Source organism: Triticum dicoccoides, chromosome 3A, assembly GCF_002162155.2.
Source record: "Triticum dicoccoides isolate Atlit2015 ecotype Zavitan chromosome 3A, WEW_v2.0, whole genome shotgun sequence".
Lineage (NCBI taxonomy): Eukaryota > Viridiplantae > Streptophyta > Magnoliopsida > Poales > Poaceae > Triticum > Triticum dicoccoides.
This window is the reverse complement of record NC_041384.1, coordinates 37,340,934-37,413,022: the sequence shown is the minus strand read 5'-3', so window position 1 is coordinate 37,413,022 and position 72,089 is coordinate 37,340,934. Positions and strand designations below refer to the sequence as shown.

Genomic DNA, 72,089 nt, shown 5'->3' with positions numbered 1-72,089 from the left:
TTCATCACCCCCCCTACTTGCCCCGCAGTCTCACAATCCAGCTCGTAGTTGGTGTCGAGATGGAAGTGCGCCTTATCAAGCTCCAACACGAGCACGAGCCCCTTGCCCTCATCGAGATCATACAGACCGCATGTGTTCTGGAACCCATCGTACTCGTCGGAAACGAGTCAGGCAATGGGGGAATCGACCCTGCCAAAACGGGCAAGGTCGTTAACGCAGGTGAGGGCCGGGTCGAGGTGCTCCTCGACCTCCTAGACGAGGTTAACGCCGGCGTGGAAGCGCGGGTAGCGCTTGTGTTGGGAAAATAGTATTTCAAAAAAATCATACGATCACACATGATCTATCTAGGAGAAGCATAGCAACGAGCAGGGAAGAGTGTGTCTACGTACCCTCATAGACCGAAAGTGGAAGCGTTTAGTAACGCGGTTGATGTAGTCGAACGTCTTCGTGATCCAACCGATCAAGTAGCGAACGCACGGCACCTCCGCGGTCTGCACACATTCACCTCGGTGACGTCCCTCGAACTCTTGATCCAATTGAGGCCGACGGAGAGTTTCGTCAGCACGACAGCATGGTGACGGTGATGATGAAGTTACCGACGCAAGGCTTCGCCTAAGCACTCTGACAATATGACTGAGGTGTAAAACTGTGGAGGGGGGCACCGCACACGGCTAAAGATCAACTTGTGTGTCTATGGGGTGCACCCCTCCCCCATATATAAAGGAGGGGTGGAGGAGGAGGGCCAGCCACAAGGGGTGCGCCCAAGGGGAGGAATCCTACTCCTAGTAGGAGTAGGTTCCCCCCCCCCTTTCCTAGTCCTAGTAGGAGAAGAAGGAAGGAGAGGAAGAAGAGAAGGAAAGGGGGGCGGCCCCCTAGCCCTAGTCCAATTCAGTTTTGGCTAGGGGGGCGCCACACCTTGGCCTGCCTCCTCTCTTCCACCATTAGGCCCATGAGGTGCAATAACCTCTCGGAGGGGGGGGGGGGGTCCGGTAACCCCCGGTACTCCGAAACTTATCTGAAACGACCCGAATCATTTCGGTGTCCGAATGTAGCCTTCCAATATATGAATCTTTATGTCTCGACCATTTCGAGACTCCTTGTCATGTCTGTGATCTCATATGGGACTCCGAACAACCTTCGGTACATCAAATCACATAAACTCATAATATGAATCGTCATCGAACGTTAAGCACGTGGACCCTATGGGTTCGAGACCTATGTAGACATGACCGAGACACATCTCTGGTCAATAACCAATAGCGGAACCTGGATGCTTAGATTGGTTCCTACATATTCTATGAAGATCTTTATCGGTCAAACCGCATAACAACATACGTTGTTCCATTTGTCATCGGTATGTTACGTGCCCGAGATTCGATCGTCGGTATCATCGTACCTAGTTCAATCTCGTCACCGGCTAGTCTCTTTACTCGTTCCGTAATGCATCACCCCGTGACTAACTCATTAGTCACACTGCTTGCAAGGCTCATAGTGATGTGCATTACCGAGAGGGCCCAGAGATACCTCTCCGACAATCGGAGTGACAAATCCTAATCTCGATCTATGCCAACTCAACAAATACCATCGGAGACACCTGTAGATCATCTTTATAATTTCCCAGTTACGTTGTGACTTTTGATAGCACACTAAGTGTTCCTCCGGTATTAGGGAGTTGCATAATCTCATAGTCATAGGAACATGTATAAGTCATCAAAAAAGCAATAGCAATGAACTAAACGATCATAGTGCTAAGCTAACAGATGGGTCTTGTCCATCACATCATTCTCTAATGATGTGATCCCGTTCATCAAATGACAACACATGTCTATGGCTAGGAAACTTAACATCTTTGATTAACGAGCTAGTCTAGTAGAGGCATACTAGGGACACTCTGTTTGTCTATGTATTCACACATGTACTAAGTTTCCGGTTAATACAATTCTAGCATGAATAATAAACATTTATCATGATATAAGAAAACGTACAAGTCCTTAAATTTTTAAGAGTTGAACAAGACCTAGCCTCCACAGCAGCCATAAGAAGATAAAGATTCGTCTCAGCAGTAGCGATGTCTCGTAACTCATCTTCGTCCATACCTAAGTAGTCTCCCTCCGTGAGGTGCGGGATAATAAGGAGGCCTTTGAGCAGATCTAGGCCGCACACACCGACAAGGCGTATATGGCCGATCTCCAAGAAAATCATTCGGAGCTCGTCGTTGAGGAGCTCCCGGTTTGCGAGCTCTACAAAAATATCACCGATGAGGCTAGACAGTCCGGTGGGGGCTCGGCGATGAGGATGGAGCGGTAGAGATAGATTTTTGTCTGTGACCCCAGCTCCAGAGGCTCCGGCGTAGGTGACGCGGATTGGGAGAAAATCCTGGCCAAAGAAGATTAGTTTTATTTAGTTTAATTTCGAATCGAGTAGTTTAAGTTGATGTTATACAATGTACTGAATTATCCTATCATTGTTTAAATTTCTATTTCAATCGAGCAGTTTCAATATATGTTGAAATAAATTAGTGTGGAAAATGTTTTAGGGAATTAAGTTAAGAGTTTGGCTAGGAATTATTTTTATTTAACTCTTCAAAATATAAAGAGTTCAGGTTTGAGGGGTCGTTTGAGGGGCTAGAGATGCTCTTATGTGGTGAGATTACTCCCAAAACCAAAAAGGTTAATTAGATAGAATTGATCTAAATTTGTGGGATAGAAGTAACTGGAACAGCCGAGACAAGGGACTGAAATTGTCTGGTTTCAAGAGACGGAGGTGCAAGTTGTCCAGTTTGAAAGTTAAGGGACTAAAAGTACACTTTTCCCTTGAGAAAATCAAATTGACCTTTAGCTTTTTACATGAAGCTATGACAGACGGTAACAATAAAAGTGATCCTATATGTAAACGCAGATCCGTCTCAGTCACAGGTAGCCTAGCCTAGGCGAGAGACCATTCCGCGCTGCTGCTTTCACACGGTCTTACTACGCGGGAGACCAGTAATGCACAGAAAAAAGTACACAATAGAGGAAAGAGCAATTTTTTTGCGGGATATTGAAACCATGATATGTACCACCACAATCATTTCTCCATATTTCGTTGTCTCTAGGCGTTTCGTTGTCTCTAGCTTGCTCTCATCAAACATCGATTTACCACCACAATCGTTTGTCCATGTTTAGTCTCCAAGACGAGTTCTTTTCAAGCAGTCGGTATGTGTTTTGTCACGTCACGAGTCAGCATATGTATGCTTTGAGAGTGACTCCTCAAGATGAGTGTTAGAATTAAACACGGCTTTCTACTTCGAAGTACTACACTATTCTATAGTGGGATATTGTAACTAGCGGAGATGAAACACCTGCGCGCGCGAATCTCCACCCAAACGCACGCGTTTCGTCAGCAGGCAACTCGAGTCCGTACATCCTTATTACATCTTCTTCTTCCTCCTCCTTGCCGACACACGTTCTTCCCTTCCCTTTCTTTTCAATCCAATCCAATTCCAACCCAACCCAACCAAATCCATCTCCGACCTTGCGCGCTCGCCGCTAGGACTGGGAGCCAACCGAGCCCTTCATCTCCGGCCGGCCAGTGCCTCCGCACTGCCAGAGCACAAACAAATGCCTCCTCCTCCTCGTTACTCACCACGCCAGCATGCAGGACTGGAGGGGCGTCGGAGGCCTCAATCCTCCTCATCTTTCATCTGCGCCTCCCTAGCGGCAAGGCTCCTCATCTTTCATCCGCGCCTCCCTAGCCGCAGGGCTCCTCATCTGTGTCGTCAATGTTGGGCTTCTGCTGCCCGTTGGCGGCTTAATAGGCTTGTGATGCTTTATCTACGTCCAAGTTCCTCACACCCGTCGCCGCCGTCGTCACCCAAGGTCCAAAGTCCTAAGTCGCACGCGCACCCCGCACACAGATGTATCACTATTTCTAGTACATATAGTGATGGCCTTAGAAGAACCAGGAGGCCACGGATCGGTGAGGTGGCGTAAGGTAAGACAGACCTTTGATGGATGCCAGCCAATGGATGGAACAAATGAACAAAGGGAGGAGGAGGGGCGATATATTTAACGGTAGCAATTAAATGGGGATTGCCTGATTCCGAGGAGGGGGGATAAGCGAGAGGGTTAACTGCAAAACGGTTGGCGGTTTACAGCTTTTTTCATATATAATGTGAATCCAAGGATGCAAATCGGTTGGCTGTTTCCAATTTTTTTTCATATGTAATGTGAATCCAAGGATCACGTCACTCAGATCTCCACTTTGCCTCTCCTCCTAACAAACTTGCCGAGATCCCTCCTTTCTCTCCTGCTAACAAACTTGCATAGATCTCTCCTTTCTCTCACCTCCTAACAAACTTGCAGAGATCTCTCCTTTCTCTCTCCTCCTAACAAACTTGAAGTGTCTGATTCCCAAAACAAAAACTGATCTTCCCTAGCAGATTTTACATATTATTAGGAATAGTACATAGATTAGAGAAGATAACTAAGAAGAGAAAACAGGTTGCTCTTTTGCATTCCTCGGTTTCTAATTATAAGATGTTTTGTTACTTGTGACAGATATGGTAGCATATAATATTACACATATTCGATTCAACACTGTCTGCTCGAAATAAGAATGATCAAAACAACCTAGTGATCATCAATATTAGAACATGATCAAGTTGAACCATTATCAAGCATCAATCAAAACTACTAATCATCACATGATTAAAATGCACCACGAATCAATTATCTTCTACTTCCTTGTCACATAATCTTGTTGCAAGTAGTAATACGCAACAAAAGAGAGAAGAATCCAAATCCAAACCTCCAGTTTCGACATGATTGTCGGGGACAACAATAACTACCAGCCAAGCAATCCTATGCTTGCTCACATGTTGATGCATACACAAGCACAACCACTCCAATTTCCTTTTCTAATGGAAAATTTGAAAGCAAGAAAGCAATTGCTTTCCACATCAACATACTAGATATGTTTTCATGCACAAGTTATTATTGTACATATAACTATTGAATGAATCATTCATGAAGAATTACTACCATTTGAGCCGCGCACATTCATTCCAATCTCTTGACACTGACCGAAAATACAATAATAACTCCCTCCGTGCCACACAATAGAATCCCTGGGACAAGGCCAACATATATCACCATCCCATCAATTTTACGAAGTTCCGAGATACCTCAGCCTACAAGAGAGAAAAGTGAAAATAAACACAATAATGCCAATCTGTATTCTTTCTTCAAGATTAGATCGGCAGGGTCTTCTTGTATCTCAGAATGTATCACCATTCAGCACAGACACTTAGACCAGAAGATTGAGATCTCTCTACAGACACCTCTCAGTCCATCCAATGGAAAACAAGCCTAAAAGTGCCGTGTTGATTACTGAAATACATCGAGCGATTTCCCCCAGCTTTCAACCAATAGGGCCACCGTCCACTTTCAAGGATTCTCTAGACTGGCAAGGTGCATTCGACCAGATCCATTGGTGGTCGCTCACCATCATCCGTCCATTCCATGGCACATAACCTGACGACCATATGAACAAAACTTCTAAGTCAGAGCTTCAAATACACATGCAACAAGTTAAAGAAACAGTGACCAGACATGTTCAGTCAATCTGTGCAGAGGGAATCGGTCTTTAAGGAACCCCCGAAAGGGCTTCACAAACTAAATGTTCTATAACTAGTTATAAAAAAGAAGAAGCTAGAAAGTTAATCTCACACAAAACTGTTGGCTGGTACTATCATGAGGAGATGATAAAAACAAAAACATGCTATGCTCAAAACACAAAACGAAAAGACACCCTCGTACATAAGCCAGTTATAAAAAGGCACTAGACAATCTCACACCCCAAATGTTGGCTTATACTACCAGGGGGACAACAAAAACAACGGCATGCTATGCTAAAAACGAAAAAGGAGAGAGGGAACCAAAGATGATCGGCCATTTAGCTAGCGTATGGTCACAGACACCAAAGTGCTCGCGCTTGGTAGTGTCACTAATGTTGAGACACTTATTTTGGGATGGAGGGAGTATATATTGCCAGCTAACATGAATATAGGTAATGCGAGAATCCTGCACTTTATTAGCCCAAGAAAGGTGGAGGAGCCATTTCAAACCCTGTAATGGGATAAAGGTGCAAGCCGCCAAGTTCAAACAAATTAACACAAACTGCTTGGACTCATTCGTACAAGCAAACAGCATCGAACCGACCTTCTTGTTCAACTAGTATTTTCGTTTGGTCAGCATCACAAATTCACTAGAAAGTGGATGTCACATCCATCACAAATTAGAGATACATGCTTGGACTGCTTAGTTAGGAAACCAGAAATTACAAAGAGCATACAACATTGTGTTTGAAACTACCAGACATGCAATTAAATAACAGATCCAAACACTAAATCAATGGCTTGATGGCCAAAACATCTCAAAGCAAGAGAGATAGATAGAGGGGCGGGGGGGATCAATGACTCACCTGAACCAAGATGTGTAGGGCTTCCCTCCCAAAGCCTGTGACTTCCAGGGTGGTTTTCCTCCCTTTAGAAGGTCCTGTCATAATGAAAGAAACCGCAATGTCAGGTCTCTCTGTATGAAACAACCCAAAACAGACAAAATATAAAAGCGAGAAAGGTTCAGGGTGGATGAATACCATGGACCACTCATTTCCAAGAGAGCAACCATCTAGAATACAAAATAACACTACATCAAATTCATCACAAAGAGAAATTAACTACATAAACAAATTATCCATGATTAGTGGTGCGGGTGTCAACTGTGAAATACTGAGCATCAACTCAGTTCCATGTATTGCGGTAATCAGCGTGCAGTGCGAAATTTCTATGGTCGCAGAACTCAAGCAATGATAAACTGCTACCATTGATCGATGGTCGTGAACACGCAGAGCTTAACTAAAAACAGGGGAAGCTGACCAACTCACCACCAGTAAGACACATGTGGGCGAGGAAACGGGACCATCCATCTCCTCCAATTTGCGACATATTGCGTCCTTTCTCGACCTCCATAGTGTAGGGCCCCCAGGAGCCTCAAAGGTCACATTGTCTCCTGTCATATTGTTGAATTTCAACCTCACATTGCATGGGACGATCTGTGTACAAAAAGAAAAATGACACAATGCATTAATGCCAACACTAAAAACAAAATACTTGTTACATTTCATATAATTTCTTACCGCCGCATGACAAAAACTCGGTTGGAAGAATATGCCGAATAGCTTGCCAGCTGCAAGGCTGCTGCCACACCATGACTTGCACAGTCGACATGGTGGTGGTGGTGGTCGCGCCATTTTCCTAAATCAATATGAGCAAAGAAAACAATAACTTAGCATGGGATGATCATCAAGCTCAACATGCAAACCAACATAGCAAACTAGCATCGACTATTCTAAACCCTAGAAACTATCCTATATCAAAGTGTTATATATGGCCAGAGGCTTATATCAACTAAAACCTATCAACTATGTCTAAATTTTTACTAATCAGTTAATCATATCAACTAAAAACTATCAACTATCATATCTCTCTCTCAGTGTGTGTCTCTCTAAATGTTGCATATCAACTAGCCTACTAAATCAGCTAAATCAAAATGTTCTAAATCAACTAAATCAACTATCCTACTAAATTAACTAAATCAACTAGCCTACTAAATCAAAATGTTCTAAATCAACTAGCCTACTAAATCAAGTAAATCATATCAACTAAATCAAAGTGTTGCAATGAACTAGCCTACTAAATCAAGATCTAGCAAGGAGGAGGGATTGTGGATGGAGGAGGGAGGAGGGAGAAGGAGGGGCGACTGGAGGAGGAAGGAGGATGGAGGAGGAAGGCGGAGCGAGGAGGGGCCGGCCGGCGGCGAAGGAGGAGTGGAGGGAGGACGGAGGAGGAGGGCTTGGGGAGGAGGGCGGCCGACGAAGGATTACCGGGTCCAGGGAGAAGGAGGAGGTGACGGCGGTGCAGAGGGAGAAGGGGTAGGCGACGGCGGCCGGCGGGGGAGGACCGGCACGGCGGGATTGAGGGGGGAGATCCAGTGAGTGTGAGTGGAGAGACGAGAGTGATGGGCGGTAGGTTGGGGAAGATAGAATAACTTAGCAGTAGCACGCTATAGAGAAATGCGCTACTGCTAAAAGACCTAGCAGTAGCGCCTTATAGGCAAAACGCGCTACTGTTATGTGTAAACATGTAAAAATATACATCAAAAATACATTGATCATCAATGATCTTTTTGTGTACGATCTGAATTATTAATATGAGTCCTCATCGGTTTTTAGAAACCGGAGAAGACTCATATTGCAGCCAAAAATTCTACACATAGAGTTCAATGAAAACCAAATGGTTGTGATAGTTTGAGAACTAAGATATTTAAGGTGGTAAAAACCCTGTTCTTGGAGCGAGGTGGGACTAAATTTTGTAGTAAACTTAGCAGTACCGGTTATAGTGAGCATGCGCTACTGCTATGATCTGTAGTAGTACCGCTCTTTGTAGTAAGGCACTGCTCCTATAACTAGCTTCACGGCGGGGTCGTGGCAATTATAGCAGTAGTGCGTCTTATCATAGGCACAGTGCTCCTACATCTATGTTAGCAGCGCGTTTTCTCGGCACGCGCTCCTGGTACGTAGCAGCAGCGCCTTGTTTTAAAGCACGATGTTGGTAAGATTCTATGTATAGGCTTTTCCCTAGTAGTGGGTGCTGACAGAGGGTGATCAACACGACACTTCACCTACGCCTAAAATTCAAGCTTTGGAATAATCTAGCTTCAGCACACTCTTAAGTTGACACAGAACAGATCACTACTAGGGAAAACCTTATACACATAATCTTAGCAGCAGTGCGGCACAAAAAGAGAGGCTACTGCTAATTAGCAGTAGCGAGCTTAGGAAAACCGCTCTACTGATGTAAATTTAGCAGTAGCGCGTGATGTCTAAACCGCGCTGCTACAAAAATCGACCGACAGTACACACCAACCTAAGTTTACCATCAGCGCGGCGTCACAAAGCGCGCTACTGCTAATGCAATAGTAGTAGTACGCTTTTTAGTCACGTCGCTGCTGCTAATTTTGAAATTGTCCACACAGTTGGCCCATTTAGCAGTAGCGCGTGTGAGGAAAGCGCGCTGCTGCTATGCTCTTAGCAGTAGCGCGTTTTTCCTCCCGCGCTACTGCTAAGATGCAGCCCCACCACCTTTTCCCCTACCTCGCCTCCCCATCTCCTCTCCTCCCTTTCCCCTACCTCCCACATCCTCCCTCTCTCACTCTTCTTCTTCCTCAATACTTCTCCCCCCATTACTCTCCCTCTTCTACCTACCTTTCTCTCTCTTCATTACTCCTAGCTAACTACACCACCTCCATTAATGCATCTTCTTTCTCTTTTTCCTTCCCCCTCCACTAGTTGAAGTTGTCTCCTCCCAAATTAGCTAGCTAGGTAGATGTAGCATTTAGTTAAGTGACCTATTTGCCCCCAAACTAGATCTATCTTTGTCAAGAAGAGCTTTGTGTATTAAAATTTCATGCTTTTGCAAAATGGAAACATGTGTATGTGTGTGTGATATGATAATTGGGCAATATGATGGAAATTGTGTGTGTGGCATGTGTTGATGCCAAATTGTGCTTTTGAGTTGCCTATATTTTGCCAAAATGTCGATTTATTTCCGTTTTTGACGAATTCCAAGAAAACTCTAGATCTATATATGTCCTATTTTTAGGAAGGTCATGCCGAATTTTTGTATGAATTTGATGCATGCACGCATTTTAATAATCAATTTGTTTATTATTACTGTGCAGATGTTCATGATGGTCAGTGGAACGATGGTGGACAGGTGGTTGCGGTCGGCGGTGCGGGACATGAAAGAAAATAACCGGACAGAGGTTTTATGTCCGTGTCGAAAATGCAAAGGAATAGCTTGGCTCGACCCCTATGATGATGGTCGTGTCGATGCGCACCTGCTCATGACTGGTTTCATGGATGGCTATACTCGGTGGATAATTGAAGATGATGATGACAATGTTGAGGACGCCGACGGGGCAGGGATGATGACATGGGGCAAGACGAAGAGATGATCGATAATGGTGGTGGGGAAGTAGCCGGACATGGCGGCGGAGAAGGGGACGGACATGGAGGCGGAGAGAACATGGACTCCACGTAGCAGAGCTTGTCGGTACTAAGTTCAATCGTGCATGACCCTCATGTTCAAGCACTGCTTCGCAAGGAGACAAGTATTGAGAGAGCTGCTTCTAGAGAGGAGGCTAAGCTGGAGCAACTGGTGGTAGACTCGAACACTCCATTGTATGATGGTTGCAATCCTAAGGTGACCCGCTTGAGTTTCACGCTCCAACTCTTGAAGACGAAGGCTCAAAACAAATGGACCAACACTAGCCTCAATGAGCATCTCAAGTACCTAAAGGATGTTCTTCCCGCGGGGAATCTATGTCCTACTAGTGTTGATGAGGCCAAGAAGATCGTGTGCCCTCTTGATCTGCCGCATGTTAGATACCATGCATGCATCAACGATTGCATAATTTATCGGAAGGAGCACGCGGAAAAAACAAGTTGTCCGGTGTGCAATGCTTCTCGATACAAGAAGGCCGGGAAGAAATGTCCCCAGAAAGTTGTATGGTACTTACCGATCACTCCCCGTCTCTAGCGGTATTTCGTAGATCCCAAGGAAGCAAAGCTAATGCGTTGGCACGTGGAGAGGAAGAAGCCCGACGATGGAGATGATCCGAAGCTGAGACACGTCAAGGATGGAAGCCAGTGGCGAGCGTTCAACAGCTTCTATCGGTATTTTGAATGTGATGCAAGGAACATCGTGCTCGGCGCGTGTACCGATGGCATGAATCCGTTTGGCAACCAGAACACCAACCATAGCACATGGCCCGTGTTTGTATGGATGTACAACCTCCCCCTGGTTGTGCATGAAGTCGAAGTACATTCACATGAGCATGCTTATTCAAGGGCCGAAACAACCAGGAAATAATATTAATTTGTATCTTGGGCTACTTAAAGAGGAGTTAGACACTTTATGGAAAACACCGGCCAAGACATGGGACGCCAGCAAAGGCGAGTATTTCTACATGAGAGCCGTGCTGATCACGACGGTGCATGACTATCTCAGTTACGGATATGTCACAGGCCAGGTGTGCCATGGATATTGCGGATGCACGCAGTGCATGGATGATACGACGTCTCAACAGCTAACATCAAGGAAAGATGGCAGGTCTGGGGGAATCGTGTACATGGGGCATCTAAGATGGCTCGAACAGGACGACCCGTGGAGAAACCGTGGAGATCTATTCTATGGTCACGCTGAGCATCGAGGACCTCCACGTAAGCGGAGTGGTGCCGAAATCAATGAGCTGTTGAAAAACTGGAAGGAGTGCCCCGCGCCGGGAAAGACGATGAAAAAGGCGCCGGAACCACTGCTGAAGGTAGGGAAGCCGTGGTCTGTGTTCTTGGACTTGGAGTACTGGCACAAACTCGATACACCTCATTGCCTTGATCAAATGCACATCTGCAAGAATGTCCTTGAGAGTTTGCTCGCGACATTGATGAACACGCCAGATAAGATAAAGGATGGGCCGGAGGCAAGAAAAGACTTGCAAGATTTGAATGTCATGGAAGATCTGCACATGTTGCCCCGTAAACAGTCAGACGAGATAGAGACGGAGACAGAGGCGCGGGAGAAGATGGGCAAGAAAATAAAGAAAGAGGATTACTGCCCCCCTTCTTGCTTCACCTTAAGTCAGGCTGAATTCGATCCATTCTTTAAGTGCCTTACCGGAGTCAAAGTTAGTTCTGGTTACTGTGGCAAGATAAGCAAATATCTAGACACAGACAAGAAAAGGTTCAGCGGGATGAAGTCCCATGACTGTCATGTGATGATGATGCAGATACTACCTGTCGCCTTAGAGGGATAATGGACAAGCACGACTGTGACATGCTTATTGGTCTCTGCAACTTTTTCGACGTCATCTCTCGAAAGTTGAACAGTCTGAAGCAGCACTGGAGGCTACATGAAGAGATCGTTGTGATACTGAATGAGCTTGAGATGTACTTCCCGCCCGCGTTCTTTGACGTGATGGTGCATCTGTGTGTCCATATTGTGGACGACATAATAGACTTGGGCCTGTCATTTCTGCAAAACAAGATGTCGTTTGAGAGGATGAATGGGAATATCAAAGGATGCGTTCGTAACATGTCCCATCCGGATGGAAGCATCGTCCAGGGCTATCTGACACAAGAGTGCATCTCTTTCTGCGAGAATTTTCTATATGGCGCAGACCAACCGCCTGATGTTAGTGATGGTTTGCCCATTAACAAGCCCGATGGGAGGCTTGAAGGAGAAGGTCACTCCAACGGTCGCAGTGAACTGCACGTGGCATACTCAGATCGACGCAGCGACTTTGACATAGGAAACTTGGTAGTACTACAACACATAGACGAGGTAGATCCTTTTGTGGCACTGCACAAAGAAATTATTGCAAAGAAGTATCGTGACCGGGGGTATGCAGGACGGACGCCAAAGTTACTAGAGAGCACAACTCCACTTTCATGCATTGGTTCAAAGAGCATATTATTGCTAATCCCCCGGAGGAGGGCTCTAAGGACGGATTGCTCATATACGCCTTAGCATATGGCCCCTCGCCCAACCTCCTACCCTATCAGGCATACGATATCAACGGATACACGTTCTACACGAAGGCCAAAGATATGGACAGTGATGATCAGAACACAGGGGTGACAATGGAATGCATGACCGGCAGCGACAACGGCGCAACTGGAAGATTTTACGGAAGGGTCGAGGAGATCTGGGAGCTTGACTACTCTGGACTGCACAACACGACGATGTTCTGTGTCAGATGGGCTAAGAATGTCGAAAGAGAAAACCGGAATTTCACTACCATGACTATACCCGACGCCAAGAGCACTACCGTGGACGCTATCGCAAGAAATGAGCCATGGGTACAAGCTAAGCACGTGACACAATGCTTCTTCATAACCGACCCGCGCAATCCCCGTCGTGTTGTCGTGAGGAGAGGCAAAAGGAACATGATGGATGGGGTCGCCAACGAGAAAGACTACGATCAGTACGGCAGCCCAATGAGGGAAGATGATGATGAAGTATACGTCAAAAGAAGAATCAATACTACATTACCAAAGAAAAATCGTACTCCATGGAAAAGGCAAAGTCACAATGAGGGGCTCAATTATTCTTCAACGAACAAGAAGGGAAAGAAGCTGACTCAAAAATGAAAACATCAACGCTGAGGAACCGTATGTCCAATGATGTAATATATATGTTCCTATTTAGTATACATATTTAACCGTCAAATGATGCAATATATATTGCCTTCAATTCCCTTCGTTAACTGTTCTTGAAAATAAAGGAAAAGAAAATAGAAGGAAACAAACGGGAAAATTGTTATATAGGTACTAGTTATAGCAGCAACGCTTTTTTGAGAAAAGAGCTACAGCTAGTCAAGGTAGCAGTAGCGGTTTCTACACGAAACTGCGATAGCTACCTGGAGTAGCTATAGTGCGTTTTACCTAAACGCGCTACTACTATGCCCACTTAACCCCGAAAATCCTCACTCCTCTCTTCATCCCGCCTCTTTTCCCCCAAATCCCCACACACTCTCTTCCCCCGTCGCGCCGCGGGTGCCCTCGCCGTGCCTCTACGCTCGCCTCCGACCCCGACGCCGACCGACCCCGACGCTGGCTCTGGCCCCTGACCCTGACCCCAGCGCTCGCCCACGGCCCCGGCCCCGACCCCAACCCTGGCTCCGATCCCGACCCTGATCTTGGCTCCGGCCCTGGCACTCGACCCCGACCCCGACCCCTCCCAACCTCGGCCGTCGTCGGGCCTGCACCCTCTGTAAGCCCCCCACCTCTCCTCCTCTATCTGGTAGCTAGATTTTTTGGTTAATTTAGTTAGGTTTTAGTTAGGCAGATGGTTAATTAGGTTATATATTTAGTTATGAATTTAGCTAGGTTTTTTTGCAAATTCTATATTTTTCTTCCTTTTATATGCAAATTTGAAGTGGACATGTGATGTTTTGGACATGTCATATTTAGAAATTTGGACATGTCATTTGGACATGATGATTATGTGCTGGGTAAATGATCTGAGTGGCCTATGTTACGCCGGAATGTTTATTCATTTCTGTTCCGGTGAATTTCAGGCGCTCGATATGTCCATTTTTTAGCAAAGGTCATGCCAAAAAAATTCATGAATTTTGGCATGATTTGTGCTAGATAGTAGGCATATCGAGTGCTGGGAAACGACATTCCAGCAAACATAGATTTCTTTTTTATGTCATTTCTCGTTTTTTTCATACTTTTTGAATTAAACGAGGACACTTAATCATAGGAACTATGTTGAGCAACAAAGAAACTGGGCCTTCTAACCAAGATGCAGACGAGATGGATTATGAGGGTGAACAAGAGTACCTGGACTTTTTGACTGCTAAGAAAATGCAAAGTCAAGGTTTTCAGGTCGGCCTCGATGATGGTAATGATGTCGACATCGACATTGATGGTGCCGGCACCGATGGCGGCGCTGAGACCGGCGGGGAAGATACCGGCGAGGAAGATATCGGCAGGGAAGGTACCAGCGCTGATGCCGCTACCGAAAAGAAGAAGTAGAAGAAGCAGAGGATACGGAAACCTAACAAACCAGGGATTGGACGACTAGTGATCACAAAGATGGCACCTGGCAAGTTTGAACCACTAGAGCCGGAAGAACCTCGCAAGTGTTATGGGAACCAAGTCGACAATGACTTGAGGAGTAAAGAACATTTGACGTATTTGCTCCTGACGAAGTTGCACAAGGGATTCAAGTTCCCCGACAGGGATGATAACATAGAAGAATCGTGGGATGATCCGGGGATGAAAAAGATTAACAATCACGCCATGGGCATGTTCAGCAATGATTTGGCCTCCTGGAAAGGGAGGGTGAAATGGGCTATTGAGCTAAGGAACCCCTGTCCAAGATTTTGGAGGAAAATTCGACACTTATGGAAAAGGAGATCGAAAAGTTCAAGGACACTTGCGCTACCGAGGTATCCAAGTCTAAGGCTGCTAAATTCAAGAGCCTTCAGCAAAGGAACACGAGGAAGCATCGCTTCAGAAGCCGTGGCTACCTCGGTAAAAGGCCCATATGGGATAAGGAGGACGCGGAACGTGAAGTCGCGGGTATCCCAGACCCCTTCGCGAAGTTCACCAACCCCTTGGAGCGTGACTTCATCAGGGCCCGCTACAAGTGGGACAAGGAAAAGAAGGTTTTTTACATGGACCAGATCACAAGGAAATTGATTAGACTACTGGTAATTATTCTTTTACCACCTTACATTTAGCTCCAGATCTAGTCGACTACACATTCCTAAACGGTTCACGCTTCTTCTGCAGGAGAAGCAACAACAGCTTGCAGCCGAAAGCCCTACCTCTCAACCGGGCCTTGAACGGACTTAAGGGACTCCCTTTGGGCCAGTGGCCGCAATATGGTCGTGTGCACGGCACTGGAAACGGTGCCACGTGGAAGGTGTATTACAACAAGGGCCCGGAGGCCAAGAAGCAGAAAAAAAAGTTTAGTCAGGCGGACATCAACGAGAAGGTGAAGCTTGCGGTCGAGAAAAAAGCAGCTGAGGACGCGAAAAAAACAGCCGAGGAGAAAAATGAGTTGCTACAGCAGGCAGTCAATGTAGCTGTAACTGCCTGCAGAAATGATTTCACTACTAGCTTGGTTCCAGCTATCATCATATGGACGAAGGAAAATCCAGACAAGACGGTACATGATTTCCCGTTGCCCAATTTCATCGGGAGCAACTCCGTGAACAACAACACCACGCACCATCACTTGCTCACGCAACCGGGCTTCCTCTCGCGGTCGCTCCCGCTCATAGTAGCCCGTCCTGAGTCTCTAGCGTGCTAGGTGGGCCTTCGTCTTTGGCTGAGCTCGATGGCCTCAAATTAATTACATGTTGCACCAACATGTGTTTGTAGGCCGAAGAAACCCCGTGCACCATACTCTACTTGATCAAAGGCCAGAAGGTGGACGTGGGAAGGGGGATGATAATGAATCCCTTGCAACCCATGTTCCACAACCACCCGATCCCCGTTGGGCACTTCAGAGTTAACTTGTCCAGTGTGACATCGGGGCATGAGCATTTGCCTCCTCCAGTACAGCCTGTGGGAGAGGACGATGAGACCCCGCCGTGGATTGGAAACTGCAAGGGTTGGGTGCTGCTATGGCAGAAGAATCTTATTCATGTGGAGCCGGCCGAGAGCACACCAATAACCACACATCAACAACCATGTGCAGAGACCACCACCCCGCCTACGCAATTACCAGCTCATGTAGTGTCGGGTGAGAGCGGCGGATGACGTGATGAAGGGGGTGCAATAGTACTGGATAATGTAATCGGTCCTGTACAACATAGAATGGATGATGAGACAGAGGTCGACCCAATGGGTTTCCTCAATACAAGCGCGTATGACTGTGACGTAAATATGATGAGTCAACCATATGACGAATCGGGCTATCAGCATGCTAATGAGGATATGGATGATCTGCCCGGGCAGGAAGGTCGTAGCAGGGATTGCAAAAAGTCTCTCTTCATGAAATCCTCACAGGACACACCTGAAGATGCTGCCTCAACACAGGCTCAACTAGCCGAGGGTCGTACAGTGCTTAGCCCGGGAACACTGGGGCAGGGGTTAAGGAAGGGTCTGGAAGGTGTGCCCAAGAAAAAGGAGAGGAAGATATCAGGGAAGATAGCTGCCTCCAAACAAGCTAGAGCACATCGCAGCCAGATGATGGATTCCGAAGAGCATGTACCCGTGAAAGGTGCGGCCATGTTCCATCTCACGGGCGATCCGATGCTACCGTCGAAACCGTAGGAGGCACTATGAGGGGATCTCAGGAGATTGCACGACCATGTGCTGTCGACTGAGAAAAGCCTACTAGCCTCAAAGGATCCAGGATATCCGACATACGCGGCTCGTGTGACTGAGGGGAAGTGCTACATCGACACACGGCCCGCGGAGGTGTTCTTCCTGCGGTTTGACCATATCTTTGAGATGTTTCTGACAAGGCGGCTCGATTTTACAATCGTCCGCCTTTTTGCACTACATATGAGCTCCGTCATGAAGAGAGAAGAAGTCTCGCAAATCTGTGTGGCGGATCTATACTGCATGCACGAGTATTTCTTGAGTCTCGGCGACTTTGAGAGTGAAACTGCTAGGGACTACCTCCAAAACTTCATGGTACAGAATAAGGACCAGGAAATTGTCCTCCTGCCTTATCATCCAAAGTAAGTCAGTTCCGGACAACCCTTTCGTACATTTCAATCATTCCTTCTCGCTCATATGGAGAATAATTTGAGGTGTCTTTTCCCCGCAGCAACGGGCACGTCCTCCTTATCGTTCTTTACCTGCGAGTCTCCCACGCCGTGTATTTCGACCCTTCCAGAGCCTACGAGAAGAAGGACTACACCCACATAATGAATATTCTAGATGATGCTCTCCAAGGCTTCAGCATTAGAGGTGGCCACATGCAGATCAGGAAACAAAGGAACAAGAAGATGGGTTTCGCGCATAAAACTAACTTCTGTTGCATCCATGTCCCAAAACCAAACAAGAAGGATGGATTCTACATCCTCCATCTCATGATTGAGTTCAACACGGATCACCAAAAGCTTCGCATGACAAGCAGAAATGATGAACATATCCACAAGTGGCTAGAATCTCATGGAGAAGCGGATTATAAACTTAGAGATGACTTCTTTCGCATCCAAAGGGACATTGCGACGATCATTATGAAAGAAGTCGTCGATGAGAAGGGGATGTTCCACCACAGCCCTATATCGCGAGCTGACGTCCGAACTCGTAAAGGCATGCAACGTCAAGACCTCACGTCATTCAAGAAGCTAGGGTCCATCCTCGATGATATGGAAGGATTGAACTTGTATACTTTCTGTAGCGATGAAACTTTGTGATGTCCATGGTCCCTGCCGAACTTGCGTAACACTACTTTGTTTGTTTGGGTACGATGACCTGCGTACCTCTAGTTAATTAGTTTGCGTACTGTATGTTGCATCTAGTTGCTAATTAACCCTTTCTTTTTCGTGTTGCTCTAATATATTTTGTTGCATATGATTGTACATCCTCTTAATGAACATGCATCTCTAACAGGTACCTAGTTTCTTGATGGCGAGATGGCGGTGCTATGTTGTGTACAAAGGGAAGGTTCCGGGGGTGTACAACGAGTGGCCTGACTGTCAGGCGCAAGTGAATGGGGTCTCGGGCGCCAGCCATAAAGGCTTCAAAACCAGACAAGAAGCCGAAGCTAGTTACTTGAGGTTCACGCTAGCTCGAGAGAGGACTCGTAACCGCCGCCTCATGTACTGCATAGTTCCGCTATCACTCATAGTGATAGCTCTTCTCGCGTATACCATTGTTTAGATGGATGACGTTGTAGTTGCAAGTATTCGAGACTTGCATGTATCGCTATTTTCGAGATGATGACGAGATACCACTTTGTGTTGGATGATGATTATAATGGGACTATTTGCATGTATATGCTATGATTACATTTGTGGTCTCGTAGCCATTTGTATGTGTATCATGATGACATTTGTATCTGCTAAATATTGTTGTATAAAGCATGTTCAAATACAAAACAAATATGCAGAAAAAAAATAAAAACTACTAAAATTAGCAGTAGCGAGTGGAGAAAAGTTAGCAGCAGCGCCACAGTAGCAGTAGCGCGTCCAGGCAAAGCGCGCTAGAGCTATTAGCAGTAGCGAGCTTCCACGAAGCGCACTGCTGCTACACTTGTATAGTAGTAGCGCGGGTGTGCACGCATTACTGCTACGGGTTAGCTGTAGCACCTTATTAGTAGTGTCGGTCCCCGCACTACTGATATACCTAGAACCCGCGCTGCTGCTAGCCTTTTCCCTAGTAGTGGATCCTTGGTTTTTACTATTGAAGATATACGACATAATTTGGCTGCATATTGCATATGAAAGGTAGTCTGGTAATGTGAAAATAAAGCTACAATGCTAGGCCTCAATGAAGTTGCATATCACATATCGCAAATCTGAATGAAGTTGTTAAGTTTAGAAATACAAAATAGGGACACTTCAATCATAGCTGAATATGTACTAGCTAAATGTTTTATTCAAGATTTTGATACCATACTAGAATGTGGCTGTGTTAACTATTCTGCAAGGTTTCCATCTAAGATAGCAAACAAGTAGCAAGGAGTATGAAAATAGCAAAACTTTTACTAGAGGAATTGCCAGTAGTTGCAGAGCCAATCTTCTTAAAAGCTGGCTCAAGTTTTCTCACCTTCACTGGATCAACCTGTTGTGTTGACATGTTATTATACCACAAAATTCTATTGAATCTGCCAGTCAAAACCAGATCATGATGGTTTATCAATAAAATTGAAAACATATCCAGATGACGTTGACGAAATTCTTTCCGTTCAACACATTCCATGAACTTAGTAATCTGTAAGTCAACACAACTATAAGTTGATTGCTTGATTTTCAATTTATTCCTTTTAAAGCATTGAGATATTAGTAATATCATATCAATGAAACAACTATATTTCCACAATTCTCCCTCCGTCCCACAATATAAGATGTTTTTGCAAGCTAAAACATCTTGCAAAAACATCTTATATTATGGGATGAAGGGAGTAGCTGTTATCTTAACAATGACATCTTCTCCAACTTAGCACAACAGCCACAAAGTATCTTCATTTAGTACACATGAACTATCTTCATTTAATACACGTGCAAAATATAAGGCAATGAAAGCAATATTGATGGAAAATGTACTAAGTACTAACATTATTGTCATGCAGCAAGCCACAAACACCCCATATATTTTATTGTGTGAATTCAGAGAACACTGGTTGCAGAACTCTAGCATCTGCATTGACTCCTACATGGCTGTTCCGTGGATTCATTTGCTGAATTCAATATAAGAGTCAGAAAATCTCAAGGTCCTGGTGGCAAGCTTTTTTCAGCAGTTCATCAAGCGAAGACAAGCCTAGATCGCGGAGAAAACTTTGCTTGCAGTTTAGGAGAGCAACAGGTTTGTTCGCTACTAAACCTTAATTTCGTGTGCGTGCCTTTAGCCGGGTACTTTGGCTGCAGGGTGTTCTTAGCCCAAACAAATCATGTTTACACTTAATAAAACTACGACCACCAATGTCAGGAGATCTCTGTTTTACTGTTCAATGTACTAGTACTTGTTAAACATACTACTACTGTAAAGCTGTAAACTGGCTGCGGTGGGATGAGTGAGCCCTCGAATTCTTGGAAGAAACAGTTGGCAAATATCGAAGAGATCATCTGGAAACAAAAAATATGGAAGAGAAAGACACGGAGCAAACCTCGTTTCTCTGCTTCCCCTTTTCACTCCACCTCCGGATTAGTTCTTGTCTCGCTTTGCCCGCTCTGGCAGCTCGGCCCCCTTCCAAGTCCCACCTGATGGAAACAAGGCCGTAATCAGTGCTCTGCGAAGAAACCAGCAGGGATCGCTTGTTGAGCAGAGAATAATCCAGCTTCAATACACTCTTAGGTGACACAAAACAGACCCTTTATTTTTACTACCGAAGATATACATAATAGTTTGGCTCGATATTGCATACAGAAGGTAGTCTTGTCAAGTAAAAATATAGCTACAATGCTAGACCAAGCAGTATCATAATTCTGAGTGAAATTGTTGAGTATAGAAATGCTGAAAAGAGAGACTTTAATCGCATAGCTGAATATCTACTAGCTAAATGTTTTTCTCAAGATCCTAATACCATACTGGAATGTGGCTGATATCTACTACTCCCTCCGTCCCATAATATAAGAGCGCGTTTTTTACACTCTGTAGTGTCAAAAGCGCTCTTATATTATGGGCCCGAGGGAGTAGCTGAAATTAGACATTCGAATGTACTTTAAAGTAAACATAGCTTTGCATAATTCATCTCAACCATGGAAAAGGCCTAAAATTGGTCATCTGAAATTATCTAGCTTCAGTACACACTTGAGATATTTACTACTGAAGATATACAACATAGTTTGGTTGCATGTTGCATACAAAAGGTAATATGGGCATGAAAAAATAAAGCTACAATGCTAGACGAAATAGCATCATAAATCTGAATGGAATTGTTAAGTATAGAAATATTGAATAGAGACACTTCAATCACAATGGTATGAAAATAGCAAACCTTATACTAGAGGAATTGCCAGCAGTTACAGAGCCAATCTTCTTAAACACGGTCCTAGATTTCCAAAGCTTCACCGGATCAAGCTGTGCACATAGATCACCAGCGAAACCATGTCAAAACAGTAAGGAGAAAAGGTATGTTGATGGTTATGTATCTGCGTTGTGTTCATCTGTTATTCTTTGTATACCACAAAATTCTATTGAATATGTAAGTCAAAACTAGACCACGATGATCTGCCAATAAAAATCAAATGAAAGCATACATAGATGAAATTGAATAAATTCCTTCAATTCCTTCTCTTCGACACAATCCATAAATTTAGTAATATGCAAATCAACACTACTATGATTCGACTGGTGGATTATCCACTTATCCCTCTTGAGAATTGAGATACTAATATTATGTCAACGGAGCAGCTATACTTTTGTAATTAACTGTTGTTTTTGCCTTCACAACATCTCCAAGTTAGAGCATCGGGCATGAACTCTCTTCATTTAACACACATGGTAAAATATGAAATGATGAAAGCACTATTGATGACAAATTACTGGTAACATTATTAGCATGCAGCCAATTACAAATGCCCCATACATTTTAGTGCGCGAATTCGAGAACCAATGATTGCAAAACACTAGCATCTGCGTTGATTCATACTACATGTTAGCTGGCTTTATCATTAATTCATTTAATGAAGTTCACACTAAACTAGAGTCACAAAATCTCAAGGTTCTGAACTTTCTGCAAGATTTGTTCAGTAGTTCAACAAGCAAAGACAAGCCTAGTTGGGGGAGAAAACTTTGGCTTGTAGTTTAGGAGAGAAGCAGGTTTGTTTGTCAATAGACCTTAAATTTCTGTGTGTGCCTTTTTCTATCTAAACAAGAACATGAGTGCATGCATGCTTCTCTCGCTCGCTGTTACCACCGGGATAGCACACGCATGCTCGCATGCCTGCGTTCCTTGGTCGGTCCTATGCAAAACCTTATTTGATTTGTTTTGTGCATCTATCCATTGATGGAGCCTCGCTCCTCCTCCCTCGTTTTCGATCAGAATCAAAGCAATAACTTCAAGCTAGATTCAATCAAAGAAACATGTATGTACATCTGGACAGGCTGCGCAAGGTGGAGAGGCAGCTCGCTTCTCGTTGCCATCATTTCTCCTCGGCAAGCCTGGGCGTGATACATCTCCAATGTATCTATATTTTTTTATTATTCCATGCTGTTATATTATCAATCTTGGATGTCTTATAATCATTTTATATCATTTTTTGGTACTAACCTATTGACATAGTTTCAAGTGTCAGTTCCTGTTTTTTCCGTATTTTTACATCGCAGAGAATCAATATCAGACGGAGTCCAAATGCTACCAAACTTTATGGAGATTTTTTATGAACCAGAAAGAACATGTTGGGCCCTGGTTGCACCTGCGGGGAGTCCCGAGGAGGGGATAACCCACCAGGGCGCCCTAGGAGTCTAGGCGCGCCATGGTGGGTAGTGCCCACCGCGGGTGCCCCCCAGACCGTGTCTTTGCTCTATAAATACCCCAAAAATACCAGTACCCTAGGGGGGTCAACAAAATATTCATCCAACCTCCGCAGAGTCCAGAACCACCAGATCCAATCGAAACACCATCTCGGATGGGGTTCACCACCTCCATTGGTGCCTCTCCGATGATGCGTGAGTAGTTCTTTGTAGACCTTCGGGTCCGTAGTTAGTAGCTAGATGGCTTCATCTCTCTCTCTCTCTCTTGATTCTCAATACAATGGTCTCTTGGAGATCCATATGATGTAACTCTTTTTGCTGTGTGTTTGTTGGGATCTGATGAACTTTGAGTTTATGATCAGTCATATCTTTTTATATCCATGAAAGCTATTTGAGTTTCTTTGATCTCTTATATGCATGATATCTTATAGTAGTAGATGCAGGCAGGAGTCAGTCTACTAGTCTTGGACATAATGCCTATGTAATGATCATTGCCTGGATATCGTCATAATTATTTGAGGTTCTATCAATTTCCCAACAGTAATTTGTTTACCCATCATTTGCTATCTTTCTCGAGAGAAGCCACTAGTGAAACCTACGGCCCCCGGGTCTTCTTTCTCATATATTTGCTTGCGATCTACTTTTCCTTTGCATTTTTAATAAGATCTTTTAAACCAAAAATACAAAAATACTTTGTTGCACTTTATTTTATTTGCGATCTATTATTTCAATCTATTACAATCTCTGGCATCGTTACCCGAAAGGGATTGGCAACCCCTTTAACACGTCGGGTTGCGAGGTGTTGTTACTTGTGTGCATGTGCTGTTTACGTTGTGTTGTTTGGTTCTCCTACTGGTTCGATAACCTTGGTTTCTTCACTGAGGAAAATACCTATTGTCGCTGGGCTGCATCATCCCTTCCTCTTTGGGGAAATAACGACGTAGTCCTAGCAGACAGGAGCTTTTCTGGCGCAATAGTTAGAGAGTAATCAAAAGGAATTTCTGGCGCCGTTGCCATGGAGTATCTTCAACATAACCAGGTTCCTAATCACAAATCTCATCTCCTTACAATTTACATTATTTACCATTTTCCTCTCGTTTTCCTCTCCCCCACTTCACAAAAATTTACAATTTTATTCGTCCTCTTTTTCGTTCGCCTTTTTCTCGCACTACACCATGACACCACAACATCAACATGGATCTATTGGTATAGGTGTACATTTCCGACACATTGTTTGTCCAGAACAACGCCGACACAAAAAACATTAGGGTTTGCTAAACATTTTCGACGGTCAGTATGTTGGTAAAGTTTGGTAATTCATCGACTTACTATGTGTCGGCATATGTTTGACTACCACTGGATTAAGTGTCGCCGAAGCTTTGCCACTGGAAAAGTGTCGGCGTAGTCCTAGCATGGCCCACTTATTTTCAGCTGCGCGGCACAGCCCAAAGTACTGAGCGGCAAGCGACGCGTGAAAGCCCAAATATACTTCGGTAAGTTTCCTCCCCCCAATCCCCCTCCGGTCCGACCTCTCTCGCAGCACACACATTCAACCTAAACCTAAATCGCCGCCGCCGCCCCCAACCTGCCCGCAGATTTGCTTGCTTCGCCGCCTCTCCCACTCCGGCATCCTATCCCTTGGCCCGTCGTTTAGTCCTGCGTGCTGCCCTATTATACACTGCCGAGGAGTTGCTGCCCCATCTGCAGCCGACGAGCCGCCGCCGCATCTACAGACGAGGAGCCGCCGCCTAGGCGCATAGTCCGCTGGCAGGCAACCGAGTTCTGGAGTCGCCCCGCCGTTCGTCTTCCTCCACCAGCGACCCCTGTCCAGATCGACACCCCTTGTCCTGCCCGACTCCAGTCTCCAGGCCATTGTAGGTAAACTGAGTTTTGTCCTTTGCATCTACTCCTATATAAGTTCTAGGCTTTGCTCTTGTTCCGTCTTGTTTAATCTTGTCTACTCTTGCATCTTGTCTTTTCATTTATCCAGTGGTGGGCATGCTCATGTAAGAAGGCTTATTAGTAACTTCTGCACATATTAACATTCAGAGACCAGCTTTAACTACTAGAGGGTGCATATTTAGAAAGGAAAATGTAACAGAGTTGTAGCACACCTTTTGTTTCAACATTGTTGTTTGAGGATGTTCAAGTGGAGAGTTCCCTACACTTTAGAGATCTAATTCACCAGATTCTGCAATTTGACACAGAACCTTCAGTTACTGTTGATATAAGAAGGATGACATACCGGCATGTGTTACTTTCTAGAGAGAACAAAAATGCATTTTTATTTCATTTTCTACAAATGAACATAACACCGAAGATTCAGATTTCTTGTATGTTGGGTAAGATTGTAAATCTGCCTGTGATCCTTTTATTTCCTTTGTTTATGCCGTGAAAACAGGGACTGAGGTTTAGCCTTACAATTGTGTATGGTCCATAGTAGTGCCTCCAGTGTATCTCATGTATGTATTTTCTTTTTCTTGTACTGGATATTTTCTTGTTCTTTCACTCCTAATCTGTAGTTTTCTCATAATCTAGGTGCTCACGAATCACAACTTTAATGTTTGCATATTGAATCAAGAAACCTTCTAAATCTGCCAACATAGCCTCCACTTACTGTATGCTCAAGTCTGTTTGTGGCATATCACATTTAACTTCTGTTTTAGTCTGCTCAAGTGGAGAGCTCCATAAAATTCAGAAATCAAAGTCACAAAATTTTAGGGATAAAAGGTGTGATGGAAAATTGCATTTCTCTAGTCTCAGTTTATTCTTCCTTGGCGCCCCATTATTTAATTTTTGTCTATTTGGTATGTATATTCGAAGTGAATGCCCACTTCTCCTATCCATATTTCATAACTATGTTTCCTATTTTTCATCACTATGTTTCCTATATTTTCTTAACTATGTTTCTTAATTATGCTACTTCACACGAAATTGCTTGGTGGATGGTGCAGTTTTAATCTTCTGCTTCTCAATAAAAGTTGTGGCCATGTATTTAAATCGTTACATAATTTACTCACTTTTCATATCTTTTGCACTATTTTTTTATTAAGCATCATGGTCTGATATGTGCTATTTACAGGAGAAAAGATGGAAGCAACAAGAGTTGGAAGTGAGCTCCCTGCGTATGAACAATTGAGGCTAGCAAGTATTGCAGAAAACAAAAATAAGTTGAGAGCTCCTGTTGGAATATAAAGAAAATATTTAGCATTGGGAGAAAACATGAGGCCCTCTGGGGAAGTAGGCGGCTTGTCTCATCCAGCCAAGAAGAAAGTTATTCGGATTTCTCATTGCTCCATGTAGCTGGCATCAAGAGTTACGCTCGTAGCAGGCATGAATTGGTAAACTGAAGCACCTCTTTTTGAAAGTGATGTATCCGATTAGTTAGGTTTTCTAATTACTAGGGAAAATAATTTGTTGCGGGCTGAAGAACTTGACTATGACCTGCGGGTAGATGAAATATTTATCAGAGTACATCACATACAACTGGAGTTCCTACCGCACAAGCAGAGACACTAATTGTTAGTCAGAGATACACATCATGTGCTTTTCTTTAGTACAGTCAATTTTGTGACTGCATATTAATTGATGACGACTAAAACTACACTGAGGTCATTATAGAAATAATTTTAGGTGCCTCAGTTGCTCTATTTTTTGCAGAAACAACCTGAAGAAGCAGCTGAACTCCACCCAGAATTGAAGGAAAAACCTACACAAGGAGATTTTTCATGCTCGTGCTTTTGGAGAGAAGGAACCAAGAGGAGGTGTGCGAAAGTTTGTACTCTACTATAGAAGGAACCAAGCGAAGGAACACAAGATGATCAAGTTTGTACTCTACTAGAGCGCACGGAACAAATGCAATGAAAAATTGGAGAGACGCATCAAGTTCTTTTTTGTCTAGGAATCCGAAATGTGGAAACACCATTGCCTAATAGTTTAGTATCTTGGCCCGTGGTACAATGCTTAGTTATCATCTTTTTGAAGTCTTATCTAAAACATGTGGACACTAATTTAGTTTTTTGTGCATGGCCCTCCATAGGTTTCACGGATTGTATAGCACAAGATGGCAAATGGATCTTCTAATTCAGACAACTTTTGTTAAGTTATATCAGGTATTATTCTTGTGAACTTTTTTCCATGAGATGACACAGGTTCATGATGGGCACGATAAAGTGATGCTAAATCTGGGTTATAGCAGAACATAGAATGTTTGGTTTCTATATTTACATGTGTGTAGTGCAACCCCCATTATCATGCAAATAGTATCAAGTTCAGAGACTTAATCATGAAAGCTAGCAGAAATGCGTGATTTAGTACACAAGCTAAACTAAATGTTTTCTTGCATATTTGTTCAAATAAGGTGAGTGGTACAAATGTCCGTAAGTGTGCAATTCCTAGTAGCTAAACTGAAGCTTGCTTTCTTTTAAAGATCAGCCACAAAAAAACTACTTCCATTATTTTTTAGGGAAGAATATTTAGTTCAGCCCACATATTAGGTTTACATCTGACTCTTTTTTTAGAGAAACATAGTTTTGGTAGCTTTTTCAGCATCTGTTCAGTCTGAGGATTTTGACCATATCAGAGAACAATATATGCGAACCTCTATTGTATACCACACAATGTTTCATAGCATGCATGAACCAGAACACAAGCAATATCCTGTAAATTGACTTGTTTTCACCAAGTGCACTAATACATATATGACTGCTGGTACATGTATATGTAATAGTACTTATGTGATTTTTTGCCGATTCAGTAACTTCGAAATCTCTGAAATTACACTAAGGACCTTACTCATCTTGTCTTAGAACATACCTGATTGCTCATCAACAAGTTCAGACATTTTTATAGTAAGCCATTTGTAATATACTAGGTGCTATGCTGACTTTGGTTTACATTCTAATAAGGTTATCTTTTGTAACTTGAATCTTTGCATAGTTATAATATTCTTGAGATAATTGGCTTTATTTTTCAGATCCTTTATTTAGTAGATAAAAGGCCTCCTTATTTGTTTTATGTTTCAAATGTAATAGTAAATAAAAAGACATGCATAATTTTTATTGGAGAGGTCATGCAGTCAAGTATTTGTTTACTTTTCTTGTAAGCAAGCTTGTATGTTGTACATCTTTTGTTTCTTGGATCTTTGGACTCACTCACAAAGTTGAACAAATTGTATTATTTCTAAGATTACTGAATTATTTTGTAGGGACAAATGATAGAAAGTAGCAAGCCTGCTAGTTGATTGAACATGTCCTCGTGATTGGTTTTGTTGAAAACATGGATGACACATTTTGTTCATATGGAAGTTGACTTGGCTTGGCGATTGAAGAGCTGATCTTCATAATATTCTGTAGTCAGTTCAGTGATCAAGCACTTGGTCTCTTAGGAATTTTAGCCATTATATTTGTAACATGCCTATGTTGTATATCTGACTTGTGTATATCCTTCATGGTTGTAGCCATCTTTAGTGAAGAAAACTAATGAATCTTGTATGTATATATTGAATGGATGCATTAATCAATGATACCTTGTGATGAAGAGAAGAGTGCAATTGTTTGTATATGTATTGCGTATTGAACATGAACTGGATATTATGAATGTAGTTTGATTCAAAATATTGTGCATTTTCATATGTGCTGAAATGTAGAACCGTGGCAGCAAATGTGTCGGTGCAAGTATTTGACATCGCACTATCTGTCGGCATAACACACCGGCAGAAAAACTATCGTGGTAACAATGGACGTTGCCCAGTGTGTCGGCATAGCACACTGTCAGATGATCTGTCGGCGTAGCATAGTCCGTCGGTGTAGAAATGTCTGTCGCCATAGATCTCACCAACATGGTCATATTGTCTGTCGGCCTCGATTTATCTGTCGGCAAAGACCTATCCCGGCAGGACTATAGGCGACAACTCCTTTCTGTTGGCAAAGGTCTTTGCTGACAGTAAATGTGTCGCCTTAGGTGACCTATGCCGACAGATTGTTTGACGCTGCTTTGAGTGTCATGGTGTAGTGTCGTCAGATCTTTTGTTTGCTTGTGTTGCCATGTGCCTCTATATGCTTGCATCTTCGCTTTCTAAAAATCTATTGATATGGATCCCCATCCACTTGCTAATCTTTTTAAAAGATCCAATCCTGATGAACCAATTGCTTGTGAGTTGAGTGCACTAGATTATCTTTATGAAGTTTTGCTTGAGAATCGTGAATCTGAAAATTGTGATGAAGGAATTTATGAAGTGATTCATGCTAGCTCCTTGAATGAAAAGCATTATTTTAATAATTTTACTATAAATTCTATTAATGTCAATTGTGCTAATAATATGCAAAACCCCAAGCCTGGGGATGCTTGTTTTGTCATGTCCGCTACTTATTGCAATGACCATGATTGGGGTGATAATGATTCTTATGATCTTCAAATTATATTTAAACCTCATGATGAATATGCTTGCGATAATATTGAAAGTGAGTTTGCACGAGTGTCAACTTTAGCTAAAAATAATCCGACGTATTTGGAGAGTATTCAGTCTTATGAAAACTTTGATAAAAATGGGCTCGGAGAGGTCATGACTTTATTTAATTATAATCCCACTATTTTGGAAGAGTGTCAATTTTGCATGCATGTGGATCATGAAGAGAATATTTTATGTGATAGTTGTATTGTTGAATTTGATTATGATCTTACATGCAATTATTTTGAGAGATGGAAATATGGTTATAGAAAATTTCATGTTACTAAATTACCTCTCGTTATGTTGAGATCATTAATGTTTTATTCCTCTTCTTTGCATATGTTAGATGTTTCTTGTCTTTAATTTGTTTGCTTACAAATTCATATGCCTAGGAAGCATGTTAGACTTAAATGTGTTTGTCGTATGTTTCATGATGTTCTCTCTGTGTTTCAATTCTTATCTTTCGTGTGAGCATTGTTGAAATCTTATGCCTAGCTAGGGGCGTGAAACTATAGCGCTTGTTGGGAGGCAACCCAATGAAAAAAAATTATATTTACTTTTTTCTTCCTGTTTTTGTGTGTTTGCACAATTATGCTACTGTTATGATTGTGTTTTTATATTTTAATTAGTGTTTGTGCCAAGTAAAGCCTTTAAGATCTTCTTGGGTGATAGTTGTTTAATCTTGCTGAAAAATCAAAAAACTTTTATGCTCATGAAATTAATTTTCATTTTTATTAGAGAGCCATAAAATACCCATTCCACTTGCAGTAGATAAATATACAACTTTCTCAGGTTGACCTAATTTTGCAAAAAAATTGGAGTTACAGAAGTATTCGAAATAGTCAGATTCTGTTTTCTTTGTGTTGTGTGCTTATTTTGATGGCCCTATGGCTTTCTTTGATGAGTTTTTGCCATAGAAAGTTGGAATACAGAAGATATAATACAAGAAAAAAATATGAATTGGTTTGATACATCACTTATAGTAGTGGTTTATTATTCTTATGCTAACGGATCTCACGAAGGTTTTATCGAGTTTTGTGTGATTGAAGTTTTCAAGTTTTGGGTTATCTTACGATGGATGGAGGAAGGATGGAAGATCCTAAGCTTGGGGATGCCCCGGCATCCCAAGCTATTATCCAAGAATGAGCAACCAACTAAGCTTGGGGATGCCCCCGAGTGGCATCCCCGCTTTCTTCCAACGATCATCGGTATTTTACTTGAAACTATATTTTTATTCGTCACATGATATGTGTTTTGCTTGGAGCGTCTTGTATGATATGAGTCTTTTCTTGTTTTTTTGTGTGTTTTAAGTCATCAATCCTTGCTGGACAAACCTATTTGAGAGAGCCAAAATTATGTCATGACTTGTTAGAATTGATCTCTATGCTTCATTTAAATTTTTATGGGCTAGGACTTGCTCTAGTGCTTCACTTATATCTTTTTGAGCACGTCGTGCTTTAGTATTTTTGAAGAAATGCTCTCTTGCTTCACTAGGATTTATTTTAGAGTTAATAAAATTTTGAAGAAATTATCTCTTGCTTCACTTAAATTATTTTGGGAGAAAGAAAATGTGTTATGCTCATGATCTTCACTTATATATGTTTGAGCTTATGAAAAGAAACACAAATAATTAGTCCCAAAGTGATAAATATCAAGAAGGATAAAGAAAAATAAAGTCATGAGGATCATTGGAGAAAATAAACTTGATTTTCCTAAAAGCATTCTAAATATATAAAAGAGGGGGAATGGATTCTACAAGAAAAGGCGGGCAAAGGTAGTTCAGGGGTCAATTCTTGGAGCATAGCTCATCTCTAAGTCCCCAACCCATCTCGTTAGTAATAGTTTTAAGATATGATGATGTGATATATGAGTTATGTTGATGAGTAATTGTGCTCTAGTAGGAATATTGGTGTTAAGGTTTGTGATCCCCCAAGCATGCACGAATGGTCTCTCGTTATGCTATGGTGTTGGAGCATGATTTATTTTTGATTGTCTTTCTTATGAATGGTGGTCGGGGATGAGCGACGGTTTTTTCCTACCAATCTATCCCCTAGGGACATGCGTAGTAGTCTTCGAGGGCTAATAAACATTTGTAGTAAGTATATGAGTTCTTTATGACTAATGTGAGTCCATCGATTATACGCACTCTTACCTTTTTCGCAATTTGCTAGCTTCTACGGTACCGTGCATTGCCCTTTCTCACATCGAGACATGATGCAAACTTCGCAGGTGCATTCAGACCCTGTGATATGATACGCTCTATCACACATAAGCCTTATTATATTTTCCTCAAAACAGCCACCATACCTACCTATTATGGCTTTTCCAAAGCCATTCCGAGATATATTGCCATGCAACTTTCACCGTTTCCGTTTGATGACTTGAGCAATCACTGTCATATTGCTTTGCATGATCATATAGTTGTGGCTCAGCCACCGTTCATCATTTTTCATACATGTTACGCTAGATCATTTCACATCCTGGTACATGCCAGAGGCATTCATATAGAGTCATACTTTGTCATAGGTATTAAATTGTAATTTTTATTTCTTTTAAGTTATAAGTAAATAGAAGTGTGATGATCATCATTATTCATTTCTAGAGCAGTGCCCCAGTGAGGAAAGGATGATGGAGACTATGATTCCCTCACAAGTCGGGATGAGACTCCGGACAATGAGAGAAAAGGAAAAAAAGAAAAAGGAAAAAAATAAACAAAGAGAGAAGGGGCATTGTTAGTATCCTTTACCACACTTGTGCTTCAAAGTAGCACCATGTCTTTCATATGGAGAGTCTCCTATGTTGTCACTTTTCATATACTAGTGGGAATTTTTCATTATAGGATTAGATGCACTCCCACTTTCATATTTAGATTTCATACACTTATAGCTCTTAGTGCATTCGTCACATAGCAATCCTTACTCCTCATGTTGATATCGATTGATGGGAATCTCCATAGCTCATTGGTTAGCCACATCGATGTGAGACTTTCTTACTTCTTTGTCTTCTTTATATTTACCCTATCATCATACTCTATTCCAACAGTACAGTTATATCCATGGCTTGCGCTTATGTATTGCGTAAGAGTTTAAAAAGTTGAAGCGCGTTAAAAAGTATGAACCAATTGCTCGGCTTGTCATCGGGGTTGTGCATGATAAATACTTTGTGTTAAGAAGACAGAGCATGACAAGACTATATGATTTTGTATGGATAACATATTTTAGCATTGATCTTTTGAAAGACATGGTTGCTTGTTTATATGCTTGAGTATCTAAATTATTATGTCAACACTAGACTATTGCTTTGAATCATATAAAAAGTCAAATGTCCATGCTATAAAGAAAAAAATATGATATGACATGTTAAACAGCACTCCACTAAAAAATTCTGTTTTTATCATTTACCTACTCGAGGACGAGTGGAAGTTAAGCTTAGGGATGTTGGTACGTCTCCAACGTATCTATAATTTTTGATTGTTCCATGCTGCTATATTATCAATTTTGGATGTTTTATAATCATTTTATATCATTTTTAGATACTAACCTATTGACATAGTGCCAAGTGCCAGTTCCTGTTTTTCTGTGTTTTTTACATCGCAGAAAATCAATATCAGACGGAGTCCAAATGCCACGAAATTTTACGGACATTTTTTATGAACCAGAAGGAACATGTTGGGCCCTAGTTGCACCTGGGGGAGTCCCGAGGAGGGGACAACCCACCAAGGCGCGCCATGAGGCTCAGGCACGCCCTGGTTGGTTGTGCCCACCTCGGGTGCTCCCCGGACCGCCTCTTTGCTCAATAAATACGCCAAAAATATCAAAACCCTAGGGGGTTGACAAAATATTCATCCAGCCACCGCAGAGTCCAGAACCACCAGATCCAATCTAGATACCATCTCGGATGGGGTTCACCACCTTCATTGGTGCCTCTCTGATGATGCGTGAGTAGTTCTTTATAGACCTTCAGGTCTGTAGTTAGTAGCTAGATGGCTTCATCTCTCTCTCTCTCTTTATTGATTCTTAATACAATGGTTTCTTGGAGATCCGTATGATATAACTCTTTTTCTGGTCTGTTTGTTGGATGAACTTTGAGTTTATAATCAGTCATATATATCTTTTTATATCCATGAAAGTTATTTGAGTTTCTTTGATCTCTTATAGCCTAGTGTTTCTTCTCCGGTATTTGGGTTTTGTTTGACCAACTTGATCTATTTATCTTACAATAGGAAGAGGTGCCCGGTAGTGGGTTCGATCTTACGGTGCTTGATCCCAGTGACAGAATGGAAACCGACACGTATGTATCATTGCATTAAGGATAAAAGGATGGGATCTATATCTACGCAATAGATAAACGGATCTTGTCTACATCATGTCATCGTTCTTATTGAATTACTCCTTTTTTGCATGAACTTAATACACTAGATGCATACTGGATAGCGGTCAATGTGTCGAGTAATAGTAGTAGATGCAGGCAGGAGTCGATCTACTAATCTTGGACGTGATGTCTATGTAATGATCATTGCCTAGATATCGTCATAATTATTTGAGGTTCTATCAATTGCCCAACAGTAATTTGTTTACCCACCGTTTTCTATCTTTCTCGAGAGAAGCCACTATTGAAATCTACGGCCCCAGGGTCTTCTTTCTCATATATTTGCTTGCGATCTACTTTCTCTTTGTATTTTTATTTAGATCTATTAAACCAACAATACAAAAATACTTTGTTGCACTTTATTTTATTTGCGATCTATTATTTCAATCTATTACAATTTCTCGCATCGTCATCCGAAAGGGATTGACAACACCTTTAACACGTCGGGTTGTGAGGTGTTGTTACTTGTGTGCAGGTTACGTTGTGTTGCTTGGTTCTCCTACTGGTTTGATAAGCTTGGTTTCTTCACTGAGGGAAATACCTACCGTCATTGTGCTGCATCATCAATTCCTCTTTTAAGAAATACCGACATAGTCCTAGCAGACAGGAGTTTTTCTGACGCTATAGTCAGAGAATAATCAGGGCGCCAACGTCCACACCCACGCGCCATCTAATCAAATCAGAATTCACGCCCTCGTACTTGCACTAAAGACGGTTATAGCAGACCAGAATCATGACGAGAAGCACAAGTAAATATATGAAACTGTTGTCTGGTTGTATGTGAGCACACATAATTTGTTTATTTATCAAGTAAGCAACACATAGTGAGTAATTTTCAGAAGTGCATCAGCATCATATGCAACACTATAGCAATGCAGCTGGTCCTCTGCTCTCTGAAAAAGGTTCCAGTTTTCATCTCACACCTAACCTAATTAATTCACCCAGAGCAAGAGCAGAGCATGAGAGAGAGAGAGATCTTAAAGAGTCGGAGCAGCGGCGGAAGAATCAGTCAGACCTGGTGGTGGTGCATGGTGCATCAACCCAAATCAAAACCAACATGGTCATGGCGGCAGGCTGCAGACCTCCATGGCGTGGTTGTGGACAAGGATGGAGCCTGCCCTGTAGGGCTGGACACGAGCCGAGCCGAGCCGAGTTAGGTCCGAGCCACGCTTTAGCTCGCTCTAGAGCGGCTCGGCTCGGCTTGGCTCATGAAACCAACGAGCTGCATATGGGTGGCTCAGCTCGATTTTTCACTGACGGGGTCTAGCCCGAGCGGCTCGTGACAGGACGGCAAGCGACGTGGGCAGTGTGGCAGCGCGGCTTGGCGAACACAGCGGCCGACGTCGGGGAGGACTAGGAGCAGAGAAGGACGTGGGTGGGTAGCACGCGAGCACCGGCGTGCGTGTGTGCGCTTGGCGACGATGTCATGCCTGCATGCGCGCGCGCCGACGACGGCATGCGTAGGCGCGGCGTCCAGCGGGGTCGCGTTGTCCTGCCCCAAGTGCACCTGCGGTATGTTGCCCAGCGCCACCGCAACGTCACCCTTCTCCTCCTCTTGCTTGGAAAGAGAATGGCAGATCGATGGATGGCGTCGGGAAGAAGAATAGATTGCAAGGAGGGAGGCTGGGGGCGACCTATGTGTGCGGCGGCGGCGGCGGGGATGGTGCTGGATGGGGTGCGTGGGTGCGTGCTGCTCGTGTAGGTCAGAGAAAGGGGTTTGCTTTGTATTGGGCTTGGCCTGCTCGTGTAGCGCTAGGCTACGGAATGTTAAAATTTGAGTGTGCGAAGAAATGGCCCCCGAGCTGGACCGAGCGAAAACAGGCTTGGCTCGGTCGCTGAACGGGCCTATATTTCCAGCTCGGCTCGTCCTTTTTAGTTGGCGGGCCGAGCCCAGTCGGGCCGAGCTAGAACAAGCTTCAAGCCGGGCTAAAATGCTCACTCGTACGTCCAGCCCTACTGCCCTGTGTGCGAGGAAGGGAATGAGGCTGAGCCAAATTGATCGAAGAGGAGAAGATGGCGAGAGAGTGGGTATCTTGACGCGGGCCCAGCTTTCCAAAGCTTCACCGGATCGATCAAGCTGTGCACATAGATCACCAGAGAAACCATGCCAAAACAGTAAGGAGAAAAGGCATGCTGATGGTTATGTATCTGCGTTGTGTTGATGTGTTATTCTTTGTATACCACAAAATTCTATTGAATATGCAAGTCAAAACTACACCATGGTGGTCTGCCAATAAAAATGAAATTGAAGTCAATTCCTTCTCTTGGACACAATCCATAAATTGAGTAATCAGCAAATCAACACTACTATGAGTTGACTACTGGATTATCAACTAACCCTTGTTAATAATTGAGATGCTAATATGTTACTGAATTTCCCACCAGACTAGAGTCACAAAATCTCAAGGTTCTGAATTTTCTGCAAGACTCGTTGAGAAGTTGAACAAGCAAAGACAAGCCCAATTGAAGGGAGAAAACTTGGCTTGCAGTTTAGGAGAGCAGCAGGTTCGTTTGTCAACAATAAACCTTAATAAGTAGGACGCCGATAGCTGCCACACGTGTGGTATATTCGATATGCGCCCACACATCCTGTATGGTGTGAGCAGGAGGCAGCCCACACGGGCTGTGTGTGGGCGGACATTAGAATTGCCCACATGTGTGGGCGCGGCTACTTCGTGCCACATGTCCAACAAATACTATTCATCTCCACCCCGCGCATGTGGCACGAATCAAAAATGCCCACACGTCCTAGCGCAGCTACGTTAGGTACCCCGCGGGATGGCGATTTACTTGCCATCCTGGTTGGCAGATGTACTTCTTCGGGATGGAAAGTGTAGTTGTAAAAGCATGGCAACTCTATCTGTTTTGATTAACTATAGTTGCCATGTCTAATTCATGGTAGTTGCCGCGTGTAATCAAACCGTAGTTTCCGTGTGTGATTAACTACTTGCCACATATGGTCAAACAGTAGTTGCCATGTGTATTATCTAGTTGTCACGTGTAGTCTAACCATAGTTGCCATGTATCGTTAATCACAGTTGCCATGTGAATTTATCTGGTTGCCAGGTACGCGCAACTGCAGTTGCCGTCTAGCAAAGAATCACAGTTGCCATGTGTATTTACCTAGTTGCCACGTTCGCGTAACTGCAGTTGCCATCCACAACGTAGGAGTGTCGTGTGGGCGAAAAGCAGTTCGCCCACACGCGAATGACCTAGGTGGTGGCTGTGTGGGCAGAAACTAGTTCGCCCACACAGCACAGCTGGCAAACAGCGTGGTGCGGGCGTGTGGGCAAACTCTCCAACGCCCACACACCAGCCCCGTCCTATGTGGCACATCAAATCCACCTTTTCATGTCAAGATTCGTGCAAAAAACAGCGAACGATAATCCAGACGTGTGGGCGAGTTAAGTAACGCCTACATGTGTGGGCGTTAGTGTTTCCGAATAAGTATTTTTTGCGTGCCTTGCCCTTGAGTATTCAACTAGGAGTATATAGGCCCTGTTCGGTACCACTCCGCTCCACAACTCCGGGAGCAGAGTTGGTGGAGCTATAGTTTAAAATGGTGGAGCTGCACTTGCCTCGCTCCACAGATTCTAGAGTAGATGACTACCGAACAGGGCCATAGTAGTAGCCCCAATGTCAGGAGAGAGATTTCTATTTTACTGATCAACGTGCTAGTGGTAGTTTAAGCTGATTGCGGTGCTCACAGATAATCTGAAAAGAAGAAACCGTTCTTTTTCTGCTTCCCCTTCTCACTCCACCTCCAGCCTAGCTAGTTGGGTAGTTCATGTCTCGCCTCGCTTCGCCCCCCTTCCAAATCGCAACAAGGCCGCAATATAATCAGTGCTATGCAATTAAAGAAACTAGGTGATATTAGTATGCCATATTGTAAACATTTATGAGGTGCATTCTTAGAGTGTAGATAAGGGATAAAAGGAAAATGAACTTATCACTGAAGTAGTCATATTGTAAACATTTATGAGGTGCATTCTTAGAGTGTAGATAAGGGATAAAAGGAAAATGAACTTATCACTGAAGTAGTATGTTTGCGAGGTCACAGAGACCACAGTTGGAAAATGTGGTAGTACAACATGTGGAAATTCTTGCTAAGTTCAAATATATACATATATAAATAATATAATCAGCTTAAGCAAGTTTGGTGTATTATACTGATATAGATGTTGACTCATACGATAATTTTGCAATGATGTGAAGTTTATTCTAGTACAAACTAACCCAATTTCATACATAGAGATTATTTTACTATTCATAATTTGTTGAAGGGAGATAATTCTCCAGATCGTTCGGATATAAGTACATCTACAACAAACGACTGGAACCATAAAAATAATTTTACTGGCCAGAAAGGCAATGCATGCAGCAGTTTGAGACGTATATATGCCACTGTTAGGGAGATATAAGGTAGTTGATACAAAGGAGCGATAACCTTAATACATGAATGTAAGATGACTGTAACCATATATTGATGGAATAAGACACTTGGTAGTGTAGCAGTAGAGATTTAGTGAGGGGGAAACTTTTAAAGTTGCAACCTTCTTGGATGTATGCATCAGACTTGAAAAAATGCCAAGTGACCAAAGTTTATAATTAAGCAAGATGAACTTGGGACATTTAAATCAATAATAGAAGTATAAACAGAAGTTTCCCAAGCAACGAATGATGAACTGTAAAAAGGACCGAGAATTAAAGATTGATGAGAAATCATGAATTTTGGACTGTAATTACCTCTTTGACAGGAACGTCGAGGTAGAGGATACAGGCCGGCTGCAATGCCATGCTCTTGTATGTCAGACTTTAAGCCTTTATATATAACTCTACAGAAAGAGTAGGAACATACAGATCATAAACTAATTAAACTCTTTCTGCTTCAAAATTGAATATGAACTACTATATGATGTTATGAACTAATGGACTTGTTATCACTAATTGCAGAAATTTCTCAAATGAGTGATCAAATGGTTATTGAGAAATAGATAGATATCATACCACATCACTGAAGATTTCAGGGACCTCATGAACCTAGCTAACTAACATCTGTTAAAGTTACATATACCTACTGCTATAGGTTGAGCGATTAAAATAGGTGCTGATGATCAGTGGTGTCATCCGCGTGGACAGCAGGACCTCATCGAACAGCGAAATCCTGTTTAGTACATTACAGGATATCAATTTTTCCCAATCTTGTAAACAGAAGGGTTCAGAAAGGTAACCAATTGATGTAATTGTATACAAAAGAAACATCAAATTTAAGCTAGTATCTAGTATATGGTAAATTCCCGGTACCTCTTTAATTGGTACCTCATCACTGGTCCTCTTCTTATTATCTCTTCGTCTTCCAGCACATGTCACTGGCATCTTCATCATGATCAGGATCTCCCCCAAGGATCAGGCAAGGTAGATCTGTTTCCAAAATGCAATGTTTTAATGTTTTTGTTGGGCCGCAAGAAAACCCACCAGTCAATCTCTGTTCTTGCTCCACGGAGAAATAAGATGACTGACAGATCAGACATGGGCAGCAGCAAGAATCGCTCACCTGGAATCCTTCCGACCTACTCTTCCTAGGCGCCTTCTTGAATTTCTAGAGGCAAGACCTGCAATGGACCCGCATAATATATGAAGGCAGAACCATCAAGCCATCGACACTGATTGGGGTGCAGCTGCACGGGTTACTCCTGCAATGGGAGGTAGAGGAGTAAGATCTGATGGAGAAGGTGAAGAGAGATGTGATTCGGTGGGTGGAAGAGCAAATGTCGGGGAGAAGAGCCCCTCTGTTAAATCTAGCACCAAGGGCAAAATAGTGAGGGGCGATTAATCCTCTTCTTTCATGTGCATCTGTGGCTGACGTTTCATATCGTGAGTGAATAGCATGTCAGTTGGAAGAGAGAGCGACGGCGAGTGAGGTTGGAGCGAGGAAGACGAAGCCTAGTCGCATCGATCAACTACAATTACATGGGCTCACCCCACGCACCAAAAACCTGCCCAAGCCTACATGGGCTGGCACCAATGACAAAGCCAGCCACATATGATTTATTGGACCCGGCAGCCCAGTTGTTGGCTTACACGCGAGTACATCTGCAGCCCAGCCAAAAAAATCGAGTCGTAGCGCTAGGAGGCAGCCAGCGAGCAGGGCCGCTCGAAAGAACGAAGCAGTATTTTCCACTTCGCGGTGGCAAGTCTCGGTAATTTTGTTCACTTATGATCAGACGGCTGGCACTGCTTAGTTATACTACATCAACGGCTATAATAATTCAGATGACGTGGCTTCATGAGGATCTAGAGAAATCAGCTAGTGGGGTGCTCCTATTTAGATATAGAAGATTGTTGAAAATATGAGCAAATTACTACGAGATTTAATCCGAATAAACAGAAGATAAATCATGACCACAACAGCAGAGATTAAACTAATCATGCGAACTAGCATAGCAGATGAACATATCACATCTAGGGCACACACTAGAAGCACGAATTCTACCACGATCTCGAACAGGAAGGATAGAATCACATACGGTGCAGCGGGTGCAGCACCGCCGGCGTTGACGTTGTCGCCCATGTCGTCGAGGACGAGGTTGCCGAGGTCGGGGAAGAAGTCGTCGTTCGCGAAGTCGTCGCTGCCAGCAGTCGCGCGAGTGTGCTCCCCAAAAACCTGATCGCCCCTCTCCCGTACAGGATCACGAGAGGCGGGGTTCCGGAGGCCTGCTGTCCCTTCTCGTGGAGCACGCTGGAAGGAGGGATGGAGAAGACTTGCTTGGCGGCGCAATGATCTGGAACGGTGGTGAGAAACCATACGAAGCGGCGGCGGCTAGGGTAGACGTCTGCCTGACTATATAGTGCGGGCCGGGTAGGTCGTGGGAGTAAACCCCATGTACGAGTCGTCACGATCCAAAATAAACAAAAACGGTTCAGTAATTAACGCGTCCATTAATTATTAATTAATGACTCATTAATTTTTCCATGCAGCAAAAATATAGACAACGTGCATAGCTCTGTCCTCGGCTCGGCTCAATCCCGCAACCCGCGGCGCGCCGTGACGAGGCGAGGCGAGGCGTGGCGAGGCGCGCGAGGAGGAGGAGGGCGCGTGTAGGTCTCCTCTTCTCATGGTCATACAAGTGGTAGAAGAGCTCACCTTATAAAGAAGTGCAACTCTCTCTCAACTTCCGGGGTGGGACTAAACTTTAGCCTCACTCACTCCACTCACATGTGTGCATGAATGGGCCAAGAGAATTTCAGAATTTTAGTTGGGCTTTGGGCCAATGGCCTACTAGCAAAATTCCAACAATCCCCCACAAAGACTCATTGGCACATCTCATCATTTAGTTCCAAAACATTGTTTTATATATCGGTGCTTAGTGGAGACTGTGAAGTTGAACTTCCACTTAGAAATTTATGCTACACTAGATCACAACTTGAATAGTGGACTATGCCTTGAACTACAAGTTTTCTGTGAAACTAGTTTCACACAAATTCTTGACCGATACTGGGCTGCCGCAAGGCTTCCCCGTGGGTGGAGCATATACGTCATACTCCAGGGCCTTTCCTGAATTTATTAGAGAACACCCAATTCTCACAGACTGCGACGTTAACAGTCAAATTCATATAGTTGTGTTCCTCAGAAGATGTTCTGCAGGACAACATCTCTGCTTACCCGAATAAGCCACTTGGAACACATTAAGATAAGTATCAACCTGCCATGTAGATCAGGAGAGTATTGCATCTTCACGGAGTGGGATAATTAATATAGGGATACTCTCCTCCCAGCTGACCAACAGCTTGTCTCCCACTTCTACTTCACGGGATCTCCGATCACATAGAGTGGGTTACCATTATGGACAACTCATGCGGTGGGTCTCAAACCCATCTCCATCGATGCATTATCTATCACATTACGTGATAGACCCTTTGTGAAGGGATATGCCAAGTTTTTCGACGTTTGGATATAATCGGACGTAATAACTCCGGTGTTCCTCAATTTTCTGACAGATTTTAGTATCCTCTTCACATGCCTTGAGGACTTCATATTGTCCTTAGAACTGTTTATCTTGACGATCACAGTTTGATTATCACAGTTCATCCGGATAGGGGTATTTGTTTTTCAACCATAGGTAAGTTCATCAAGAGTTCACGAAGCCACTCCGCTTCAACAGTGGCAGTGTCTAATGCTGTGAGTTCAGCTTCCATAGTTGACCTCGTTAAGATGGTCTGCTTGCAAGACTTCCAGGAAACAGCGCCACCACCAAGTGTAAAAACATAACCACTTGTGGCCTTAATCTCATCAGCATCAGATATCCAGTTTGAGTCACTATAACCCTCCAGTACCCTTGGATACCCGGTGTATTGAATCCCATAGCTCGCGGTGCCTTTCAAATAGCGCATAACTCTCTCAAGCGCATGCCAATGATCATCTCCCGGTTTTGACACAAACCGACTCAGCTTGCTCATTGCAAAAGAGATGTCAGGCCTCGTGGCACTTGCCAAATACATAAGCGAGCCAATAATCTGAGAATACCTCAGTTGATCTCTAGCAATCCGTCGATTCTTTCGAAGCAACACACTAGCATCATATGGAGTTGGAGAAGGCGTGCAGTCGCTATACCCAAAACGACTTAAGACCTTTTCCACATAATGAGACTGAAGCAGTGTGATCCCACCATTCTCATCTCTCAACAGCTTGATGTTTAAGATAACATCAGCTACTCGTAGATCCTTCATCTCAAAATAGCGAGATAAGAAATCCTTAACCTCCTTGATTAAATCAAGTTTGGTTCCAAAGACCAATATGTCGTCGACATACAGACAAAGAATAACTCCTTTGCCCCCACCATAGCGATAGTACACGCACTTGTCACCATCGTTTACTACAAAGCCGGCAGCAGTTAATGTTCTTTCGAACTTCTCATGCCACTCCTTAGGAGCTTGTTTAAGGCCATATAAAGACTTCAATAACTTGCACACCTTTCCTTCCTGACCAGGTACTACAAAACCATCTAGCTGATCCATGTAAATTTCCTCCTTCTACTCTCCATTGAGGAAAGCCATCTTAACGTCCATTTGATGAACGAGAAGACCATGTGAGGGAGCCAGTGATAGTAGCACCCGAATTGTGGTCAGTCTAGCCACGGGTGAGTAAGTATCAAAGAAGTCTTCATCTTCTTTCTGGGTATAACCCTTGGCCACAAGCCGTGCCTTGTACTTTTCAATCGTACCATCATGTCTAAGCTTCTTCTTGAACACCCACTTACATCCTACAGGTTTGCACCCATAAGGAAGGTCAGTGATCTCCCAGGTACCGTAAGCTAAGATGGAATCCATCTCGCTACGTACAACTTCCTTCCAGTAGTCAGCATCAGGAGATGCATAGGCTTCTGAAATAGTCCTGGGTGTATCATCCACGAGGTACACAATGAAATCATCACCAAAAGAATTTGCAGTCCTCTATCTCTTACTCCTCACAGGAGTTCCATTGTTACCCTCAACAGGATTCTCAACGTGTTCCATCGCAATGGTGGGTTCAGGAATTACAGTGAATTCCTCACTAGATGGAGTAGGTATCTCCTGATTTGATGAACTCGACATATCCTTCATAGGAAATATGTCCTCAAAGAAAGTTGCATCATTTGATTCCATAATCGTACCAACATGCATGTCGGATACCTCAGATTTTATTATCAAAAATCGATAGCTGATGCTATCAAAAGCATAGCCTAGAAGAACACAATCCACGGTTTTTGGTCCAAGCTTGCGCTTCTTGGGAATTGGTATATTGACTTTCGCCAAACAACCCCAAGTACGTAGGTAAGAGAGTTTCAACCTTTTCCTTTCCCATTCCTCAAATGGAGTCATGGTCTTATGCTTTGTGGGAACTCGGTTTAGGACATGACACGCAGTCATTAGCGCCTCCCCCCACCATTCCTTGGATAGACCCGAAGTGTCTAACATGGTGTTAACCATATCAGTTAGAGTTTGATTCTTTCTTTCGGCTACCCCATTTGACAGGGGTGAGTAGGGAGGCGTCCACTCATAGATTATACCATGTTCCGCATAAAACAGATCAAATTCATTGGAAAAATACTCTCCACCACGATCGGATCTAAGCCGTTTAATTTTTCGATCAAGTTGGTTCTCTGCCTCAGCTTTATAGTTTTTAAAGAAAGTCAAAGCCTCATCTTTTGATTTCAGAAGATACACATAACAATATCTAGTGGAGTCATCAGTCAACGTCATGAAGTATCTCTTTCCACCTTTTGTCAACACGCCATTCATCTCACAAAGATCAGAATGTATAAGCTCTAGTGGCGCCAAGTCTCTTGCCTCTGCAGTCTTATGGGACTTGCGAGGTTGCTTAGCTTGGACACATACTTGGCACATGGAGCCTTTGACAGTAGAGATTTTCAGAATTAAATTCTTATTGGCTAACCGCGTCATGCAACCAAAGTTAATATGACAGAGTCGTGAATGCCAAATATCAGACTCATTATTGTGGCAAACATTATTAATAACTTTAGTGCAAATATCTGACAAAGATAGGCGGAACAAGCCTCCGCACTCATAGCCTTTTCCAACAAATTGTCCACACTTAGAAATTACAACTTTATTGGATTCGAAAACCAACTTAAAAGCATCTCGACGTAAACGGGAACCGCTACGAGATTTTTATTGATGGACGGCACATGATGGACGTTCTTCAGACGCACCGTCTTCCCCGAAGTAAACTTCAGATCGACCGTACCAACACCTCGAACGATGGCATGTGACCCGTTCCCCATCAACACGGGTGAAGTCCCTATTTCCTGGTAAGAAGAAAACATGGAGGCGTCAGCACAAACATGTACATTGGCACCGGTGTCAATTAACCAATCAGGGGATTGAAATACTGAAAGGATGGTAGGAAAAATACTGTACCCTGATTCCTTCATATCAGTATCACCGATGACAACATTAGCGTACTTGCCGCTCTTCTCATGTTCGCGCTCCTCAAAGCGGTTAGGACACTTCGGAGCCCAGTGATTAGGATCACCACAGACATGGCAAAGTCCCTTCCCCTTCTTATGAGAATTCTTCTTGAAGTTGGTAGAATGTGATGGCTTGTTCTTTGTATCAAACTTGCCTTTTCCCTGAGTTTTGTTCTTATTGTTTTTGAACTTTTTGGGCTGGGAGTTCTTCTTCTGTACCATGTGGGCACTAGAACCTCCCTCAGCAACTCGAGCACGTGTGTCCTTTGCTCTCGCCTTCTCTTTAACATCAAGAGTACCAATGAGATCCGCAACGGAAAACTCATGTCTCTTGTGTTTCAGGGAAGTAGCAAAATTGTTCCACGAAGGTGGAAGCTTGGCAATGATGCCTCCGGCAACAAATTTGTCTGGCAACACACACTTGAAGTACTCAAGTTCTTTTGCAAGCGACTGTATCTCATGAGCCTGCTGTACAACAGGGCACTCATCAGTCATCTTGTAGTCATAGAATTGCTCCATGACGTACAACTCGCTGCCAGCGTCCGAGGCACCAAACTTGGCCTCGAGCGCAGCCCACATGTCCTTGCCATTGTCAAACGACATATACGAATCCAAAATGGAGTCATCAAGAACACTCAGAAGAGCGCCTTTAAAGAGGGTATCGATCTTCTCAAAAGCTTCCAGCTGTGCTGGATTAAGATCGCCCTCAGGCTTGCCCTTGGTGGCATCATAGCAGCCCATGGTCTGAAACCAGTAGACTGCTCTCGTGCGCCACCTCTTATATTGCGCCACCTTAAAGGCAGGCGGCTTCAGATGCGCAGCAAAACCACTCGGAGTAAATTGCCTATAATCAGGTTTTTGGATTGTTGGAAATATGAGCAAATTACTACGAGATTTAATCCGAATAAACAGAAGATAAATCATGACCACAGTAGCAGAGATTAAACTAATCATGCGAACTAGCATAGCAGATGAACATATCCCATCTAGGGCACATACTAGAAGCATGAATTCTACCACGATCTCGAACAGGAAGGATAGAATCACATACGGTGCAGCGGGTGCAGCACCGCCGGCGTTGACGTTGTCGCCCATGTCGTCGAGGACGAGGTTGCCGAGGTCGGGGAAGAAGTCGTCGTTCGCGAAGTCGTCGCTGCCAGCAGTCGCGTGAGTGCGCTCCCCAAAAACTTGATCGCCCCTCTCCCGTACAGGATCACGAGAGGCGGGGTTCCGGAGGCCTGCTATCCCTTCTCGCGGTGCACGCCGGAAAGAGGGATGGAGAAGACTTGCTTGGCGGCGCAATGATCTGGAACGATGGTGAGAAACCATACGAAGCGGCGACGGCTAGGGTAGACGTCTGCCTGACTATATAGTGCGGGCCGGGTAGGTCGTGGGAGTAATCCCCACGTCCGAGTCGTCACAATCTAAAAGAATCGGAAACGGTTCAGTAATTAATGCATCCGTTAATTATTAATTAATAACTCATTAATTTTCCCATGTAGCCTCACTCACTCCACTAACATGTGTGCATGAATGGGCAAAGAGAATTTCAGAATTTTAGTTGGGCTTTGGGCCAAAGGCCTACTAGCAAAATTCCAACAATCCCCCACAAAGTCTCATTGGCACATCTCATCATTTAGTTCCAAAACATTGTTTTATATATTGGTGCTTAGTGGAGACTGTGAAGTTGAACTTCCACTTAGAAATTTATGCTACACTAGATCACAACTTGAATAGTGGACTATGCCTTGAAATACAAGTTTTCTGTGAAACTAGTTTCACACAAATTCTTGACCGATACTGGGCTGTCGGAAGGCTTCCCCGTGGGTGGAGCGTATACGTCATACTCCAGGGCCTTTCCTGAATTTATTAGAGAACACCCAATTCTCACAGACTGCGACGTTAACAGTCAAATTCATATAGGTGTGTTCCTCAGAAGATGTTCTGCAGGACAACATCTCTGCTTACCCGAATAAGCACCTTGGAACACATTAAGATAAGCATCAACCTGCCATGCAGATCAGGAGAGTATTGCATCTTCATGGAGTGGGATAATTAATATAGGGATACTTTCCTCCTAGCTGACCAACAGCTTGTCTCCCACTTCTACTTCACGGGATCTCCGATCACATAGAGTGGGTTACCACTATGGACAACTCATGCGGTGGGTCTCAAACCCATCTCCATCGATGCATTATCTATCACATTATGTGATAGACCCTTTGTGAAGGGATCTGCCATGTTTTTGGACGTTTGGATATAATCCAACGTAATAACTCCGGAGTTCCTCAATTTTCTCACAAATTTTAGTCTCCTCTTCACATGCCTTGAGGACATCATATTATCCTTAGAACTGTTTATCTTGACGATCACAGTTTGATTATCACAGTTCATCAGGGTAGGGGGTATTGGTTTTTCAACCATAGGTAAGTCCATCAAGAGTTCACGAAGCCACTCTGCTTCAACAGTGGCAGTGTCTAATGCTGTGAGTTCAGCTTCCATAGTTGACCTCGTTAAGATGGTCTGCTTGCAAGACTTCCAGGAAACAGCGCCACCACCAAGTGTAAAAACATAACCACTTGTGGCCTTAATCTCATCAGCATCAGATATCCAGTTTGAGTCACTATAACCATCCAGTACCCTTGGATACCCGGTGTAGTGAATCCCATAGCTCGCGGTGCCTTTCAAATAGCGCATAACTCTCTCAAGCGCATGCCAATGATCATCTCCCAGTTTTGACAAAAACCGACTCAGCTTGCTCACAGCAAAAGAGATGTCAGGCCTCGTGGCACTCGCCAAATACATAAGCGAGCCAATAATCTGAGAATACCTCAGTTGATCTCTAGCAATCCGTCGATTCTTTCGAAGCAACACACTAGCATCATATGGAGTTGGAGAAGGCGTGTAGTCGCTATACCCAAAACGACTCAAGACCTTTTCCACATAATGAGACTGAAGCCGTGTGATCCCACCATTCTCATCTCTCAACAGCTTGATGTTTAAGATAACATCAGCTACTCATAGATCCTTCATCTCGAAACAGCGAGATAAGAAATCCTTAACCTCCTTGATTAAATCAAGTTTGATTCCAAAGATCAATATGTCGTCGACATACAGACAAAGAATAACTCCTTCGCCCCCACCATAGCGATAGTACACGCACTTGTCACCATTGTTTACTAAAAAGCCGACAGCAGTTAATGTTCTTTCGAACTTCTCATGCCACTCCTTAGGAGCTTGTTTAAGGCCATATAAAGACTTTAATAACTTGCACACCTTTCCTTCCTGACCAGGTACTACAAAACCATCTGGCTGATCCATGTAAATTTCCTCCTTCAACTATCCATTGAGGAAAGTCGTCTTAACGTCCATTTGATGAACGAGAAGACCATGTGAGGCAGCCAGTGATAGTAGCACCTGAAATGTGGTCAGTCTAGCCACGGGTGAGTAAGTATCAAAGAAGTCTTCACCTTATTTCTGGGTATAACCCTTGGCCACAAGCCGTGCCTTGTACTTTTCAATCGTACCATCATGTCTAAGCTTCTTCTTGAACACCCACTTACATCCTACAGGTTTGCACCCATAAGGACGGTCAGTGATCTCCCAGGTACCGTTAGATAAGATGGAATCCATCTCGCTATGTACAGCTTCCTTCCAGTAGTCAGCATCAGGAGATGCATAGGCTTCTGAAATAGTCCTGGGTGTGTCATCCATGAGGTACACAATGAAATCATCACCAAAAGACTTTGTAGTCCTCTGTCTCTTACTCCTCACAGGAGTTCCATTGTTACCCTCAACAGGATTCTCAACGTGGTTCATCGCAATGGTGGGTTCAGGAATTACAGTGAATTCCTCACTAGATGGAGTAGGTATCTCCTGATTTGATGAATTCGACATATCCTTCATAGGAAATATGTCCTCAAAGAAAGTTGCATCATTTGATTCCATAATCGTACCAACATGCATGTCGGATACCTCAGATTTTATTATCAAAAATCTATAGCCGATGCTATGAAAAGCATAGCCCAGAAGAATACAATCCACGGTTTTTGGTCCAAGCTTGCGCTTCTTGGGAATTGGTATATTGACTTTCGCCAAACAACCCCAAGTACGTAGGTAAGAGAGTTTCAACCTTTTCCTTTCCCATTCCTCAAATGGAGTCATGGTCTTATGCTTTGTGGGAACTCGGTTTAGGACATGACACGCAGTCATTAGCGCCTCCCCCCACCATTCCTTGGATAGACCCGAAGTGTCTAACATGGTGTTAACCATATCAGTTAGAGTTCGATTCTTTCTTTCGGCTACCCCATTTGACAGGGGTGAGTAGGGAGGCGTCCACTCATAGATTATACCATGTTCCGCACAAAACAGATCAAATTCATTGGAAAAATACTCTCCACCACGATCGGATCTAAGCCGTTTAATTTTTCGATCAAGTTGGTTCTCTGCCTCAGCTTTATAGTTTTTAAAGAAAGTCAAAGCCTCATCTTTTGATTTCAGAAGATACACATAATAATATCTAGTGGAGTCATTAGTCAACGTCATGAAGTATCTCTTTCCACCTTTTGTCAACACGCCATTCATCTCACAAAGATCAGAATGTATAAGCTCTAGTGGCGCCAAGTCTCTTGCCTCTGCAGTCTTATGAGACTTGCGAGGTTGCTTAGCTTGCACACATACTTGGCACTTGGAGCCTTTGACAGTAGAGATTTTCTGAATTAAATTCTTATTGGCTAACCGCGTCATGCAACCAAAGTTAATATGACAGAGTCGTGAATGCCAAATATCAGACTCATTATTGTGGCAAACATTACTAATAACTTTAGTGCAAATATCTGACAAAGATAGGCGGAACAAGCCTCCGCACTCATAGACTTTTCCAACAAATTGTCCACACTTAGAAATTACAACTTTATTGGATTCGAAAACCAACTTAAAACCATCTCGACATAAACGGGAACCGCTACGAGATTTTTATTGATGGACGGCACATGATGAACGTTCTTCAGACGCACCGTCTTCCCCGAAGTAAACTTCAGATCGACCAATACCAACACCTCGAACAATGGCATGTGACCCGTTGCCCATCAGCACGGGTGAAGTCCCTGTTGCCTGGTAAGAAGAAAACATGGAGGCGTCAGCACAAACATGTACATTGGCACCGGTGTCAATTAACCAATCAGGGGATTGAAATACTGAAAGGATGGTAGGAAAAATACTGCCCTGATTCCTTCATATCAGTATCACCGATGACAACATTAGTGTACTTGCCGCTCTTCTCATGTTCGCGCTCCTCAAAGCGGTTAGGACACTTCGGAGCCCAGTGATTAGGATCACCGCAGACATGGCAAAGTCCCTTCCCCTTCTTATGAGAATTATTCTTGAAGTTGGTAGAATGTGATGGCTTGTTCTTTGTATCAAACTTGCCTTTGCCCTGAGTTTTGTTCTTATTGTTTTTCAACTTCTTGGGCTGGGAATTCTTCTTCTGTACCATGTGGGCACTAGAACCTCCCTCAGCAACTCGAGCACATGTGTCCTTTGCTCTCGCCTTCTCTTCAACATCAATAGTACCAATGAGATCCGCAACGGAAAAGTCATGTCTCTTGTGTTTCAGGGAAGTAGCAAAATTGTTCCACGAAGGTGGAAGCTTGGCAATGATGCCTCCGGCAACAAATTTGTCCAGCAACACACCCTTGAAGTACTCAAGTTCTTTTGCGAGCGACTGTATCTCATGAGCCTGCTGTACAACAGGGAGCTCATCAGTCATCTTATAGTCATAGAATTGCTCCATGACGTACAACTCGCTGCCGGCGTCCGAGGCACCAAACTTGGCCTCGAGCGCAGCCCACATGTCCTTGCCGTTGTCAAAATACATATACGAATTCACAATGGAGTCATCAACAACACTCAGAAGAGCGCCTTTAAAGAGGGTATCGATCTTCTCAAAAGCTTCCAGCTGTGCTGGATTAAGATCGCCCTCGGGCTTGCCCTTGGTGGCATCATAGCAGCCCATGGTCTGAAACCAGTAGACTGCTCTCGTGCGCCACCTCTTATATTGCGCCACCTTAAAGGCAGGCGGCTTCAGATGCGCAGCAAAACCACTCGGAGTAAATTGCCTATAATCAGGTTTTTGGATTGTTGGAAATATGTGCAAATTTCTAGGAGATTTAATCTGAATAAACAGAAGATAAATCATGACCACAGCAGCAGAGATTAAACTAATCATGCGAACTAGCATAGCAGATGAACATATCACATCTAGGGCACATACTAGAAGCATGAATTCTACCACGATCTCGAACAGGAAGGATAGAATCACATATGGTGCAGCGGGTGCAGCACTGCCGGCGTTGACGTTGTTGCCCATGTCGTGGAGGACGAGGTTGCCGAGGTCGGGGAAGAAGTCGCCGTTCGCGAAGTCGTCGCTGCCAGCAGTCGCGCGAGTGCGCTCCCCAAAAACCTGATCGCCCCTCTCCCGTACAGGATCACGAGAGGCGGGGTTCCGGAGGCCTGCTGTCCCTTCTCACGGTGCACGCCGGAAGGAGGGATGGAGAAGACTTGCTTGGCAGCGCAATGATCTGGAACGATGGTGAGAAACCATACGAAGCGGCGGCGGCTAGGGTAGACGTCTGCCTGACTATATAGTGCGGGCCGGGTAGGTCGTGGGAGTAAACCCCACGCCCGAGTCGTCACGATCCAAAAGAATCGGAAACAGTTCAGTAATGAACGCGTCCGTTAATTATTAATTAATGACTCATTAATTTTCCCATGCAGCAAAAATATAGACAACGTGCATAGCTCGCGTCCGTTAATTATTAATTAATGACTCATTAATTTTCCCATGCAGCAAAAATATAGACAACGTGCATAGCTTTGCCGACTGCTCGGCTCAATCCCGCAACCCGCGGCGCGGCGTCGTGGCGAGGCGAGCAAGGAGGAGGAGCGCGTGTAGGTCTCCTCTTCTCATGCTCATACAAGTGGTAGAAGAGCTCACCTTATAAAGATGTGCAACTCTCTCTCAACTTCCGGGGTGGGACTAAACTTTATCCTCATTCACTCCACTCACAAATATGCATGAATGGGCCAAGAGAATTTCAGAATTTTAATTGAGCTTTGGGCCAAAGGCCTACTAGCAAAATTCCAACACCGAGCTCTTCCTCCAGTTATAGAGGCGATGCATCGTCCGTTCATGTATAGGAAACGATGGGTTGCTTCGGTGACCAGGAGTCCAGGACCGCGCTTTCAAAAAAAAGGAGTCCAGGACTGCAGCGTGCCAAGTAAAAACTGAATCTAAGGAAATGACGGATCGGTTCAGACAGTGACCAAAATAATGGATGCGTATACTACTCCAAAGAAAAATTGAATGACAGGTCGCTTCAGTTACCAGGATCGTTGTGTACTAAGGAAAAACCGAGTCCCATGATTGTTTGATAGAATTATGTGGGTGTTAGCTCGGACGAGACTTGTCTGCTCCCCCGTCGTGTGCCCATCCGTGCTCCCGTCTACGTGGCTTGATTTGATTGAAATAAAATAAGGTTCGGCCCCACCCCCTTAAAATCAGGGAGGAAATGATTAGATTAGAAAGAAAAAAAAAGAAAAAAAACAACCGTAGCATTAAGTGGGAGCACGGATAGGAGCACGAGAAGGGAGCAGACAAGCCGGATCCCATTAGCTGTAGGGTTAATGATGATGTGGCTGCAAATGGAATCAGTTTTTGCTTACATGGCATGGTTGCTGATGTGGACAGCTTGCATGTTGAGAGAAATATCATAATGAGGATGAACTATTTAGATATTATAGATTATAGATTATAGATTATATATAATAGAAAATAAATATGAAATTAATATTATTGCACCATAATTTTGTTTGTATGTAATTTTTTAAATGTATACAGTAGATTTGTAATTTGCAAATTAATTTTAGTTATTTTAGTCTTAATCATATGAATGTGAATAAGTGATGTCAGGATACTGTAGCTTCCCTAACATTCTTCATGATATTAAAGGATCTCGTTCCTTCCTTGCGTGGTTGGTTGACTCGCATTGATCGTTGTGACTGACCGTCCATCTCCATGGAATGGATTGATGGCAGTGCATCGAGTTTGAGTCCAGTCGGTTGCTTTCTGATTGGTCGCTCCCTCGTCTTCACGTTTCCATGGGTCCACCCACTCACGGATCAAACAAAGTTCACTGTGATTGTGATTGGTTGTGTCCCACGTCTTACGGATCGATCCTTGTTTTGACCCGATCCTAGCCGTTCGTCCACATCCGACACAAGAGGTGCATGCCATGAAATTCAGGTGGAAGCTTAAATATATTTTTTGACAAAAAATACCTCAATGCAACCGCACAAAGGGAGATCATCGTCCAGATCCATGCGAGATACTAATTGACAATCAGTACCTCCTCCGCGGCGGCGCTACGGAATGACTGCACCTTCTTAACTCTCAGCATGTGGGTGATCACGAGCATCCTCGCTTCCCGCCAGTACTCACCATATGGCGCGAAGCCGATGTCAAACGAGCCGTACATGATGGTGTCGGAGACCATGGAGTGGGGCTATGACGAAAGACGTGGTCGTGAGTGCGCAGCACCGCCTCCGCAGCGCGCGGCGAAGACACGACGAGGGTCAGCATGGCACCCAGGTACAGGAGCATCACGTTGTCTGTTGGATAATATGTCCGGGTGTCATATCGTCATCACATGTAAGCATTGGTCTCCAGGGAATATGTTTGGATTTGGCCAGGCGTCATCTTTGGTGGATCCGTCTGGATGGGTCAGCCCTCATGGTCCTTGATCTGTTTGCGGGTATGGTCCTTATGATCTATTTTTTTTCTTTGTCGACGGTGAGCCAGCCTTTTGGGGTCCTTAGCGCAATGACTTCCCAACTGTCAACTATAAATAAGGGTTGTTCAACTTTGATGAGAAAAGGACGATGACAGACGGAAGCACACCTTGGGCTCATTCTCATGCTTGTAGACTTTGTAGTCGGCGTTTGGAAGGTTTATGAACCTGATTGTAATATTTGTCACTTCCGATGATCTTTCTAGCGTTGTTACAAATTATATTAATAGGATTGGGGGACTTCTCTAAGAAAAAAATTGTAGGCCTCGCGAATTCATGTTTGTTGATGGAACTAATTAACGCGAGTACTCATTAGTAAATTCTAATTTAGCCATCACATTAAAACCATTAAGCTACACATGAAGGGCGGTCAACCAGCTATGCCACGTGGTGCAAACTGGTTGCCCGCGGTGATAAATCTTTTGTAATTTTTCAGATGAAGGTGTGAATTATTTTTTAAATGTATTTTTTAGATGAAGATGAGGACCTCTGATATTTTTTAAATGATGGGTTATGCAAAGTGGCACTCGCTAGTAGGCTGTTGTGGTAATTTTTTTTCTTTTTTAGATGAAGGTGAGGATTAACTTTTTTTGAGATTTTTTTAGACAGAGGCCAAGACTTTATTTTTTTTAAATAGAAACGTGTGCATAGCTTCCTCTCAATCTGCGCCACAGGATGGCGCTCCAATCACTAGTTATTGACACTGGAGGTACAGTATGACGACCGGTCGCTGACGGTGGTGGCATGCCTTTGCCACGTCATCCTTTGGTTTGACTATTGAGCAGCGCGGTGACCGTGTTGGTGAGTGTTAGGGACCTTTTGTGATCTCACTAATAGCACATGATTACTCTTGGATACAAGGATTTGGATATGCTAAAAATACGATGTGTAATCCTGAGATCTTTTATGATTCGCTTCCAATGAAGTACTACGATTGCATATGTCCAATTTCAGATATACGCTTCCTACGTATGGATTTATGAAGCATATCTCAAATGATTTGATCGAATTTGATGGATTTATTTTCTTTTATTTATGATATGATACACCGCCTACTAAGATTAGACTTATAACAAGAGACAAATGGGAGAGAGGGAGGGTGAGACAGATCGAGAGACAATACGCCACCATCATGGCCGTGGGCACATCCTCTTCTATGCTCGGCGGCGCTTTCCTTCTCCTCGTCCTCTCCTCGGCCACTGAAGTTCAGGGCGGGCCAAGCTCGAGCGCCGCGCCACGTTCCCCGCTGGACTACCTCTGCAACAACCTCGGACCTTGGTACGTCGGGGCGAACGACTGCGTGTCCACACTCTGCATCGACCCCTCCTGCCGCTCTGCGCCCGGCTTGCCGGAGCTCGCAGTGATCGCCACCAGGCTGACGGTGTCCAACGCCACGGTGGCCAAGGCGAGCATCGAGCATGCGCTCGCCCACGTCAAGGACGGCAAGGCCAGGAAGGCAATGCGGTCGTGCCTCCAGCTCTACACCGGCGCCATCCCAAGGCTGCAGTGGGCGGCGCGGTCGGCTGCTGCTGGGCGATACAGCGGTGTACCGGAGGTGATACTGGCTGCTAGGTACGTCTCATCTAAGTGCACCAATTTGGCCGGCGAGGGGGCACTTCCCAAGGAGAACGTTGAGTTCTTCATGATGGCCTACGTCGCGGAGGCCGTCGTCGAAGGGGTGCAGCTTTTTATCAGCTGACCAATGGATGAATAACCCGCTCTTCCCCTCCGTAATAATAAGATAAAGACGCTGTCAAAACTGTAAGAACTATGCAATGGTGTATTTGTGGCCGGCCAATCAAGTCACCGTTGCTTGGTCCCTTTTCGTTGTTGGTGTGTGAATATAGATAGACTGCGTTGGGCTGTGGTTGGTGGTTGCTCGACCGGAACGACCGATCGCAATACCTACATCTACGTCTACTTCTACGTGTTTAGTGGTCTCTAGCAAGCCACGACCGACTCCTGTTTCACATACGTGAGGCGCAGGCTCACGACTGCTCGCCGCTAGTGACAAAAACAAGGAAATACGTGTTTTATTTGACGCTCCGGCCCGTTCAGGACTGGACAGTCCTGGTCCGCTCAAAAACAAGGAAATACATGTTTTATTTGGGCACGCCGCACGCGCGGTTCAGCTCGGGTCGTCGCGAGCTTGTCGCTTCCCCGTCGTCGCCGCCACACATCTTCATCTTCCCATTATCCAATGCAATCCAATCCAATCCAATCCAACCAAATCCATCTCCGACCTTGCGCACTCGCTGCCGTCGCTGGGAGCAAATAAACACGAACCCCGCCAATTCATCTCCGGCCAGTCAGTGCATCCACCGCCATGACGGGAACCACAGCAATTGCATAACTGCTAATATTGCCCAAGCACAAACAAAGGCCTTCTCCTCCTCGTTACTCACCACCACGCAACGCCACCCCCGCCGGCATCTCCCGCGGTGCTCCTCATCTTCATCCACGCCCCTGGCGGCGGTGCTCCTCATCTCTCATCCGTGCCTCCCTAGCGGCGGGGGCTTCTCATCTGCGTCATCAATGTCGGGCTCGCCGCCAACAATGAACTTGCTCCTGCCAGCCTAATAGGCTTGTGCTGCTTCGTCGGCTCCCTTGCTTCTTCTAGCTGTCACCCAAGGCCTCCTCCTCGTTTCTGACGGCACCACCCCGCCGCCATGCCTCAATCCATCTCCCGCGGTGCTCCTCATCTTTCATCAGCCTCCCTAACGGCGGGGCTCCTCATCTGCGTCGGGCTCCTGCTGCCTGCTGCCAGCCCAGCCTAATAGGCTTGTGCTGCTTCGTCGGCTCCCTCGCTTCTTCTCACCAGGTCCCAAGTCTTAAGTCGCACGCGCACCCCGCACGCGGATGTATGACTGTTTCTAGTATATATAGCGATGGCCTTAGAAGAACCAGGAGGCCGTGGATCGGTGAGGTGGCGTAAGACAGACCCTTGATGGATGGCAACCAATGGATGGAACAAAATGGAGGAAGATGAGAACTGAGGGGCGATATATTTACTGGTCTCAATTAAATGGGGAATTGCCTGATTCCGAGGAGGATGAATAAGTGAGAGGATTAACTACAAATCGGTTGGTATGTGATGTGAATCGAAGGATCACATCAGTCGGAACTCTCCTTTCTGTCTCCTACTAACATAACTCTCCTTTCTCTCCTACTAACAGATCTCTCTGTCTCCCCTCCTAACAAACTTGCAGAGATCTATCCTCCTAACAAACTTGCAGAGATCTTTCCTCCAAACAAACTTGCTCTCTCCTTTGTCTCTACTCCTAACAAACTTGCAGAGTGCTGAAAACAAAAACTGATCTTCCCTAGTAGATTTTACATATTATTAGGAATAGTACGCATATTAGCGAAGATAACTAAGAAGAGAAAATGGGTCGCATTCCCTCGGTTTCAAATTATAAGATGTTTTGGTCTTTGTGACACAGATGCTAGCATATAACACTCCAAATAAGATTACCACATGTTCAAGCTGAACCATCATCAAGATTCGATCAAAACTAGTAATCATCACATGATTAAAATGCACCACAAATCAATTATCTTCAACTTCCTTGTCACATAATCTTGTTGCAAATAGTAATACGCACCAAAAGAGAGAAGAATCCAGGCCCAAACCTCCAGCTTCGACACAGATGAAACTAGCATCCATCCAAGTTTCATTGTCAGCGAGGACAAGAACTGTCAGCCAAACAATCCTATGCATGCTCAAATGCTGATGCATACCCAAGCACCACCACTGCAATTTCTTATTCTAATGGAAAATTTTAATGCACCAGTTATTATTGAATACATAAATATTTTCGTGCACCAGTTATTATTGTATACATTAATATTGAATAAATCATTCATGAAGAATTACTACCATTTGAGCCACACTTTCATTCCAATCTCTTGACATTGACCGAAAATACAATACTAACTCCCTCCGTGCCACACAATACAATCTGAAATTTACCACAATCCCTCGGACAAGGCCAACATATGTCACCATCCCATCGGAATTTTACAAAGTCCCGAGACACCTGAGCCGACAAGAGAGAAAAGTATTCTTCAAGATTCGCTCGCCAGGATCTTCTTGTATCTCAGCATGTATCACCATTCAGCGCAGACACTTAGACCATAAGATTTTGATATCTCTACAGACCCCTCTCGGTCCATCCAGTGGCAACCAGGCCTATATGTGACTTAATGATTGTTGAGATACGTCGAGCGATTCCCCCTGCCTTCAACCAATAGGGCCACCGTCCACTTCCAAGGACTCTCTAGACCAGCAAGGCGCATTTTTCCAGATCCATTTGTGGTCGCTCACCATCATCCGTCCATTCCATGGCACGTAACCTGACGACAATAGGAACAAAGTTCCAAGTCAGAGCTTCAAATACACAGGCAACAAGTTAAAGAATCAGTGGCCAGACAAACTTCACAAACTAAATGTTCTATAGCCAGTGATCAAAAAAGACACCAGAAAGTCAATCTCACACACACTGTTGGCTGGTACTACCATAAGGAGAGGATAAAAACATGCTATGCTCAAAACCCAAAAGGAAAGACACCCGTCAATTGCACATAAGCTAGCAAAAGTAACGACGGACCCTCACATAATCCAAGTTTTGGCAGCATCAACTTCACAAACTAAATGTTTTATGGTGACTGATCTAAAAAGGCACTAGACAATCTCACACCCCAAGTTTTGGCTTATACTACCAAGGGGACAACAAAAACAATGGCATGCTTTGCAGTAGACCAACCATAGATACTAGGCCATTGAGCTAGCGATAATAAGATAACATCCCAGTAGACCAACCATGATTAGCAGTACAGGCTTGCTAGACATTATATATTTGGCCAAGGAAATTAAGATGGCAACCATACATGATAGCATAGGAGGCCAAGCTAAGCATGCTAGCATACATACATGATAAGGAAGAAACCAACACACATCTCGCTCCCATGTTCTACTTCAGAAGATAGAACAACAACAATAGGATATGTGATGCTATCAACTTACAACAAGAAAAACAATAACACAGCTAGCTTGCTATCCGGCTAACTCTGAAAATCTTGACCATGAAATCTAACTACACCCTCCATCCCAAAATAAGTGTCTCAACTTTGTACTTTAGTATAAAGTTGCACGAAAGTTGAGACACTTATTTCAGGATGGAAGGAGTATATATTGTCAACTAACATGAATATAGGTAATGGGGGAAAACTTGCACTTTATTAGCCCAAGAAAGGCGGAGGAGCCATTTCAAACCATGTAACAGGAGAAAGGCGCAACCCGCCAAGTCCAAACAAATTAACACAAACTATTTGGACTCATTCGTACAAGCAAACAACATTGAACCGACCTTCTTGTTCAGCTAGGATTAGTAGCGTAGCTCGTTTGGTCGGCATCACAAATTCACTAGAAAGTGAACATCACATCCATCACAAATTAGAGTTACATGCTTGGACTGCTTAGTTAGGCAACCAGAAATTACAAAAAGCTATACAACATTGTGTTTGAAACTACCAGACATGCAATTAAATAACAGATCCAAACACTAAATCAACGGCTTGATGGTTAGACCATCTCAGAGCAAGAGAGAGAGAGAGAGAGAGAGAGAGAGAGAGAGAGGGGGGGGAAATCAAGGACTCACCTGAACCAAGATGTGTAGGGCTTCCCTCCCAAAGCCTGTGACTTCGAGGGTGGTTTTCCTCCCTTTAGAAGGTCCTGTCATATTCAAAGAAACCGCGATGTCAGGTCTCTCTCAATGACACAACCCAAAACAGACAAAATATATAAGCGAGAAAGGTTCAAGGCAGATAAACACCATGGACCACTCATTTCCAAGAGAGCAAACATCTAGAATGCATACTCCACCACATCAAATTCATCACAAAGAGCAATTAACTACCGAAACAAATCATCCATGATTAGTGGTTCAGGTGTCAACTGTGAAATACTGAGCATCAACTCAGTTCCATGTGTTGCGGTAATCAGCGTGCAGTGTGAAACTTCTATGTTCGCAGAACTCAACCAATGACCAACTGCTACCATGGATCGATGGCCGTGGACACATAGATCTTACTTAAAAACAGTTGAGAGGAACCGAAGTGTCTTACCTATGGCAGAGTGGAAGAAGTGCCAACCGGATGCGCTCGGGGCATGAGCGGCAATAGAGGCAGAGCGGCTTTGCTGACCAAACTCGTGTTGGATGGTGTCGTCTCCACGCCATGGTCGCCAAAGGCACACCCAGCAAAAACACTGCTCAGCAGCCCAGCCATGGTGGTTCTGTACTACTTGTAAAGATGAGGATGCAGAGCTCCACTATTGTCGACGCCGGGTTTCTCGGGCATATAATCTGAGCCATACAAAAACAACAAGATAGCGCATCAACACCAGACATAGAAAAACCAGCTACTCACAAACTGACTGATACTAGTATAGATATTTAGTACAACGAGCAGAGTTTGGTCTATGTAGACTACTAAAGTTCAGGCACCAAGCTTACGAAAACAATTGCACAGACGTTCACAGACAACAGTTTATAGATAATATCAAAAGAGAGTAGCAGTTCCACTGCAAGCATTCAAGAACACATACTCCTTAAGTTTCCATTAGTTTTTTTAAAATCAATTACCATATTATAGGTCATGTCCATGCAAAATGAACTCACCGGACAACAGTACCACAGTAGACGAGCAAATGTTCAATCAAGGCCAACTATTGTAAAATAGAGAGCAAGTCATGAAGCAAATGTCCAAGATTATTATATAGGTTCTTTTGCTTAACTTGCACATCTCCAGTCAAATTAACTGCTATATATGGCGATCAAAGGATCTAGTTACAACTTGAATACTATAGTAAAGACCATGCAAAATTATGGATAATCACCAACAGTTTCATTTACTAGAGACTAAGAACTCAGCATAAGTGGAAGCAATATGATGTTCTCCAGTCAACTTGAACATCACTTACCAAGCCTATGCCAAAACAGTAGCAATTTCCGAATTTTCTGGCATATAAACAGAGACGATAACCATGATACCCATTAAACATGACCATAATAGTGACTCCAGGAGCAAACCCAAAACACAACTAGGCATCATAAAGCAGCCTAGAATTGTCGACATGGACCAAAGCCTGCAATCCTTAACAAATTACTAAAGTAAACATTCCTAAAAAAGACTACCATCGCCAAAAGACAAACATATAAACATTTCTTGGGATAACCGTTGTAATGTGTGCATGTAAGTCATTAATATAACATGTGACCAGCACAAAATAATCAAAAAGATTGACTCATGCGACATGTGTAAAAACGACAGTTTTTTGTTAGATAAATCACACACTGTTCATTTCTCTATTCTTTTGTGTGTAGGCTAACTTACATTCAAGATTTAAGTCCACAATTTTGGAAACTCGGGAAAGTATTATTTAACAGAGAAAAAATGTGTTGTGTAGTGGCAACTAAGTGCCAAATTTACTTTCCACACTTCTGGTCCATATCCATGGCAGGACAATAATTTTAGTAGACTCATATTGAATATAGTACATAAATCTAATGTACTCCTTGCCAATTAAGCGAGGCATGTTCACATTCTGTATGTTTTTACTAAATCATGTCGGTTGTGACCGTTGAAACTAGCACAACTCACAAGTTGGCCGAGCTATCACAGATTCACAGCGAACGAAATACCATGAATTTGTAGAAGTTTAGTATAAACCAGGCCAATTTACACAAAGAGAAGACAACTTAAAAAACTTCTCTGTATTCTATCTACTGCGCATTTGACCAGCCACATATACTCTACTCTGATCATTTCTATATTCATACATTTGACTATTATCACCAGCAGGCAAACAAATAAAAATGCTTGATCATATGGTTCTATCCCAGATGTTCGCTGCTCTAAAAGAAAAAAACTTGCAAATCTCACATTATATCCCAATCTGCACATGTTTATATATATATCGAACAAAGCATGGTGGAATGCGAACTGCGTCATCGCCAAGTTAAGTAGCTTTAGAGACTATTACAATGCTGATAGGTCATGCCTGGCAGCTTTCCAGTACTTGGTTGAAATGAGCTTTCCAGTACTTGGTTGAAATGAATAAACTAAAAGGCGTTACGATATCCAAATCTACCGATGTGTGGTTACCCTGATCACTCTTTCTTTCGTAACAGCATCCAGGCAAACTTTCGACTGGTGCCGGCCAACTTTAGAAAACCACTACCCAACGCCAAACATATAGACATTTCTTGGGATGAACATGTATACAAAGACATTTTCAGTGGGAAATACACCATGTGTGCATGCAAGTCATTATAGCATGTGGCCAGCACAAATTAATCAAAAAGTTTAATTCACCTGGCATGTGCAAAAATTACAGTTTTTTTGTGATAGCTAAATCACACAGTATTCATTTCTCTCTTCCTTTTTGTGTAGGGTAATTTAGATTCAAGATTTGTTTCAACAATTTTGGGAACTCGGGAAAGTATTCAACAGAATAAATGTGTGTTGCATACAGGGAGGGTAGACTTAATCATATTAAATTTGCTCGACGTGAAGAAACAACTCAAGGGAGATTCCCAGCGAGTGAGGCTAGAAGAACTGCAGCTGTGCACTTACCTATGAGAAGAAACTACCCTACAACTGTAGTAGAACAGCAAAATATAGTAGAATAGCATAGATAAATCAGAAGTGTGTGGCTACGTAGATGAAAACATCATGTGTAGTAAAGCAACAACATCTCATATCTCACGAAAATTATCAAACCGCTGACTTTGCAAGCCTCTGATTTAGTGCTCTATTTTCTGTAGCTAAACACATGACATGTTATGAGGAATTAAAAATCGAGATGGCTAGCTGGACTGTGCATACCCGTGTAGCTTGTTACTTGTCTTGGCTGTTCAGTATAGCGAAGGAGACGTAGAGAAATGATTAACTGACATGAAGCTCCACAACATTTCTCGGGGAGAATGCATAGCATAAAGATGTGATACTAATGCTCGACAAGACTACCTGGTGATTCCAAAATAAAGCCGGGGCCTGCCGGCTAGCACCACATATGTTCCTCTTATGCATGAATGTTTTTCATATTATTCACTCCTAAAGCTTCTGGTTGTATGTTCATATTCTGTATGTTTTTACTAAATAATGTTGGTCGTGAAAATCACACAACTCACAAGTTGGCCCAGCTATCACAGATTCACAGTGAACAAAAATGCTTGAAACAGTAGCCATGAATCTGTAGAAGTTCGGTATAAACCGGTGCAACCAACAAAAAGAGAAATTAGTCTATTGTGTATTTGACCAGTCACATATACTCTCCTCTTATCTCTTATATATTTGTATATTTTACTATTATCACGAGCAGGCAAACAAATAAAAATGTTCGGTCGGATGATTCTATCCCGAATGTTCGCCACTCTAAAAGCAACAAAAAAACAAAACTCACATTATATCCAACAAAAGCAGAGTGGAATGTGAGCTACGTCATCGCCAAGTTAAGCAACTGTAGAGAGACTAGTGCCATGCTGACAGGTTGTGCCTTCCAGCTTTCCAGTGCTTGGTTGAAATGAATTTTTTTTTTCAAAAAACATACTCACACAACAAAGACCAGCAGGATCCAAGTACTACAGGCAATTCTACTATGAAGTTAAACCCCCTGACAGGAGAGCCCCTAACACAAACCAAACTAGCTAGCTAAGGGAAATCGAAGCGCTGCAAGCAAGGAAGGGTGGTTGTCTTACCACATCCGTCAAACTCGATGTTGCAGTTGCCAGCGTAGTGCTTCTGGTGGTGCAAGGGCGTGAGCTCGCCAGAGATGGCTGCCTGCATTAGGCCGTGGTCGTATGGCGTCTGCAGCTGCTGGTCTTCACCGCCTCCGACGGTGCTGGTGCTGGGCGAAGAAGAAGGTGAACGCCTAGGCAGGCACGAGATCAACCTTGGTGAGGTGACGAATCCTTCCTCAGCGGCCAATCCTGGATCCATCCAAGCAGCACGCCGCAGCTTGTCTTCCACAGTTCTGGACAAAAACATAATAGTTTCATATAAACTGACATTGGTGCTTGTCATGAAATAAAATGCTTAGTCATATTGTACTAAACAAGTAGTGAGATGAAAGGCATGGTGGTGAGAAAATAACTAACAGTAGTTAGTGTTGTTAGAGTTATATTTATATAGCCATGTAGCCTTTTGTCTTTACCCCATTGTATAAGGGGTTTTCTGCATATTACCTGCACCTGTACATGTATATATACTGGCCTATAGCCCCATGAAAATACAAGTTGCATATTTCCTAACATGGTATTAGAGCCCTAGGGTTTTTTTTCGCACGCGCAACTCGTGCCTCTTCGATCCAATTTCCGGCGTCGATTGCCGCTGCTCCTCTCTCCGGCCGACTACTGCTGCTCCTCTGTGTACGCACAACCACAACTCTCCTGATCGCCGTTGTGTTCGTCCGCACCCGATTCTCCGCTGGCCGCTGCTGCCCCGATCCATCTGCCTGTTCGGATCGGGTCGCGCCCTCCATATCGGGTCGCCTCGATCCACTCCCCGCCTGCTGGGTCACCCGCCGCAGCCCAAGACGTGCAGTCTGAGGTGTTCGTCCGCTGCTGCCGTTCTCCAGCCCCAGCTCTTTTCTTCGTCAAAAAAAAACAAAGGAGCGTACTGCTCCTACCTGGTGCTGCTACGTGCTACTTGCTGCTACGTGTTGTCTCCTCAGTTCCTCTCGATCTGGTGGTGTACGTGCTCCTACGTGGTGCTACTACTGCTCCTTGGTGTTGCGTGGTGCCTCAGCCGCCGATTGTCAGAGTTAAAAAATAAAAAACTCCTCGAGTATGCATCTCTCTGGTTGCCAGATGACTGTTGACCGTGTTCCCTACATTGATCCCGTCTCGCGCATGTGCCGTCTCTCGGTGCTTGGTGCTCCTTCGTTGTTTCCTCGGAGTTCTTCCGCTGATGCTGATGGTTGCTTTATGTCGACTTCTACAGCCGATGGTGATGGTTGCTTTATGTCGACTTCTATAGACGGTCACTACTCAGCGACTCCTCTTGCAACCTCCCCACATGGTGTTTGTCGCTCTACACCGACTTCTCTCGCGATTTTCACAGGCTGTGCTGGTACATATGACTCCATCGACACGCGCCTTCCCTTGGCGCTTGGGGCTTGTCTACATGCATCCTCGTCTTCTTCATCGGCCTCTACAGACGATGATGTTTATGCTACACCGCCTCCTCTAGCGGCTTCCACGGGTGCATCTTCGTCCACCTCTTCAGTTGAGCTCCTGACTGAGCAGGAGATTACGCGACTTCGATACCTGCTAGCCGCTTCCTCTGGTTCTTCACTGACGGGTTCTGCTGGTTCTGCTACCGACTCTTCTGGCAATGTGAGACCACCTTCAACACAGTCAGGTACATCTCCGTGGATTCTTGATACTGGAGCATCTTTTCATATGACTCATGATCCATCCACTTTGTCTTCTATTCGAGCTCTCGATTCTCATGTTCATGTTCTTACTGCTGATGGTACCTTCCTCCCGGTTAATGGTCGAGGCATTCTTAGCACTTCGTATTTTCATGTTCCTAATGTTGCTCATGTTCCTCGACTTACCATGCAGCTTATGTCCGGTGGTCAGATTGTTGACTCTGGTTGTCGGGTCATTCTTGACTATGACTCATGTTCTGTTCTAGACCGTTCCACTGGTGCTCTCTTGGTGCTGGCCCACGGCGCCGTGACTCTCAGGGTCTCTGGGAGCTTGACTGGATTCACCTTCCCTCCGCTGCCACCGCCGCCAGTCTTTCCCCCTCTGTTGCCTTGTCTACCAGCTCTTTTCAGCAGTGGCATCATCGCCTTGGTCACTTGTGTGGCTCTCGTCTCTCATCCTTAGTTCGACGTGGTCTTCTTGGATCCATCTCCGGCGGTGTGTCTTTAGACTGTCAGGGTTGTCGGCTTGGTAAACAGGTCCAGTTACCTTATCCTCATAGCGAGACTGTGTCTCAGCATCCTTTTGACCTTGTTCACTCCGATGTCTGGGGTCCAGCCCCATTTGCCTCGAAAGAAGGTCATCGCTACTATATTATCTTTATAGATGATTTCTCTCGATACACCTGGATATATTTTATGTCTTCTCGTAGTGAGGTGTTAACTATCTATAAGCGTTTTGCTGCCATGGTTCACACTCAGTTCTCTACTCCTATTCGTGTTTTCCGTGCTGACTCTGCTGGAGAGTATATCTCCAAGATGTTGTGTGGAGTCCTTGCTGAGCAGGGTACTCTTGCCCAGTTCTCTTGTCCCGGTGCTCATGCTCAGAATGGCGTGTCTGAGCGCAAGCATCGTCACCTTCTTGAGACGGCTCGTGCGATGATGATCGCCGCCTCTCTTCCGCCTCATTTTTGGGCCGAGGCTATCTCCACTTCCGCCTATCTCATCAACCTTCAGCCGTCCGCTGCTTTGCAGGGTGGCGTTCCTTTCGAGCGTCTCTTTGATCGTTCTCCCGATTACTCAGCACTTCGTTTGTTTGGTTGTGTTTGCTATGTTCTTCTTGCCCCTCGTGAACGCACCAAACTGACCGCTCAGTCTGTTGAGTGTGTCTTTTTAGGCTATAGTGACGAGCATAAGGGCTATCGTTGTTGGGATCCTATCGGTCGTCGGATGCGTATTTCTCGGGATGTAACTTTTGATGAGTCTCGTCCTTTCTACCCGCGTCCATCTTCCTCGACCTTTTCAGTGGAGGATATCTCTTTCCTCACTTTTCCTGACACGCCTCCCTCTGTGCCCAGTATTCCTATTCCTCGTCCTGCTGTTGCAGATCCGACGCCATCCTCTCCTACGGATTCTTCCCCTCCTTCATCGCATGACTCCCCACCTTCATCACCGCCACATTTCCCATCTCCACCTTCATCACCGATACCTACCCCTTCTCCACCTTCATCATCGCTACATTCCCCGTCTCCACCTCCAGTGATTCCACCTCTTCCCTCCTTCCCTTTTCATTATACTCGTCGTCCACGTGTTGTGGATAATTCCACTGACGTGCCATCTACTTCTGGTGCGTCGTCCTCCATATCCCAGCCGACTTATGGTCTTCGGGCTCGGCCTCGCCCTCCCCCTGACCGCTATTCTCCTAGTCGATATGCTCTTACGATTGTACTTGAGCCTACGTCTTATCGCGATGCTGTTGTACATCCTGAATGGCAGTTTGCAATGGCAGAGGAGCTTGCTGCTCTTGAGCGCACTGGCACATGGGATCTTGTTTCTCTTCCTCCCGGTGTTCGTCCCATCACTTGTAAGTGGGTCTACAAGGTTAAGACTCGCTCTGATGGTTCTCTTGAGCGTTACAAAGCTCGTCTTGTGGCTCGTGGTTTTCAGCAAGAGCATGGTCGTGATTACGATGAGACATTTGCTCCTGTGGCCCATATGACCACTATCCGCACACTTCTTGCTGTGGCCTCTATTCGCCATTGGTCTGTTTCTCAGCTTGATGTTAAGAATGCCTTTCTTAATGGTGAGCTGCGTGAGGAGGTATACATGCAGCCCCCACCTGGGTATTCTGTTCCTGATGGCATGGTCTGTCGTCTTCGTCGCTCTCTCTATGGCCTTAAGCAAGCCCCTCGCGCCTGTTTTGAGCGTTTTGCCTCTGTGGTGACTGTCGCTGGTTTTTCAGCGAGTGATCATGATCCAGCATTGTTTTTCCACATTTACGCTCGTGGTCGGACTCTTCTTCTTCTCTATGTTGATGACATGATCATCACTGGCGACGACCCTGAGTATATTGCCTTTGTGAAGGTCCGTCTTAGTGAGCAGTTTCTGATGTCTGATCTTGGCCCTCTTCGCTACTTTCTTGGGATCGAAGTCTCTTCTACCTCTGATGGCTTTTTTATTTCCCAGGAAAAGTATATCCAGGATCTTCTTGCTCGTGCTGCTCTCACTGATGAGCGCACTGTTGAGACTCCCATGGAGCTCAATGTTCACCTCCGTGATACTGATGGTGACCCCTTGTCTGATCCGACGCGTTATCGTTATCTTGTTGGGAGTCTTGTCTATCTAGCTGTCACTCGACCGGATATATCTTATCCGGTCCATATTCTGAGTCAGTTTGTCTCTGCTTCCACTTCGGTTCATTACAGTCACCTCCTTCGTGTTCTCCGATATCTTCGAGGCACGATCTCTCACCGTCTGTTCTTTCCTTGCTCCGGTTTATTACAGCTTCAGGCCTATTCAGATGCTACGTGGGCTAGTGATCCCTCGGATCGCCATTCACTTTCTGCTTACTGTGTTTTTCTTGGTGGTTCACTCATTGCCTGGAAGACGAAGAAACAGACTGCAGTTTCCCGTTCGAGTGCAGAGGCTGAGTTGCGAGCTATGGCTCTTTTGACGGCAGAGGTAACTTGGTTACGGTGGTTGCTTCAGGATTTTGGTGTTTCTGTCACTACACCTACTCTTCTACTATCTGACAGTACAGGTGCTATTAGCATTGCGCGTGACCCTGTGAAGCATGAGCTCACCAAGCATATTGGTGTTGATGCTTTTTATGTGCGCGCTGGTGTGCAGGATCGGGTTATTGCTCTTCAGTATGTGCCTTCCGAATTACAGTTGGCGGATTTCTTTACGAAGGCCCAAACTAGAGCACATCATGGCTTCTATCTGTCCAAACTCAGTGTTGTTTATCCACCATGAGTTTGAGGGGGGTGTTAGAGTTATATTTATATAGCCATGTAGCCATTTGTCTTTACCCCATTGTATAAGGGGCTTTCTGCACATTACCTGCACCTGTACATGTATATATACTGGCCTATGGCCCCATGGAAATACAAGTTGCATATTTCCTAACAAGTGTGTACTACTCCCTCCATTCCTAAATATATGACGTTTTGGTAGTTCATTAGGAACGGATGGAGTACAAATCAATTTTTATCCTTGTTTTTATCTGAAAACACAAGAACTACAGTGGCAACTAGAAAGAGAGCACCACATATATATAGATGCATCAACTATTTTCCATCCAATGCCAAGCATTCACGCATCCAATCCTCTTCCGAAGACACCAACACCAGTGCAACTATATATAACAGGCACATACATCATCACGACAACAGCAACAAAGCTTTAGTCCCAAACAAATTGCGGTAGGCTAAAATTAAGTTTACTTGAACCCGAAAATGTTGTTGTGCGTACAGCAAACCAAGCACCCTCCCATGCGTAAGTGTTTTTTTGACCTTCTCCCATGAGTGAAATTCCAGCCTAGGAACTCTAATATAAACTATTAACTGCACTATACGAATCTCAAACACCTATAGAATATATATGCCTAAAATCTAAATAGATAAACCACAATCAGAGACCAAACATGATGATATTATTCTTATCCCAAATTTATTGCTCTCTAAACATGATGCATTGTAGGAATAGAAAGCACTACAATGATCCATCAAAGAACCGTTTAAAATGGGTAATTCCATCCCAGACTATATTCTATCATACAAGGAAAGCACCACAATACTATATGCAAGACAACACATGTATCCACGATTTTAGTACCCTCAAGTAGACCTCCGTCTAAGAAATTGCCAGCATATGCATTTTGTTTTTACATAAGCTCGTCTGGAAGAGGAGGGCATACCTCGTCTGGTGCCTGCGGCTCATCGGGAGGAGGCTGGAGTGCCTGCTGCTGCAAGTTCCCACTCTTCTGCTCCACAATGGGAGAAGAGGGACCTTCCTTGGCGGTGGCTGCTCTGGGAAGAAACAGCAAGAAATGGTTCCATCACTATGGACTTAACTATTTAAGAACATCATCATCCATGAAACAGGAGGTATTATTGATTTATATTTGAATAGAGCACCCAACAAATAAAGAGAAATGATATCATTTTAAACACCAATCTAATGCATGCCATGCAAAAAAGTTCAGTTTCTTTTTCTCATTACATCCAGCAAGACAGCTTAACACAATGGTATTGTCTAGTCAAAACCAAAAAAAGAAAGACCATAACTCTAGTCTATTTGTTAGCAAGTGAACCTTATGACTCAGATTTGACAAAATCAAGGCATATGCGCTATGTCATTCATATCTTAGATTCCAGTATGGCTAACTGGCTAAAAGCTGACCAAAATGAGAGGTCAAATTTATATGGTTAGTAAGAAATTATATGTCGTACGTTCAAGGGCATTTTGATAAATTCAAGAGTGCATAGGGAACCTTTGATCCTTGCATACTTTCATCTGAGGATGTACGCCGTGGCGCACGGGCCGATTCATGCCAATCGTCAGAGTCACAGGCGTCATTTGGAACTCCAGATGGCGGATCCCCCCTGCACCTTCGGCATAGGACCTGCAAGAAGCTGTGGCTCAGCACACATGGATGGGAGCAGTGGTACTAACACTTAGAAAAAAAGCAGTGGTAGTAAGACATGCCAGGAATTTCTGCAACTAAATTTTACTGTGGAAATAAGGAAGCAAGGTGGAATGTGATAGCAGCGCTATGAAGGAAGTGATGGTGATAGAAGAAGCTTTCTCCCCCTCCCTCTTTTAAGCAAGAATGGCAGTTGTAGAAAGTATAGAGGAGCACTTGTTGTAATCAGTAACATCATCCTTATCCCACACTCTTTCTCCATAGAACAAAAAAGCACATATATTTTTTTTAGAAAAGGAGGATGACCCCCGGCCTCTGCATCTGGGAGATGCATACGGCCACTTTATTGATTATTCACGAGGACCTTACAAAGTATTACAACAAAATGCCTGAATCCGCCATCTTGGCAACATATGCCACTACTCCTATCCATATGATGAAGAGGTGCTACCTGGGCCAAATACCCGGTCTAGTCACCTAAGCCTATCATCAAAAGCCAGAAGCCCCAGCCAAGCCACATACCGGGTCTGGGGCATAAACTGGTCTGACGCACTCACATGTGTCGTCGCCGCCATCTTCCACAGGTCCGTCTTCAGAGCAGATATTGAGGCTTCTACCTTGTCAGGCCACTCCGCCATCGACGCCACCTTGACGCCAGACAATTACCTCCACCTGCGCGAGTCCATCACCGCGCATCGGGTGTCGAGTCTCCACTGCACCACGCCGCCGAGATCCGCCGTCATCAATGTGAAGGATGAAGTACCGCTCCACCAAAAAAGGCGCCCGCTGGTCCCTCGAACCCGTGTACGCCTCCAATAATGACGTCCCCAAGGAGGAAACGACATCAACGCGCCTCCGTCATCCGATCAACTGATCTAGGGTTTCCCCCGGAGGTAGCGGATAGAGGTCTAGAGCTTCTCCACGGCGATGCCTTCAAGAAGGTAATGACACCACAGGGTGCCACCAACGCCGGTCTTGGCATCAAGCCGAGCACAAGGTTTTCACCCGGATCCGCTCGAAGAACCTCCATCAGGTATTGTGTGCACGGGTCGCCGTCGATCTGAGCCGCCGCACATGGAGCAGGCCGCACCGGCCAGATCAGATCTGTCCGGAGGGCACAACCCGCATGGTGTCGACCCAACCACCAGGCCCTCCATGCCGCCACCGCCGATCCGAGGTCAGATGGTGTGTCGCCGCAGACCCGGCCGCCGCCGCCGAACGCCGCCACGAAGCCTGATGCAGGGCCGGCTGCCGCACACCACCATTGCCGCCCTTGGCCGAGGCAGCCGCCGCCGGAAGGTAGGCCCGCCGCGCCGCCAGGCCAGATCGGCCGTGCCACCCATGCCGCAGGGCTCCGCACCGCCCGCACGGCGCAGGCAAGAGGGAAGACCCCCGCCACCGCCATCAGCCCCGGGCTATAGCCGGCAGCGTCCTTCGGCGGCGGCGGAGGGAGGGGAGGACGGATGGGGACCCCCGGCGGCTAGGGTTTTAGATGCTTCTCGAGCCAAAAAAACAAATTTTACTGGATTTGGAGCAGCAAGCCTCCAAATTGAAAGCATCATGTCATTACAGCCTATATCGGTACTCTACACAGGACGAAATCATCTCAGAAGTGAGAAGTAGAGCAGGTGCGCCCAGGTCCGTGCATACCCATCGAGACTTAGAGCAGCAGCATGAGGACATGAGGAAGAAGGAATGGAGAAAGAAAGGGCTCACCTAAGAAAATTGTTGTCGAGGTTGTACACATTGCGGGGGTTGCGCCGGCGAGACCTTGGACCGGAAGGAAGTGACCAAGCCGCAGTCGTGCCAAAACCCTAGGGTTTGGGGCCGGCACAATGCCTCGGTTAGAGAAAGATGACAGCGGCGGTGAGGAGCTCCACCTCAGCGCCGCATCGACGGCCTCTCGGATAGGGTTAGTTGGCTGCCGAAGGCCAGGCATCCTGGCGCAACCTGCAAGTGAAAGTTTAGAAAATCTTCTTGCAGAAGAGAAACTAACAAATACTCCTAGAAGAAAAAAGGACTAACTCAACCATTTTACTATGTTGTAATTACATAGTAGCCATGCCAATGATACTAACATATCCAGTGAAGTATGCATGTAATAAGCACCACATCACAGGAAAAGGAATTCATAAATGCTAGCACCAATTAGACAAGATAGCATGATATACATCACTAAAAAGCAGTGAACCCTTGATGACACAGAACGATATCGATAATATACAACCCAATCATTAGTAAAATGAACCAGTGTGTATCAGACCAATAGGATAGACATAGAATTTAACCAAACAATCACAATGCACTAAAACCTTAAAATTGTTAGCTTAAATCAAAGGGTGATTTGTAGGGGACAAATCACATGCATTTGTCTACATACATACATCGC

General features: G+C 44.3%; 1 protein-coding gene and 1 long non-coding RNA gene across 4 annotated transcripts; both read left to right on the top strand.

Annotated features, from left to right (window-relative positions):
- The first annotated feature begins 24,214 nt into the window (after positions 1 to 24,214).
- Positions 24,215 to 28,294, top strand: LOC119266901. Of its 3 annotated transcripts, none has more exons than XR_005132190.1 (5): positions 24,215 to 24,588; positions 25,793 to 26,051; positions 26,371 to 26,644; positions 26,750 to 26,822; positions 27,917 to 28,294. It is a non-coding gene; the product is annotated as an uncharacterized LOC119266901 (long non-coding RNA). The 3 variants fall into 3 exon arrangements; XR_005132189.1 differs by having other exon boundaries at positions 26,371 to 26,664; XR_005132188.1 differs by having other exon boundaries at positions 26,371 to 26,822.
- Positions 28,295 to 54,432: 26,138 nt separating this feature from the next.
- Positions 54,433 to 55,205, top strand: LOC119271108. The gene has a single exon (XM_037553055.1). The coding sequence runs from the start codon at positions 54,472 to 54,474 to the stop codon at positions 55,036 to 55,038; it is 567 nt and encodes a 188-aa protein (XP_037408952.1). The 5' UTR covers positions 54,433 to 54,471; the 3' UTR covers positions 55,039 to 55,205.
- Positions 55,206 to 72,089: the final 16,884 nt, after the last annotated feature.

What these genes read in the sequence shown, in the direction of transcription:
- LOC119271108 (XM_037553055.1), top strand. Translation starts at nt 54,472, where the DNA reads ATGGCCGTGGGCACATCCTCTTCTATGCTCGGCGGCGCTTTCCTTCTC.